Source organism: Carya illinoinensis, chromosome 2, assembly GCF_018687715.1.
Source record: "Carya illinoinensis cultivar Pawnee chromosome 2, C.illinoinensisPawnee_v1, whole genome shotgun sequence".
NCBI classification, from domain to species: Eukaryota; Viridiplantae; Streptophyta; class Magnoliopsida; order Fagales; family Juglandaceae; genus Carya; species Carya illinoinensis.
Genome location: NC_056753.1, coordinates 26,957,580 through 27,028,135, shown reverse-complemented (window position 1 = coordinate 27,028,135; position 70,556 = coordinate 26,957,580). Strand labels below are relative to the sequence as shown.

At 34.0% G+C, this 70,556-nt stretch overlaps 4 protein-coding genes, 1 long non-coding RNA gene and 3 pseudogenes across 5 annotated transcripts; 3 read left to right on the top strand and 5 right to left on the bottom strand.

Moving 5' to 3' along the window:
* Positions 1-24,391: 24,391 nt before the first annotated feature.
* LOC122300602 lies at positions 24,392-31,606 on the bottom strand (annotated as a pseudogene).
* LOC122300601 lies at positions 25,743-26,268 on the top strand (annotated as a pseudogene).
* Positions 31,607-37,309: 5,703 nt separating the features above from the next.
* Positions 37,310-38,555, top strand: LOC122301836. The gene is made up of 2 exons (XM_043113206.1): positions 37,310-37,918; positions 38,022-38,555. The coding sequence occupies exons 1-2, from the start codon at positions 37,310-37,312 to the stop codon at positions 38,553-38,555; spliced, it is 1,143 nt and encodes a 380-aa protein (XP_042969140.1).
* Positions 38,556-41,570: 3,015 nt separating this feature from the next.
* On the bottom strand, positions 41,571-42,835 carry LOC122300600 (endochitinase EP3-like). The gene is made up of 2 exons (XM_043111375.1): positions 42,472-42,835; positions 41,571-41,980 (listed from the first exon to the last, which is right to left on the bottom strand). The coding sequence occupies exons 1-2, from the start codon at positions 42,764-42,766 to the stop codon at positions 41,571-41,573; spliced, it is 705 nt and encodes a 234-aa protein (XP_042967309.1). The 5' UTR covers positions 42,767-42,835.
* Positions 42,836-47,978: 5,143 nt separating this feature from the next.
* Positions 47,979-49,910, bottom strand: LOC122301835 (endochitinase EP3-like; the record flags this gene model as incomplete). Its single annotated transcript, XM_043113204.1, has 3 exons — positions 47,979-48,371; positions 49,276-49,335; positions 49,751-49,910. Coding segments are annotated over 3 exons (570 nt in total), but the record flags the coding sequence as incomplete, so codon positions are not given.
* A 7,058-nt stretch (positions 49,911-56,968) lies between these two features.
* On the top strand, positions 56,969-58,130 carry LOC122301834 (protein FAR-RED IMPAIRED RESPONSE 1-like). The gene is made up of 2 exons (XM_043113203.1): positions 56,969-57,134; positions 57,223-58,130. Exons 1-2 carry the CDS (start codon positions 56,969-56,971, stop codon positions 58,128-58,130), a joined length of 1,074 nt encoding a protein of 357 aa, XP_042969137.1.
* A 747-nt stretch (positions 58,131-58,877) lies between these two features.
* On the bottom strand, positions 58,878-60,169 carry LOC122294864. Its single transcript, XR_006237770.1, has 2 exons — positions 59,769-60,169; positions 58,878-59,269 (listed from the first exon to the last, which is right to left on the bottom strand). It is a non-coding gene; the product is annotated as an uncharacterized LOC122294864 (long non-coding RNA).
* A 3,400-nt stretch (positions 60,170-63,569) lies between these two features.
* On the bottom strand, positions 63,570-65,003 carry LOC122300599 (annotated as a pseudogene).
* Between the last annotated feature and the right edge of the window lie 5,553 nt (positions 65,004-70,556).

Sequence of the window (70,556 nt, the reverse complement as noted above, 5' to 3'; positions counted from 1 at the left end):
AGATCTCCTCGAGTTCTTGACTTGATTATGTTTAATAAATCTCGGTCCTTCATTTGAAAGTGTGATTATTTCATGATATTACCAACTCATCATTCCATTATTCTAAAAAAAGAAAGAGAAGTTTACTAAAGAAAGAGCCATCGCCTTAAGTAGCCAACCATCATCTTTGAAATGGCACGCGACCACCCCAAAGGAATGGCTGGATCAGATCAGCCAACCTTGCGCAGGGGTGGCTAGAGTTGATCCCAGGAGGAGTACTCACCATGCAACTATGCATCGGGGTGTTTGGAGATCCACATTGCACTAGCGGATTTCCTCGCTCCCACGTGAGGATGCATGGCTAGAGTATCATTGGTGGTCTAATTGCCACCCCTTTGCCAGGATATCCAACGTTGGATGTCCACACTGCCTGCGAAGGGGGCGCGCAGGTGGATATATATTGCCACCCTCGTGCATTGCAGTTACAAATACACCCCTAGCGGGTACTGGATCTAGTACTTAGCCACCTTCGTATTGTGGTTGGAGATCTGCTAGGTGGTTTTTCGACCATCGATCCTCGCATTGCATTGTGAGTCTCAGGAGGTCGACTATCTCAAGGGGATTCATCTTTTTTATTTTTATTTTTGATAACTAATTTTTTAGAAAAATTGATCTATTTATTGTCTCCATATATTATTTTTTTTTCCTCTTATTAAATGTGTGATATATATAGATAATAAGTGAAAAAATTTAATTAATTTTAAAAAAATAAAATTAAAAATATTTTTTAAAAATTAAAAAAGGAAGAAGAAGATATGATATGTAATGTATGGAGATGATGATGAGTAGCAGTCTATAATTGTAGGTACGTACGCATCATGCATGACAATAATATCTTTCTATAAATACAAGTGATCCCATAAAGGTAGCTAGCTGGTCTGTTTGTCCCCATGATATTGAATTGTAACAGCTACCTAGCTAGCTCTTTCTCATTAATGTTCTGCTGTTCATGAAACAGCGGACCTACAAAGTATACCATAACTAGCTGTAAAAGTGATCTAGGCATCATCAAAGCATATATATCTTGTCATGCACCCCCAACCGACTAATTAATTAACTCTATACGTGCCCAAGCCAAGGCACAAGGCCCTCTCTCACTCCCTCTGATCATAGTGAATATAATATATATATCTTCTATATATAAAAAGTGTGTATGAAACGGAAAATCTTGTTTTAACGGTTTTTCTTGTTTTTCCGTTAAAGTTAACACCGTTTGTTTTAACGGTTTGGCACATAAAATGAAGACATAAATGTTAAGAGAGATAGCATTCAATATTGTTATATGATTTATTAATCTCAATAATTATAATACTAAATAATGTATATAATAATGAGTTATTAAAGATTAGTTATTATATTTTTTTCTTTCTTCTTAACATATACACGTGTATTAGGTGTATAAGATGTGAATCCCTAAGTATAATATACGTGTATTATATGTTTCATTAACTCAGATTATTGAGTATTCCAAATTTAAAAATCTCATATAATATATAATACAAGTGTGTTTAATTAAAGTATTTTTTTTTCCCATGGTAGTAGGACGTAGCTTCCGCTAAGTTATATTCCATAAATGGGCTTGCTATGATAGGCACGTGACAAAGGCCGTGATCCTTGAGCTAATCAAGAAAGAGTAAATTCGGCCAACAATTTCAAAATATATTTTATGATTTATATATATGCTATATATAGAAAATATTATACCACAAATTTTATAAAAAGATTATGTTTTAACTTTATGTTTTCCCTGATCGACTCAACCAACAGAAAAATAAGAATTTCAATATTGTCTCTATTGATTGTCTACAGGATGACATAAATTGATGAATTATAATACAAATATCAAACGACACATATTTTGACCTACCGTTTGTGTTAGACTTTTATTAAATTTTTCGTATACATCTTTATTAAAATTATAGATGTTATAAACATGTATTGGATTATATGATACTTTGAACTAATTTTTTTATTTTCTCCAATATGCCTTAAATTATTAAGTGACATCAATAATTTTTATAAAATATATATTATTTTTTACAAATAATCATTTCATAAAATTAGACAAACGTGCTTTGCACGTTACTCTTACCTAGTATATATATATATAATGTTTTTCTGTACCCAGTCAAGAAATAGAACCAAATTAATTAAGCATGGTACGGATCCGTCAATTAATAACATTAATGGTTCACATTAATTAATGGTAATTTACTGCAGGCCGGGTTTAATTGCTTCTACCTAGAAAGTCTCTACTTTTAACACTTATATAACCTGTAAAAAATATTTAGATGATATGAGTAGATCTCAATTGAGTTAAATTAAATCCTATATATGTGTGTGTGGAGGTGATTTGACCTGTCGACTCTATTGAGATGAACCAGTCGTCGGAGATAATCCGAATTAAATAATATTTTAACGGGTTTATACGTTGATTTTGAGTTAACTCTCTATTCATAAGAAGTAATGAATTAGGATAATAAAGTGAATTTTATAAAATTTATTTAAGATAAATTTATAGATTTTAAATATTAAGATAAATTTAAATATATTTATAAAAAATTAAAAAAATTGTGAGTTTTGTATGTAAAAAAATATTGAGTTAATAAAATTAGACATTTCTAATATAAATAGGTAATTTAATGATTTAAAAATTAAGTGTTAAGATATTAGACTTAACTTAAAATTAAATTCATTAAATACTGTAAATAATTCCTAACGGGAGGCCAGTTATCTTGATCAATATATATATATATATATAGAGAGAGAGAGAGAGAGAGAGAGAGAGAGAGGGGACAAGTTATATATGGTTATCCACTTCTGACTAGGTTTATTTTATGCCAAGTCTATATGTGATTATTGAAAAAGAATAATTAATTACAGCCTACAAATATATATATATATATATATATATAATACTACATGGATATATATATATATATAGAGGTCAATATATAATTATACATGTATATAAGTACATGACAATTATAAATCTTGAAATTTGAGAACAGAAATATATTCTCGATCTGTCCTTTTCATTTCCACGGGTTTTAATTAATTTTATGTACTTTTTTTTTTTTTTCTTGTGAAAAATGATCGATCTGAACGAGGTTGATGATTGATCAACAAACTGAAGATGGCTGGGCTGATCATTTTAGAAAAACTCATTTATTCATGGTCATCTGGGTATTTAATTCTCCTAAATTTTTCTCATTTTCTGGCGCCGCCCGTACGTCAGAAACAAGAACAAGATGTTGCTTGCAAACCAAGTCAATCGAGTTTTCCAAACTTTGGCCTCCACTAATAACAAAACTATAAATTATAAACTGTACTGAATGAATAAAAAAAAATTATAAAAAAATTATTTTATATTCAGGGAGACCTACATAAATTATAAAAAGTTATAAAAATAAATTTTTTTTTTCATATAGGTCCCATATTAATTTTTTTTTTACAACCGACTGCACGCCGACTACATTTTCCGACTGTACAAATCATTTCTGATATATATATATATATATATATATATATATATGCGTGCGTAACCAATGCATGATGATATAATATTCTCACGAACGAAGTAACAGCTAGCTAGGGCAATTTTAACAAGTACTTTCAAATACTTTATATATATATATGTATATAGTTTTTATTTATATATAGCAGTTGACAGATTCGGACATAGAAATCCATGTATCCCATTTACCCAGCAAATAATCAAACTCCTGGCCTCCTTGGTCAACACGTAATTTATAAATACTTAGAAACCCACCAAACCCTCCCTCTCAAAAGTCCTCCAAATACACAGCTATATATGCACAAATTAGCACTCTATCTACCACTATAAATATCTCCATCCATCTATACTTTTGTCACACACATCCATCAGCAAGCAAACAGCATTCGCTAGCTAGCTTATATATTATATAGATCATCAGTATAAATTAGAATACTATATATAACGTATTTTGATCAGGAAAGAGGTTCATACAATCCACGTTTCTGAAGAAGATGATGATGATTTTTAGAAAGACTAGTACCCTTTTGATTGTCTTTGTCATGATGATCTCTGTGGCCATCTTGATCGGTCATGGCGGCAGGGTCGAAGCAAGCAGAGTGTTATCGGAGGCAGATCATTTTGCCAACACTAATCACCTCGAGACATATTCGTCGTCTATCTACGAGAGGGCGAAACACAGCATGGCGTATTGGCTCGAAAGGCTGCCGTCCGGACCCAGCCCCAGTGGCCCTGGTCACTAGTCTATTCAAATATTTATCAAAGCTGGTCTTATACAAATACGTGCACGCCATGCGTACGCGCACGCAGAAACACTATGTATTTTCCTTTTTTTTACCCTCTCGACGGAGGATATATATTTTATTTAGTACTACTGTAACACTTGCGACATGGAGTTCTACGAATTAAGCAAATGAAAATGAAAAATAATCATTCATCTATTAATTAAACCAGCAAGATAGCTAGCTAATATTAATGTTTCTAATTATTATCAATTTTCGTTTTGTCCTTTTGTTTTGTATTGTCTGCAGTACTACTGCCGCATGCATGGACGTAAATTTGCATGAAAGACTCGGTATCACATGGCGCTCATCAGCCTTATTGTGCATCTGCGAACACGACAAATAAAAAAGGATCAATACATTCGTAAGAAGTATATCTTAATTTTCTTTAACTGATTCTATTTTTTTTTTCTCACACAATCCCTGTAAATGATGTTGGTTATATATGTTTGAATCATACTCGTAAATAGATTTCTATAGTCTGTACAGCATGAGATACATACTGGAAAATGTTTTGGTGTAGTTTTACTTGACAGCACAGAGAATATTAATGTTGGTTTTTTTTTTTTCTGATTAAAAATGCTTACCCAACGATATTGTATGCATTTGCAACCTATTAATTAATCGATGCATTAACTATATAATTTTTGAAGTATCATTTTTGTACGTAATCTATTTATCGATCCACGTCAGCATCACTTAATTTATTTATTTTTCTTAAAGTTTGATTTTTAGATTTTTGTAACTACTTTCATTTTTGTATTTTTATAATAAGTATTCATATGCAAAAAGTAAGGACAATCAATAAGACCTGTTTGTTTATTCAAATCTAAACTATCTCATATCATTTCATATCATCATTATAATATTTTTAAATTTTTATATAAAATATAATAAATAATTTAATTTTTTTAAATTTTAAAATAAAATTAATATTAAAATATTATATTATAATAATATTATATTTAATTTTTAACAAACCATCTTATATCTTCTAAAAATTGTGTAAGATCTAAAAGGTTGGGATCAGTACCGGTACCGTCTAAGCCTAAAAGTTTGGGATCAGTGCCGTCTGGCCTCTAATTCCTTACATAAAAGAAAAAACAAAAGCTAATGTCAAAGGCGCCAACCAAATAAAAAGATTTTAAATTAACCACCCATACCCATTAATTTATTAATAATACTTCGTATAGTCATAGAGTCAGTAAATATCGTATAGTTATTATGAAAAAAATAAAGTTTATTATTAAAAAATTAATTTTTTTTTAATGTGAGTCTTAAATTTCTTCATTTTTTTTTTAAAATAATTATATTACATTTGTACACCCACGACTGTTAGAATCATTTTTCTTAATTTACTACTCAAGCCAAGGCACAAAGCAAATAAATGTTTCAAATCTCGGATATCTTAACTAATTCGATATCTATGGATATTCTTAACAAGTATGTTTGCGAATATTTCATCGTAGTAATGAAAAGATAAAGAGTCATTTTACTCATCATCACTAAAGCACACATGCACCACGTACACTTGGATCATGTTTTATTTTTATTTTTATTTTTTTTATTGTTGCTAAATCAAATGAATTATTCTACTCATCATCTATACACTACACATCTAGTATTGAGGGAGAAAATTAAAAAAACTGAAAAAATCATGTACGTGTGATGTATGGTGTAGGCTAGATATTCATGAGTAGAATTTTTCAAAGATAAAACTAAGTTCCAGACTCCTATATCTATATATATATATATATGAATTATATATGCCACGTCAAACAGTAATTTTAGAAAAACATGATATTTCCAGGCGAAAATGCTTGGAGTTTTCACATGATGACATAGTGGCAAGCACTAGTAGTAGTGGTGGTGGTAAATCAGGCATTAGCTAGCGTATATTTGTACGGTAAAAACTCGTAGAAATTAAATAAGTTAAAGAGTCCCGAGAAATTTTCTTAATTTGAATTATTTAACACGCTGCATGCACTTGATCTGTTGAATAACTAGCCGCGCTAGCGTTGATCGAACGAAGAAATCATGTCTTGCATTGCCGTAAGTTTAATCACTTCATCCAAATTTCCTAGTTATCTTTGACTTTATCATCGATCACTAACACCACCCGGCCACCTAAGTCAAAGTTGGATTTCACACACTATATATATTTCTTTCTTTCTCCACGTGACTTACCAAAATCATCCTCCGCCAAGTTGGATTATTGACTTGATATCACGAGGAGCATGCATTAATAAATTCAAAGTCTTCCCAACTTTAATTTGAGTAAATTCAACGTGATACTAAATCGCCATGGATACCTTTTGTGCTTGGGCTGACGTGGTGGTAGTGCCATGTCAATGCTGATGTGGTGCATTCCACTTATAAGTATAAAAAAATAAATTAATGCACCAACAACATAGCATGCCACACCGATCACCGATCTGAGTTGATTGGTATACATGGCATGCCATGTCAGCCTATGCTAAAAAATTGTTGAACATATGTATATGCTGATTGATTGGAATAAAATAAGCTAAATGATTTGTATAAGTTTCAAATAAAATTTCACACAAGTCTGGCCTTATAAAAAGTAGATCCTATTTAAAATAAGTGTAAAAAAATTTATCTTTTATTAATGAGATATATCCACTTTTTTATAAAAGACTTGTATGAGATTTGTCTGTTTGAGACTTGTAGTTAGAGGCTAGCATTATTTATAAAATAAAGCCTCTTAATGTAAAATGACCAATAGGACCCTGCACCTATACTTCGATCATGGATGACATGTACATAAACACGAAATTCCAACTTAAGAAATTAAAATATTTAAACAAACAGGAGTTTACATATTCAAAACTAGGAATAATTGGTCAATGCACACCTTTACCCGGCAAAATCCAAACGTCTTGGTCAACAAGCAACTGCTTAAAGCCCACCGAAAGAACCCAGTCCAAGTAGACGGGCCGGGACAACGTCCAACTCATCTAGCTACCAGCCTACCACTATAAATACCTCCACCCTCTTATACTTTTTGTCCCACAGCAGTACACAAACAGCTAGCTCTCCTTGTACTCTTCAAAGAAGATAACAAAACCTGTGTCTCTCACCAACGTCCTCCTATATTTTTCAGCAAAAGAAACAGAAGTTTATAGATCGAATTCTAGGCGCTAATTCTGTTCAAGATCATGAATTCCAGAAAGGCGAGTACCCTTTTGATCATCTTTGTCATGATCTCTGTGGCCATCTTGAGCCTTGCTGGCGGCAGGGTGGAAGCAAGCAGAGTGTTACGAGAGGATTTCGCCAGTGCTAATCACCTCAATACACCTTCGTCTATCTACGAGAAGGCGAAGCACACCATGACGTTTTGGTTCGAAAGGTTGCCGTCCGGACCTAGCCCCAGTGGCCCTGGTAACTAATCGACGTACTCAAATTAATGTGAAAGGTCTTTACACAAGTTACACACGTACGTACGTACAATAAATTAACAAGCATAAACTTTTTTTTTTTTTTCGTGTTTCTTTTATTTATTTCTTTATTTTCAATTCCCTCGAAGTAGTGGGGGAAGATCATATACTCGTGTAACTTTGCCCCCTGGCTTATACGACACAAATGGAAATGGAAAAATAATTTTTCATTTATTTAATCTAGTCCATATGTATTAATTGCTTCTGATTCCCGTTTTTGCTGTCGTCTCTGTATTTTTTTTTTTTTTTTTTTTTTTTTTTGCGCAATATCCATGGACGTTAATTTGCATGATCGTCAAACTACTGAGGCTCACGATCAATCTTAAATATTAATGAACGTGACGAAAAAGACATGATAGATCGAACAGTACTACGATCAATACGATTCATCAAAATAAAAGAAAAAACAACATATGTATAAATGTATCGATCGGATGAAGTCCGAGGCATTCATTTCTAATAATTAATCACCCCTACCAACTCATCCATCTCCTACACGAACCAAAAGACAAACTAGCAATCATGCAAAATATCTCTCTAGTACTTTCAAGATGACGTACGTACGTGAGAAGTAATATTGTGAACAGATAACAGATAGAAAAGCATGCTATATGTATCGATCAGATGAAGTCTTAAACCCAGCAAGTTAATTCACAATTTGAGACATACTTTTCTGTTTAAAAGATCAGTACCTGAGATCATTCATTGTGCATGTCCTACATGTTATAGCCAAATAAACACTTTAGAGAGAGAGAGAGAGAGAGAGAGAGAGAGAGAGAGAGAGAGAGAGAGTACTTCCTATAAAATATTGACATATTTGTACACATATCTAAATACCATCTTAAAACTAAGAAAATTAAGCCAATATTTTCAAATCAGTTCCTCGTGTGTTGATTTTATCAGAGACTACGTCTTATATTATACATATTAATTGTGTCTAATGATATATATACCTTTACAAATTTATTTTTTCGGAAGAAGAGATGAACAATGCCTAATGCAGAATATTTAGGGCACAAAGGCAACTAGTTATATAAATAAAAGCCAATCAGCACTGGTCATAGTATTTTCAGAAAAACAGAGCAGCAAGAACAGGAGTGAAAGCTCAATCCCCAAGCAAGCAAAGTATTCCTTGACTCTTAGCTACTTGAATTAGTTTACTGGATATTAACCGTGGATAACTATATTTGCAGTAATAAAGTGAACAATCGGCCCTCATTTTTTAAGATAAAATTGAATAAATATAGAATTTATATTATGAAAAAATTAATTTTTTAATAATAAACTTAATTCTTTTATTTAAAAAATAAACGATACTTATATAATTCATAACTATATTAACATTAATAATCCTTCCCCTAAGAATTAAAATAATTTCCCAACGTGGACTAGAAAACGACGAGGTTTTTGCTCTCTCTTTCAAAAAACAAAAAAGAAATCTTCCACAAGTTTTGACCACGATGGCATGCAGCTGGCAAACTGGGGAATTAGTCCTGAGAAAAACAATAGCCCACAGACAAACCAATGCAACAGTCCAAAAAGCCTGTGAAAGATATTGGGAAAATTGATGGCCTGGTTCTGTTTGTTCCTTTTCGTGGCAAGACAGGCCAGTTAGTCAATATTTCTTGATCATTGACTTTAATTAACAGAGCACCCAAAATCAAACTTAGGGTTTACACGCTACTCTTTGCTAACTTGACTAATCAAAGAATTAAGAAAATATTCATTTTTGAATGTATAGATACACCAAACCATATAATAGTCTAATTCAAAAGGTTTATATCTATATATATATAAATTTATCAATTAGCCTAATATAAATTTAATATTTGAATTATTCTAGTTTGGATATTAGTGAAACCATGATCTTGATTCTAAATTCATACCATCATTATAATTTTTCTAAATTTCTAAATAAAATATAATAAACAATTCAGTTATTACAAATTATAAAATAAAAATAATATTTTAATAATATTTTATTCAACTTTTAACTTCTATCTCATCTCATTTAATAAAAAAATAATATTTACAGTTATGAGTGTATAAACGCTATACAATCACTTTAAAAAAAATGAATAAATATGATACATATAAAAAAAAATTAACTTTTAATAATAAATTATATATTTTTTTAAAAATAGTTATACAATGTTTACATATTTCACAAGTGTATACAGTATTACTTTTTAATAAATTAGGTTTTTACATGTGAACATGGAAGGTGTGGAACTTGGGATCACCAAAATCAATTTCCAATTGTATCGACTCAATATCCAAACTTACTAACATAGGTGGATATATTTCCCAGCCTTTGAAACATTCATTCCTCGCGATCCACGTACACACGTGAAGATCCGTGAGCCTGCAAATCCAAGTCGACCCTGCTTTATAATATTTCAACCTCTTGTTTGACTAGGTCAAAAGTCCTTGGCCAGCACGTAAGCGCGCTCGATTCATAAAAAAAAGTCCACCAGAATCCTCAGAGTCCTCCAAGAACGAACAACCCTGGCCTACAGATTCTACGAATATATAATACTCTTCGTTCACCTTCATATTTTCTCATACCCATACTGCAATATACACACACAAGCAACCGAAGCGAGCTTAGCTGATCTTCTCAAACAACACAAAGTTTCTTTACTTCTGTCTTTGATCATCAGGAAATTTCAAAGATGAGTTTTTTCCGAAAGAATAGTTGTAACGTTTTGATGATGGTCGTCGTGTTGGTGGCCATTTTGTGTCAGTACTCAAGGGTCGAGGCAACCAGAGTGCTACTGTTAAATGATCATCAAGATTTTGACGTCCAGACATACTCAAGTGCCGGCCTTTACGAGAAGGCAAAACACACCATGGATTATTGGCTCCAAAGGTTGTCGTCAGGACCTAGTCCTAGCGGCCCCGGTCACTAGGTCTCTGGCCTACTACTTCATTAATGGCGTTTGTAAAATTCCTTGATTAATTACAGAGGCCGGTTACACCCAAAAAAAAACAAAAGCAGCTCATGTGTAGTAGTGACTCATGTGCAGGAGACATGCAGCAAATATATAGTGTATTATGAAAATAAAAATTCTTTGATGCTATGATATTCATAATGACCAGTACTGGCTTATTTTTATTTTTATTTTTTTATTTTTCATTGGAATATTAATGTAGCATGTCCTTTGTCGATCGTTTTGATAATATTAGATAAGTATGATCATACTGGCCGGTTGAAATGATGATTAATTGCTGTTTAATCAAGATCATCATCTGTCTTCTTATTTATGATTTTTGCAACCATATTTGTTGTTATATATAAAATCATTGGTATTCATGTCTCAGCTTAAACCTCGCCCACGTACCAAAAAAAAAACTGTGAGGAAGAGATTGAGGTACACCCGAATCACTAATTACCCGATGAGATCAAGCTAATTTCTTAAACTTTTCGATACACATGATGTCAGTATTTCGAAAATTTGCTTGAAATCCTTGATCTACATGATCATGTTCATTTATTAGGCATGCATGTGAGCTATTCTCTAAATCAAATCCAAATATTCGCCTGATATATATCATGTTCGATCTAACCATATTATATATATATATATATATAAATATATGCCGTGTCATGGAAAAGTGATAAATTATAAAATGTTCAATTTATTGTAAGTTCTATCTCTTTTGTTTTGGGGGAGGTCCGAGCTGGTGGGGATCGTTATAAACACTTAGGACGTTTACAAAAACATTTTGGATGGCAAATAAATATAATAAATGATATTTGTAGTGCGCAATGGTCTTGTAATCTTTTTGAAAAATATATAAGTAAATATGCATGATATTTATATAAAAAAATTAATTTTTTTAACTTTGAACTCAACTCTTTTTCAAAATAATTACATGAGATTTGTGAACTCCACGATTATATTTAGCATTATCAATATATATATATATATATACAGTACACCTACCATGCATACATATTATTGCATTCGTTGAAGAGATTCCTTGCATATTAGATGCAGCAAAACGTGGCTATGAAATTTTGATCCTAGCCTACAACACTTTCAAGGTCACAAGCTAGTCATGCAGTACTCCATGCATGCCAAATTTTCAAACTTTGAACATAAATTAATTAATTATAATTAACGTGCGACACCCAAAATCAAATTGGACTTACACTATTTTCTCATGTTGAACGCTAGTCTTGACACAAATAACCAAGCTAGCAGTAGACCATGAAACGTATATTTCCAAACCTGGAATTCCATGCATGCATCCCTTTTCTCATGAGAACAAATGTTTCGTTTCTTTCGGTGTGCATCAATTACTGATCAATCTTTAACAATACCTTAGTCAACACGACGCCTCAAAAGCCCACAAAACATCAAGTGACCAAAAAGACTACTGCTACTCCCTGTAGGGTTTTGCTGTACAAGTAAATTTGTATATTAATTTAGATATTAATATTGATATTTTTATATTTAAAAAGAAAATTTTTCTTACAAGCATATTTGTACATTAATACTAATATGTAAGGCATCCATTTAATAAAATAGTGTGAATTAAAAATAGAAATGATTTTTATAAGATAGATGACCTTTCTTCTCTCAATTTTATTTTTTAAATAAAAAAAGTTGATGGTACGCGATTTGGTATGCCAAATTGCTTGTACCTAGTAAGGCTCTATTTAAAATTTAAATTGATACTGTTTTCAATTAAGTTTATTTTTTGACCAATTACATTAGATGGGTGCAAATATTGGTGCGCATAATCGCTTACAATTTAATTTTTTCTACTTTAATTTTTGCAACCCTATTTAGTTATGCACTTCAGATGAGATGATATGAGATATTTTGAATAATAATAAATAAAATATTATTATAATATAATTCTTAATATTAGTTTTATATTAAGATTTGAAAAAGTTGAATTGTTTATTATACTTTATATGGAAATTTGAAAAAATTATAATGATTATACGAGATGAGATTGTTTAATTTTTGGTAATCAATCCGAATTTTCCTCCGTACTCTATTTGGGGCACCAATTTCACAAATGAATTTTCCTTCTTTTTTTTGCTCATTTTTGTCATCACCAGCCCGCTGGCAATGATCTTGATCAGCTGCAACGGAGTACTAGAGGCAAACTCGTTAGTCCACCAGAGGCCGAAGTACGTACACCATGGCCAGACTTTGGCCGGAACGATTGCGTGAGGGCAAATTCGTTAATCTGCATGAAGTTGTAAACGAATTTAATTACAGAAGTCAACCAGAAGCACTTTGTTAGTCCAATTAAAAAAGTTAAGAGGAAGGATAATACCATTTTTCACATTTAGAGTTAATTATAGAAAATAATATTATTCATCATCTTAATTCACATCATCTTCTCTGCATTATTTCATGATGTGTCATTAAATTATTAGAAATTATTTATTATATTTTACTTGTTAACCTATCATCTAATGCGACATCATTGGATGATGAGAGAATAATGAAAAAATGAATGATAAATAGAATTTTTTTATGAAAAAATTATATTTTTAAGTCAGTGTATAAAATATATTTAGTGAAATGCTTAAATGCATGATATAATTTGATTTAAAATATTATAAATTTTAAAATTTAAACCTTACAATAAAATATTATAATTTAAGTAATGTAAATGATATACTCTATACATCAGCTTGAGAATAAAATAACTCTTAATTATAATATACGTACATGTACTCCTTTTGGCTTGTTATTTTCCATTCATTAGAGATCATTTACTTGACAACTTCAAATTGTTAAGTCATCGCCTAGTAATTTTAGTCCATCTCTTGTAAATGCTAGCACTTATTATTGTTCTAGCTTTTTCCCATATATACTTGCATTAATGGACGGGAGTTATTCAGGGTGTAAATTGCAATGCTTTTGAATATTGTAATTTGTGCGCCCTAACAGGCTATTCATGTATGAACACGCGCGGTATACATACACGATTCCCGTATCAATAATGATAGGTATATTACCCTCCTACCACTCTTTTAGTACTATTCTTTTAATTTTTTTAAATTTTTTTGTTTACTCAATGGTTAAGGAATTGATTATTAGTAATGTTGTATATTTTTTTAATTTTTTCTTAATGATCAAGGATGTTAAAAAAATATTTAAAAGATAATAATAAAAATAAATAAAAAAATTTCAAATACACTAAAGTAGTAAAGAGATGGTAAAAGGGTAGTAACTGTATCATCATCCCTCCTGTATATATAGTACTATGAGTCCTACAAACAGGAGGAGGGGTGTAGAACTGGATCTAAATCTGGATATCAGGCCATAACCGAATCTGGATCCAGGTTTTAAAAACCGGGAGCCCAGATAAGCCAGAAAAAAGAATTGAACCAATAACAGGATGTAAACCTGGATATCGGATGTATTACCTTTTTTGTTTTTTAATTTTTAAAAAAAGACTTTTTAAAACTTTTTAAAATGTTTTTATAATACTTTTTTTTTTTAAAAAAAATTCGGATATCATGTTTGTTAACATTGTATTTCATACGTCCTTGGGCCAGGTTCCAAGTACTTGGGTTTTCTGGGTTGAGCCCCCAGTAGGGATCCAGAGCAGCTGCAAGGTGTCAATGTGTACGTCTATGGTGTTGAACAATATTTAAATAAATGTAGATGAAATAATAGAAATGACACAGAAATTTTACGTGGTTCGGCACTAGACCTACGCCCACAGGGTTTTGGGGAGGGGAGTTTCCACTACAGTGAGCTCATTTACAGTCTCTCATAATCTCTCATCCTTACCGTACAATAGAGTTCTTTCCTCTAGTTTTTCTCTCGTCGCTGGAGTCTTTTTATGGTCGGGTTGAAGAAGATGGAATCTCTCTCCTCAACTCGGGAAATCCCAACCGTCCAAAGATCCCCAAATCCATAGGTCTCCCCCCTTTTTATCTATTCTCCCCCTTACTTTAAGTCACATCTTTCATTTTTCTCTCCTGACACCCTACATCAAATCTCCCCTTTTGCCTCTCCCACTCTCCTGACACCTCCACCCCCATAGTCCCTTCTTGTCCCCTCTCATTCTCTTCTAGTGATATTCCCTCTCTCCTATTGCTCCCTTCTCCTAGTGGGTCCCCTCTCCCCCAAGGGCTGGGCCTAGGAAATTCCATGGGTCAGGGAAAAATTCTCTCACAGTTACCCCGCCAATTCCTATTAATGGATCCGTTCGATGGGAATTTTACTAGCTTGCCTTTCATTTCTCTTTGTTTCATTCAGCAGGGTTGTCAGTCTTTCCGCTTGTCAGTCTTTAGGTAGGGTTCTACCCCACCGAGCCTTCCTTTTGTCGCTTTGTTCTCCTAACTTCTTTTAACATTCCTTTCTATTTCCTTGGTTCTGTTCCCTCCACTTCTTTTTCCTTGGTTGCCATTCTTTCCGCTCCTACCGCTTTGTCCCATTGGGCCCTTTGTCTTCCCTTTTGCTTTCCTCTCTCTTTGTCTCTTCACGTCCTTTCCTTTAGCTTTGTCTTGCCGCTTTTGGCTTTCCTTTCGCATTGTCAAAGCGTTAGTTTTTGTTGGTAAAGATTCCTTTGGTGAAGATTCTGTCGATGGAGATTTCGTTGATAAAGATTTTGTTGATGCAGATTTTGTTGGTGCCGATTTTGTTGATGCTGATTTTCTTATCGAAAATTTCATTGATGAATATTTTGCTGATGAAGATTCCATCTTCGAGTGGCCAAGGGCTAACCCTCACTCATTCGCGAGGGGGATAAGGCAACATTTTAGGCCTACCTTTCCCTTGGGTCTCTCAGGGAGATCAGTTGCGGTAGAGATCAATCATGTTAGTGTAAATAATCACCGAAGTTCACAAACCTGAGCTGTCTGGCTGTGGTGCAAGGAAAATGCTTGTCTGTATGAGTTGTATGTGCTATTTGTCGTAGGAGATGTCATCCTCTAAGAAACTTTGAATAGCTGAAGACCGCTTGCTCTCCATCAAGGAGGGATCAGAGTGCCTCAAGCCAAACCGCCCCTTTTATCTCCCCAGGAGTTAATTCAGATGGTGTCGCGACTGATATGCTCCTTTGCTGTGATGGGGACGAGGTAATGTTTGAGCCGCCTTGTGATACTCCATTTTTACGTGTGTTTTTATTGAATGAACATTTTAATTTAATTAAAATATTGGTTCCTTTATTTTAAATTATCGTATTTTAATTAGATTTATTTAGTTGTGAAATTTATTTTGTAGAGCTTTTTTAACATTAATTATTGTTTTGAGTTTAAATTGTTGTTTAATTTATTTTAGTTTATTTTTGGATTTAAAATTTTATTGTTTGTTTTTATTAGTTATTTATTATATTTTAGCTAGATATTGTGTTTAAATTATTTTATTCGATTTGTAGTTTTTAAAATTATTTTCGTTAGATCAGTTTTTGGACCTCAGATGTGAAGATTGAATCTCATTTATTTTCCTTCATTTTTCTTTTTTCCTTTTTCTTTTCCTCATCTCTTTCTTTTCTTTTTCTTCTTTCTTTTTCTTTTTTTTCTTCTTCCCCTGCACTCCTTTCTTCCCGTGCGACCGGCCCCCCTCCCCCTCCATGTCATTTTCCTTCATCGGTCCAAACCCACCGCCGTGCGGTGCACCACCCCCACCGTTCGACTCCCCTCCGGCCGGTGATCACCTCCCTCAATTTTCAGACCACCTAGAGCCGCCGTGGGCTCCTCCAAGCCGCACGGTTTTTTCCCCATTTCACCGCCGTCATTTCACCTCCGGCCACCACCTATTCACTACTTCATCACCGACCTTTTGCTGTCCTAAACCACCCATTTCCGGCTTCGATCCGTCACCGGAGCAGCTCCCATGACATCACTTTCCGTTTTGGAATTTTTGGCCTTCTACTGCCATTTTCGCCGCCACCCACGGCCAACCCTCACTTTCACTAGCTTCATAAATACCTCTAAGCTATTCCCTATCAATCCCATGCCTTGGATCGTCCCCATTCAAAGGTGAGTATTTTACAACCCATGGCCACAGTGCTTTTGCACTGTTACGTTGCTTTTCTTCCGCCTTTTGCAGCTTGTTGATCCTCCAAAAATTATTATATGACACTGTAATTATTTTTCAAATTTCATTTTAAATTTAAATATATTATTACTTTTATAATAAATTGTGACTGGTTGGTTATTCCGGACTGAATCGGAGGTCGGATGGATTTGTGGATGGAGTTGTTTGTTTATTATTGATGCTGAGTTTTGTTGGTTAATTTGTATCTTGATGGGTCTTTCTATTTGTATTGCATGGTGCATACATGTACATGTGTTAAATTGACAAAACTGGATTTTCAAGTGTAAATGGATTTTCAGGTGCGTGTGTATCACGACCCCAAGCCGGAATGAGGTATTTTCTCGGTAGAACTCCTCTGGTCACTCGGGAGTGGATAATACTGAGTGACATCCCCTGCTTTGTCGCTGGATGACGACCGGATCGCACGATATGGTAACGCTGTTGTGTCGACTCCGTGATCCCTCAGCTGGTGGTGACTAGAGGATGCTTGGTCCAGGTACCCGCTGGGCGCAAGACTGGGTATCGCTCATTTAGATGTCACATGCGTGATCGTTACCTGCGGTGTGGCATAGGAGCCAGATAGTACGGATGATCCCTAGGGGTGATCATGGTGCATGCATTAAATTGGAACTGGTTTTGGATATTGGATATGGGTCATTTTCTAAGAGAATGACGAGTTTTTGTAAGAGGATATTGTGATTCATTTTCTGGAAAAATGGTGGTTTTCTTGGTTTGGGTTATTATCTGAGATAATAGCAAGGACTTGTTTTAAAAAGATATGTTTTGAGCTAAAATGAGATTTTGGCATGCGTGGAAAAATGTGAATTTTTGGGACATGTGCATTTGGCATCTCTTCATGCATATTGTTGAGAGTAATATATTTTTATCTTGTGATGCTTGGATTATTACTTACTTGCGGCACCATTTTGGTACCGTAGATTTTGATGCAGAGGTTGAGGAGGAGGAGGCTGAGCTCGAGGAGGCGGCTCCGCCAGAGTATTTGACTTAGAGTTGTTTTACATTAGAAATTATCTTGACTTGTTTTTATGTTATGTAATTTGGATTTGAAACAATGTTGAAACTTGTAATATTTTATTACGTGTGCTTTAAGCTAGTTTGTATTTAAACAAAATTCTAGTACTTAGTTGTAAGACTTTTTTATCCGCTGATTGGTTTTATTGTATATATGTTGTATATACACACACTTGGCACTTGACGATGGGATGTGTGACCTGTGTTGTCATCATCCCGACGCCTCGATTTCCACGTGTCTGTACGTGGGAGTTGGGGGCGTCACACTCTTCAGGGCTGGACTCACTCTCTTCCGTGGGAGAGGTCGGGATAGTCTGGGGCTAATCCTGCTGTTGACCCACACGGGGAGGTAGTCTGTTCCTACAATTTGTGATTGTACCGGCTTCCACTCATTGACGTCATAGGGAAGGGTAAGTGAGGGCCAGGCTGGTGCTATCCCCACTCTTCATCATGGCGGAGGTCGGGGTAGGTATTAGGATGGTTGGGTGCCGATCCCGCTCTCCCCAGTGAGGGAGGTAGGTTATTTAGGCAGTTTGTAACTGGATCTGCTCCCACCTGCTAACTCTAACGAGAAAGGTAAATCTCCCACTTCGAATAGCTGAGGACCGCTCACACTCCATTGGGGAAGGGTCGGAGTGCCTCAAGCCAAACCACCATTTTTATCCTGCGAGGAGGTAATTCAGATGGTGCTGCGACCGATTCGTTCCTTTGCTGCGATGGCGGTGGGGTAATGTTCGACTAGCCTTAGGGCTGGACTCGCTCTCCCCTATGAGTGAGGTTGGGATAGCCCAGGGCTAATCTCACCCTTTGACCCCCATGTGCAAGTAGCCTGTTTAGACAATTTGTGACTGCACCTACTCTCGCATGTTGACGTCACAGAGAAGGGTAAGTGAGGGCCAGATTGGTGTTGTGTTCACTCTTTGTCGTGGCGGAGGTTGAGGTAGGTATTCGAGTGGCCGGGTGTCAGTCCCGCTCTCCCCCTTGGGGGAGGTAGGTTATTCGGGCAGTCTGCAATTGGACCAGTTCTCGCCTATTGACGCTTACGAGGAAGGTGGATCTTCTATTTTGAACTACTGAGGACCACTCGTACTCCATCAGGGAAGGGTCGGAGTGCCTTAAGCCAAACCACCCATTTTGTCCTGCTAGGAGGTAATTTGAATGGTGTTGCGACCAATCCGCTCCTTTGCTGCGACGAGGGTGGGGTAATGTTCGAGTAGCCTCAGGGCTGGACTCGCTCTTCCCTGTAAGTGAGGTTGGGATAGCGTAGGGCTAATCCCGCCTATTGATGTGCAGGTGGAGGTAGTCTGTTCGGACAGTTTGTGATTATACCTGCTCCCACCCGTTGATATCACATGGAAGGGTAAGTGAGGGCCAAGCTGATATTGCGCCCACTCTTCATCTTGGGGAGGTTGGGGTAGGTATTCGAGTGGCTAGGAACCGATATCGCTCTCCCTTATTGGGGAGGTAGGTTATTTGTGCAGTTTGTAATTGGACCCGCTCTCGCTTGTTGAAGCTCACAAAGAAGGTAAATCGATGGAGATACTGCTGATGGAGATTTTGTTGGTGGAATCCAGGCAGGCTGTACAGCTAGTGTTTCGAGCCACAAGTAGCATTATATTTGTAAAACAGAATCTCACACAAGATTTGAGGAAGACAAACCAAGACATTTTGCTGCCATGACTGATTTTTGCCTCGTTGTTATTTTTTTGCTTCTTGATTGAAATCGAGCGCCATTGCTAGTTACCTCTTTTCTTTCCTTCTGATCACTTTCTTCATTCCTCATTTGATGAGATACATGTTTTGAAGTTCATGCTTGCCTTTCCTTCTCTCTCTCTCTCTCTCTCTCTCTCTCTCTCTCTCTCTCTCATGCATAATTGGCACTAGATGAGGTGGCAGTGGAGTCCGTACAGTGACAAACAAATGAGCAAGGTCGGTGAGCATGTTGCATGGGCCCATACAACGTGTCTTTGTGCTGGCCCATGGCAGAGATGCCTGCAACACACATGGCCAAGGAGAGGTTATACAGTTCTTGGCTGTAGTGCATGTCGGACATGTAGTGGCTGTGGGTTCCCATTTGCATGGAGCTGGCCGAGGAGGGGAAGCATCCACCATGGAGTGCGGGACAAAGGCCGAGGAAGAGCTCACCTCGAGACTTGAGGTCGAGGAAGAGCTTGGCTGTGGAGAGTTTGTGACCGAGGAGTGCACTGCGAGGCTGGGTCGTGTTGCCTTTGAGTGTACATCCTTTCATGGAGAATTTGTTGTTGGGAGGGGGGGGGGGGGAGTGGTCGGCGTCCATGCCAACGTGGACAGACAACGCTAGCAAGCCAGTTCGTGGCTTTCGATGTCGCTTTCTTGCTGACCACGGTGGGGCTGTGACATTTCTTCTCTCCATTGCCGTGAGCTGCCGGTTGGTGCTTTCTGGCGACGTGTGCCCACTGCAGCAGTTGGGGAGCCCTCTAGTGGAGACAGAGAACGTCGGGGAACTAGGTGGTGGCCGCCGGTGTCCTTTCCTGGCCGCACCACCACTAGGCCGAGGCGTTATCTTGCATGCACGAAGATTTGTTTTCTGTGGCTGGGGGTTTGGGAGTGGTTGCACTATGTTGATACATATGTCTATGGTATTAAACAATATTTAAATGCAGATGAAATAATATTTAAATCACTAGACTTATGTCCACGAGGGTTTGGGAAAGGGAGTTTCCATTATAATGAGCTCGTTTATAGTCTCTCATAACCTCTCATCCTTACTGTACAATGGAGTTCTTTCCTTTGGTTTACTTTAAGTCACGTCTCCCTGTTTTTTTTTTTCCTCTTAACACCTTACATCAAATCACCCTTTTTGTCTCTCCCACTCTCCTAAAACCTCCACCCTACTAGTCCCTTCTTGTCCTCTCTCATTCTCTTCGTATCTTGTCTTATAGTGATATCCCCTCTCTCCTATTGCTCCTTCCTCCTAATGGATCCCTCCTCCCCCCAAAGGGCTGGGCCTAGTAAATTCTATGGGCCAAGAAAAAATCCACTCACAATGTTTAATACTAAGAATTTTTTTAAAAAAATATTTAAAATACTTTTGAAAAGATCTTTTTAAAATATATATATATATATATATATATATATATTTTTAACAATTCAAAAGTTCTTTGTGTTTTTTAAAAGTTTGGTTGTATTTCTTGGATGAAGATCAATATTAACCATTTCACGAGGCTAATTATTCTTCAATATGATCAAGAAAAAGCTAATCTTCTAAAAAAATATAGAAGGAATCATGACTATTCCAAAAATAAATATGCAAAATCCTCACAAATTTTTTTCCTTAATTAATTTAATTTAAAAAAAAGTTATGTTGGTGGCCAAACCACCCAACCAATCTCATTCAGGGTAGTGGCCATCAAAAGGCATTTGTGATCACTCATTACTGGTGGCCATCATGTATGGGGTGACTTGAGCCACCACGAAGGTCACAGTAATAGTTGTATCAAGAAACTTTCCGAAAATGGCACGACTATTCTCGCAATGGCTAAAGAGTGGCCTAAGTTCACCATGGGCATGAGTGACTGGACCATATTTGGAAGAGTTTTTTGGGGGTACTCTGGCTATGGTCTCCACTTTTTTTTTAATTAATTAATTTATTTAAATTTTTTTATTTCAAAATTAAAAATAAATATAATAGCACTTTGATATCTAAAAAAATCATTTTATGATATTTTTTTTATTCTTTTTGCTATGAGATTTGAAAAAGAATTATTTTTTGTTTTTTGTTTTTAAATAAGATCGGATCCGTAACCGAGTCTATAACCTGACCCAGTTTTATTTTTTATTTTTTGTGTCATGTTCTCATTAGATGCTATTAAAGGGCTGAAACCAGCCTAACCGTTCCAAAGCAGTTCTGATAAGAAATACTCAGAGACAGAGAGGGGGGGGGGGGGGGGGGGCGTGTCTGGGCTAAGGGTTTTAGCCTACGAGACATAGTATAGTGGTTGGGTTGGGCTCTTGTTTAATTTTAAGTTCTCGACCTAAATTTTCTCATTCTCTCTACTTTTTCCTTTTGAAAAACAAATCAGAGTGCTCGAATCCAAGAGCTTAAATAAGAATACATCTTAAGCTAGCAATTAAGTTGTAAGATGCATAGCTACGTACGACAGCACGAAAATAGGGACTAAAGAATTTTCTGTCGAAAATTATAAGATGCGTAAAAAGGACTGGACTTTTACAAACATATACATACATATTATACATACATATATACATATATATATATATATATATATAATATGTATGTATGTATATATGCTTGCCCTAAATGCATGTCAACTCCATAGAGATAATCCTTACACGAAACACTTTTATACTCGTAAGTTATGGAATTGCACCTTTCGCTTGAAAATATTCTTGATATTGCATGTTTCAACGTTAGTGGTAAGATGGTTATGGTTTGGAAAACACACACACACTCTGTAGATAGCTATAGTTGGATTGCTTGTGGTAGGGTTATTAGATTTCTTATATTTTTTTGATGTGTGAATCTAGAAAGTGCGACTTGGTGGTCTTTATATGTGATTTTCTTTAGTTTCTTTCGTTGTTTTGACATGAAAATTATTAGGGACTAGTAATGAGTAAGTTGGAAGGTGTGATGAGTGTGCGAAAGTGCACTCTAAATACTCTATTATTGGATTAAAATACTAAAATGTGAATAGAAATCATAGAAATTAATGTGTATTCTTTAATTGATTTTCTATTTACGTTGGGATACTCCTAAACAGTTTTTTATGTTTAATTTTAGAGTTTATAAAAGTGCAAGTCAAATACCAGTAAAATTCAAAGGAGAAGTTTCATGGGGTTTGAGAGCAATTTGGATCAAGAAAAAAAAAAGAAAAAAAATGACAAAAGGAAACTGCAAGAAGTCCAAATCCAGAATTTGCTGGAAGATAGTCTGGACATACTTTAGTATTTTGACCGTAACTTTCTACTCTCATATTGGATTAATGCGATTCTTGATGCATTAGAAAGCTATCTTAAAGCTCTATAAATTTGTCTCTAATAAGTATTTTCAAATTAGAACTCTTGAAATACATATGTGCCTGCCAAAATGAGTCCTAAAATTTAAGCGATTTTTTTTTTATGCGAAAATTATGAAAACATTAAGGTTTCTTTCATACCTTATATAAGTATATCATTAGCACAAAATAAAAGGGGAGGAGAGGCACAAGAGGCAGATTTGAAGAGAGAAAAAAATCACTTTCATGGTTGCCGTTCATTTCAGTTTTTTCTAGAGATTTTTGTTGTCCATTATATTTATGGGTAATTAAATTCTCAAGTAGGGTTAGGGATGAACTTGCACATTAGATGGTATTTTTAATTTATGTATTTAATTTTCATTTACTAAAACTCTTTTGTTTTATTATTCTCAATTCATTGTTGATGTTTTCTTCTCCGAATAATCATGAAATTTATTTTATTTATGGATTCAGCCATGCTTTTTCTATTGAATGGATTAGTTCTTTGATTATATTTGGATCAATTATTTATCTATATATATTTAGTTCTTTGCTGTAATATCGCTTCCTGAGTATATTGTCGTCGTTGGATTTTCTCAATAGGGATAGTAATTTATGTATTTTAAAAGTAGCAAATGATTTTTCAAATGGTTATATTTGATTTAATTTTGGTTTATAAATCTATTCCTTTCGATTGAGAATTTCGGGAATTTAGTTCCTAATTGAGTTATTTAATGAATTAAGAATAATTAAAATACTAGAATTGTGCAAGGGATTCTCAACATTCTATTGTTCATCAAATTTGAGTATTCCTTCCGTTAATAACTTTGTTTCACTTCAATTTGCATTAAAATTAGTCTTTGTTCTCCTTTAATCAATTAATATTTTTCTTTAATTTCTTTGTTCATTCTGCTATTATTTTAATTTGTCTTCTTGTAAAATCAACATCCCAAAGTTGTGTTACAATTATCGCATTATTCTTTGGATGTAATCAGTATGCCTTTTTTTTTTTTAAATATATAGATATATATATATATATATATATATATATATAGATATTTATATAAATTATAACAAGTGATTGATCACATGATTGAGTCAGAAATTTATAAGGTTTCTATCATATTAATTAATTAGTTAGTTGAAGTACTGAATTAATTTATTTGCCAATTTATGCTTAATTGGATATATATATATATATATATATACACATGATTTGAATAATGCTACATACAATCTTAAGATATATAAGCCTTGCATACTCCTTTTAACCTGATCTGAACCTGCTTGATTCTAATTTGGTGGTTTCAACTTGAATATATATAAAAGTAAGACGGTAATGTGGTGCTACTCGACCCCGCCCCCAATTTGAGGGGTAACCATTATATACCTAATATATATATATATATATATATATATACCTCAGGTGTTGAATCATTCTGTTTTTGTTTTGGTTTGGATTCAGGCTTTAAAACCCAACGAGCTAGCTTTGTTTTGGGATTAATCCAAACCTATTTGTTTATCCTAATTCACACGATGCATGGGCACATTCCAAGATCTCTGGAAATATATATAAGAAAATTTCCTAGATCAGTACATGATATCAAAGAAAAGAGACGCAGACATGATGGATCCAGCTCCTAGATGCAATTGAGATTATCACCGGGAGCAACACCGAGTTGGTTGCAATATTGAGTGTAATATTGGATACGAGATTGGACAGCAGCAGGGTTCCCACCATTGCATTCAATTGCACCGTTAATGGCTCGAATGGTTGCACCAAACCCTTGGTTTAGGACTTGGTGAACATTGGTCATCCAAAACCATAAGGCCGTCTTAAATGAAATAACAGGGTCTTTGGCTACAGTTTCAGGAGAGTTTAATAAATCAACTCCAATGCTATTTCCAGCAGCTCCATAGTTGTAATTCCAAGTTAGTTGAAGTGGTCCACGACCATAGTATTTCTTATCAAGGTTGCATGGATACTGTGTATTGCTCTCATCACAGTAGTCTTGCGAGGCACCGTTTATCTCTTCTATGTAGCACAAAGCTGCCCAAACATAAACAATTTGCGCTTCAATTTAATTTCAGGCTGTGAATACATGATATTATATACCTCTAGTACTAATGGACAAGAATGCTACAAAATTAACCTCTATATATATGATCTATGATTAATGATTATATATGTATGTGAGCTTAAAAGTAAATTAGAGATACATTTCCCATTTAAATATTTTGTGACTTCATGCATAGAAAGTTGGCGTTTTCATTAAGATTTTAAGAAAAAAAAAAATATAAATGTAAAGTTATATATGAAATTATATATGCAACAATTATAAGTTAGTTGCTCCAAATGATCATGACATCAATAAAATATCAATCGGATATCATCATGTGGTTGTTTTGGTACGTAAAGCTGTATGCCTATGATCAATGATTGTACGGCTGACTAATTAAGTAAAAGATACGCATCCCCTTACACATAATATGTGCGCATGCAAACCTATGTTTTCTCATGCCAGAATTACAACCTCAGAGTTTATCCTAAGGGTCATGGCCGACTCATGTAATAATTAAGGAATATTGTTATGATATATATCGAACGCCAAAGGCCACAATGGCATAACACCCAGCCTCCAAAAGTGAGGTCATGGGTTCGATCCCCCTACCCAAATCTCCCAATGTACTAAAAAATAAAAATAAAATAAAATATGTTGCGAGTGAAAGTTAGTTGCTAAATCAAATGACACATGAAATTAATCAGACATATATAAATGTTCTGTTGCACGCATATATAAGGTTGTTTTAGTATGTAAGTAGGATATGTATACAGAGGCGGTCCAAGCTGTTGAAATTGTGGTTGGATCGGGGACAGCAAAGCTGCCTATATAATGGTGGACAAGGCAAGCAAAGGTCGGAAGTAAGAGGTTGTCACCAGGGAGTACACTATCAATCTCCACAAACGTCTCCATGGATGAAGGCTCCAAAAGCCATAAAGGAAATCAGGAAGTTTGCCCAAAAGGCCATGGGGACAACTGATGTCAGGGTGGATGTTAAGCTTAACAAGCATATCTGGAGCCGAGGGATTCGAAGTGTGCCCAGCTGGAGAGTTCGTGTCCGAATTGCACAAAAGAGAAATGATGAAGAAGAGGCAAAGGAGTTTTATTCGCTGGTCACTGTTACAGAGGTCCCTCCAGAGGGTTTTGGGTGGTTGGGCACCAAGGTTATTGATGAAGAAGATTGAAGTGGCCTAATTGCCTAGATCACACTTAGGTTGCTCCAATTTTGGCATACTCATTTCATATTTGAGAGAGATTTTTGTTTGCCTTCAGATTTTCTTGGGGAATTCTCCATTTGAGACAGCATTTTGAATCTCCTGTGATCTATTTATGCAGTCTGTTCAAGTTATCTTTCGTTTAGACCTTATGAAATTGTGGTATTGCTTGAAAAACAAAGTAGGATGTGTACCGAATTATAAAGATCAGAGAGGGAGTAAGACCTTACATCCAGTCTCATGTGCGACATTGGCTAAGAAAGCAGCAATCTCACGCTTGGAATCACGAACAGAGCCAGTGGCAAACTGATTAAACACGCTAACAGCATCAAGAAAGGCTGCTCTTGTATAGAAGCTCTTCCCTGGACAGTTAGTCTTAGTACTGCTCTGATTATGTATCCCTTTAAAGAAATCATCCGTCACAAAATCAGCCACCGAAACATCAATAGAGCCAAAAAAGGGTAGACAGTAATATGTCTGAGGAAATGATGAAGTATTAGTACAGGGGCCTTCTTTGCACCCCGAGCCGCAGTACTCATTGCCTGTGCCACAATACCCGAACTGGCTGCAGCATAAGTTTGGTCCACAACCACAGTTTTGACTCTTCACAGTGCCGGGAAAGACAAGTACTTCAGCTAAGATTCCAAGTGCAACAAGGGTTAGTAAATTTTTCCTTGCACTAAAACCTGCCATTTTAGATGGATATCTTGCTCTGTTTTCCATTGTCCTTCTCTTCTTCTTCGACTGAAAAAATAAAAGGAGAAGAAGAAACGGGTGTCTATGGAGATGGCTTTAGGAGTAGGAACTTGGGAGCGTAGACAGCAGGTCATTGACTGGACTTTGACTTGTCAACATCAGTACGAGCTGGACTTTGCCTGATCACGAATAAGGTTACGTGTTACAATTCGAATTTTGTGCCTTCCGGGCCCTTCCCTGCATATTATGTGGTAAATTAATGATATTCCACCGACAAATTTTTATTTATTTATTTAATGACGAAGAAAGTATTCTTTTAATAAATTTATAATTTTTTTAAATATTTAAGAAGTTAAAAAATTATTTAAGAAAAAACAAAAAGAATAATTACACCGTCGTAGAAATCCTCTCGGTGGACGAGATATTTACATAAGACAATACTGGTATAGTTTGGTAGGAATATAAAAATTTTAAATTTTAAGATAAAATATCAAAATATTATTATTATTTTAAAATCTAAAAAAATTAAAAAAAATTATTTATTATATTTTATATAAAAATTTAGAAAAATTATAATGATAAGATGAGAATTTTAATTTTGAAATGAAAAATTTGAGAGCCAAACCCCAAAAATGCTAGGTTCTATTTTTCTTTTATTTTTATTTCTCTTTTAAGTATTTTTTAAATATACTTAACTATTAAAAAATATATAAATTTATTAGTAATAACTTCCTTATTTATTAATAATATATATATATAATATATATATTTATATATATATGAGTGAGTATTTTTAGTATTTTTTATTTATATATGAACACTGCTAGTTGATTGTCTAACATATATCATTGAGCGTATCACTAGTATAAGTTTTTTCTTTTAAATATTTTTTAACATTTTTAATAATTTAGAAAAATAAAATATACAATATCATTAATCATTACTTTCTTAATCATTAAAAAAATTTTAAAAAAAATTCAATAGTAATGATAACTTTGAAAGTGAAGCTCAGTGATTTTCGGAGTAACGTGTTACCCTGTTGCACATGGGGACACATGCGATTTTGTTTGGATCTTTGAAATGCATCTCTATAATTAATAATTTGGCCCCTTGTAGGGACATTTTAGGTAATGCCCCTAACTTATAGTCTGAATATTAATCACGATTGTAGAGGAAGCGTAGACGGCGGGTCATTGACTGGACTTTGAGTTTTCAACAGCACTACGAGTTGGACTTTACCTATATAGCATTCACATATAATTTTTTATAAAATTCTTTATAATTTAATTAAAAAATATATTTTTTAAATTTTTTCTTAAATTAAAATCATTTTTAAAAAACCTCCTACATTTTATTTTTTATTATTTTTTTATTATATTAAAATAATATTTCTCTATTTTTTTTTTATTATTTTTTTCTCTCACTTCTATTTACAAACTTAACTACTCAATATTTTTTCTTATGTTTTGAACTAACAATCTAGTGAATATTTTAAACAAAAATTTAAATTATTTTTTTGTGGATATGATAATATTTTTGAAATTAATTTTTTTATATTTTTTGTAATTAATTAAATTATTTTTAAAATTATTATTTAAAACTATAATAAATATGAGTATGAGAGAAAATATAGATGATTGAAAAAATATTTATTTTATATATTAGAATAAAATATTGATAAAAAAAATTATTTAGGGGATGAACAATGATAATAATGTATTTTTTAACTAAAATTAGTTAAAAATTAGTTAAATGAACAGTGATAAAAAATTATTGATAAAAAAATATACTGTACACTGTTCACCCCCTAAACCTTTTTCCTAAAATAGAAATATGGATGTGAGGGGTATTTTGATCAAAACCCTATAATAAATCTTAAATTATAGAGAATCCAGTGCTTTGAGGCACCGGATATAAATGCTCTGATTACGGATAATCAGAAATGATACTGTGCCGCCCATTTCTATTGGATCATTTATGTATTTTTATTTTTATTTTTTATTTAATAATAAAAAAAATGATTTTTAGAATTTTGGTTTAATTTTTTAAAATATTTTAATATATTAAAAATATAAAAACAAAAAAAAAATAAAAATCTTATTTTGTGCTGGTGGCACTCTACCCAGACCATTATTGGGCGACACCCTAGTACTACTTAACGGATAATAGCATTGGCAATGGTTTGGTTAAAGTCATTTTTTAAATATGTGAAAAGTCTACCTTTTATATAAATCTAAAATCTCTTTAGTCATTGCTCCATATTAAATTAGTTAAAGTAATAGTATAATATTTTTTTAATAATAATATTTTTATTTATTTTTATTATATTTTACTATTACACTGGCAATATATTAATTAATAATTTAATTTGATAATTAAATGATTAATTTCAACTAATTTTTTTTCCTCAACTAATTGTTTTGATACTTAAATTATTGACCATACGTGTATGTCTAGCTTTCTAAATTAACCGGACTCGATAAGTACAGCATACCAATACCTTTGCCTATGCATTCAATTAAATAATATCCTAGCTGTTAATTATATTTTGAAAAACAGCATCTTTTTTCTCTTTTTGACTGAAATGTGGGCTCATTAATATAAAAATAATATAACTACTGCGGTTCCCGATGGATGACTTTCACATCTGTTTCATTATTATTATTTATAAATAAATAATTATTATTTATAAATCATTCACAACTTTTTACATTTTGATCTAAAATAGTCGTAGCATCACTGAACTTAAATGAATAGATGCAATTCATGTATATATATATATATATAAATAATTTGTACACGTCCCAAAATAGGCAATTCTCAAATAAGCCTTTGCAACAGTTTTGTGGCTTCTCTGCATATATAGTAACGGCTCAATGATCTTCAGACTAACGTGTTATATATAAGCGTTACCCTGTTGCACATGGTGATACTGGGATTTTGTTTGGACCTTTGAAATGCATCTGATGTCTCTGTATATATTCTGACTATTAATCACGATTGACTTCGACACATCGATTGACTGTAAATATGAAACTGGCCATTATCAAATGATATCATGTGCAATACGTACTACGTATAATTATTTTAGGGCTCCTAAAATTTTTAAAAAAAATTATCATTGCTCATAAATATATATATATATATAATTCTTTTATAACTCTTTTACGATTCCGCATTATAAGTACAATTGATTTGCAAAGAAAAAATAAATTGCAGTAGTTCTGAACCAAAATACATATTACATATATATATATATATACACACATCTTCAATCTGCAAGTAGTCGAAAAGGTTCTATCCAAGCAAAATGGATAGTCTTTATCTATTTATTTATGGGTATCCATGAATACAGAGTCGTGGGAGATAGCTCTCCAATCCATTCAAGTTCAACCTTGTTCCTAGTACGCTAGGCTAACTAGTAATTGGCACCAGCTTTGACAGTTTTATCTCGTTTTATTCCATACATAGAAGGGGAAAAAAACGTAATTAATAAATGGTTATAGCAAAATACATGATATCCCTCATGATACTAGCAAGAGAGATTTTCGCCGGGTGCAACACCAAATTGTTGACAATATTGAGTGTATTTGTCGATACGAGACTGAACCTTTGCAGGTTCTTTACCATTACATTCAACATCACCATTAATGGCCTTGATGGTTGCTCCAAACCCCTGGCTCACATATTGTTGAACACTGTTCATCCAATACCACATGGCAACCTTAAAAGACACAACTGCGTCTGTGGCAACAGTTTCAGGGGAGTTTAATCCATCAAATCCATTATTGCTTCCTGCCTGAGCGTAGTTGTAATTCCAGGTTAGTTGGAGTGGTCCTCGGCCGTAGTAACGCTTGCTAGGGTTGCAAGGATATTGGGGGTAATCTACGTCGTTGCAGTAATTCTGAGTGGCAGGAACATCACTTTCTTCTATATAGCAAAAACCTATTATATTCAACAACAACAAAAAATCAATTCTTTTCACTGTAATACGTACACCTCATTCCCATGAGTACTCCAATCTATTCCAAATATTTATTTTGTCTCTGTTTCTGAATCTGTATCTTTATTTACAAACAACATCTATATCACATATATATAAAAAGATGCATTCTAGCTTGCAAGCAAATGGCCAAACTTATAAGTTTCAGCTCTTGATCTAAGTTTGGGTTTTGCTGATATATGCTACTAAATATTTGATCCAAAAATTCAAGTATCTTCTTCATGAGTTTGATTGATCTTGAAGTTTTGATTTGCCAGGAAAGTATGTATATATATATGTATGTCTGTAATGATCAAGTTTTAGAGAAAATTGAGATCTTACTTCCTGTCTCATGTGTGGCATGGGCGAAGAAAGCAGCGATCTCACGCTTAGAATCATCGGCAGACCCAACCCTGCCAAACTGTTCATAAGAACCAAGGGCATTAATGAATGCAGCTCTTGTGTAGAAGCTCTTCCCCGGACATTGTCCGGTGGCCTGATTAAGTATTCCATTAAAGAAATCCTCCGTCACGATATCAGGCACCGAGACATCATTAGGGCCGTTGCAAGGGCCTTGTTTGCAACCTACGCCACAATAGTCATCGCCCTTACCGCAGTAGTTGTATTTGCTGCAACATTCATCTGCTGCACAGGCGCTACAGTCCTGACCCTTCACATACCCAGGCACCGCTCCAGCCAAGAATATTCCGATCAGAACAAGGGTTAGTAGGTTTTTCCTTGGACTAAAAGCAGCCATCTTGGTTAGTGTTGGGTGAAAGATAAAATGTGTTGGTGTAAAAGTGAGGTCTATTGGTTGATATTTATAGATGTAAAGAAGACGGGTACGAAATTACGATTAGCTTTAAGGAAACTTCTTTGCAGCTGAGAAATTGTAGAGGAAGCGTAACTCGCGGGTCATTGACTAGACTTTTGACTTGTCAACAACATAAATTGGTCTTTGTCGGTCGGACGACGTATAATTACGTTAACGTGTGCAATTCGCCATTTTTTTTTAAAATTTATTTCTCGACGAAATTTGTGGCATTTCAATTTTCAAATTTTTAAAAAAATTTAAAACTAAAACTAAATGTTAATTTATTTTTATATTAATATTTAACTTATTTTTATATTAAATTTATACTATAGTGTCTAATTATATATTATCATATTATTATATTTCATATTACTTTTAATATCTAATTATATATTATTATACATATTAATATTGCATGATATTATACGATTGTTTAATTTATTTCTAATTTAATTATATACTAGAAATAAATCTGCAAAATTAATGCGTGGGCATTCCATCCTTTCGAAGTTTCTAACCCCATGTACCGGACATTCAATGGGGGCTAAGAACCCATTTGCATTTTAGATGGATTTGGTTTTGGGCTTTATCAACCCAAACTGACCCAATTTTTTAAGTAAATTACTGAATATTCCTGATTAACAAAACAGAATTGGAAAGTTTTCCTCATGTATTTCACTGTACTAACAGTGGTCTATATATAGACTTTTACAAGAGAGAATAAAAAATAAGTTTGTTACATGACCGTAGAGAATAATAGAATACAATGCAATCTGTGAAGGGCTATGTTATATGCTATGATGGCTCTGCTGTTGGTGCAGTGCCTCCTTTATGATCAATAGAGGCACATATGTTAATATGCCCCCTCGAGTCCAAGGAGGTGTCAACCAAATTGAGACGAGGCTTAAACTTGATGAACTTGTCAGCAACGATGGGTTTGGTTAGAAAATCAGCCAATTGTTCTTTGGAGCTGCAGAAGTCAATCTTTAAGGTGTTTGCTGCTACATGATCTCGGACAAAGTGGTAGTCAATATCCATGTGCTTTGTCTTGGAGTGATAGACGGGATTTGCAGATAAATAAGTTGCTCCAAGGTTATCACACCAAAGAGTAGGAGCATGATTCAGTGGAAGGCCAAGTTCTCGAAATAAGGTTTGAAGCCATAGTAGTTCAGCAGCGGAGGAGGCTAATGATTTGTACTCAGCTTCTGTGGAGGATCTGGCAACAGTTTTATGCTTCTTGGAGCACCACGAGATCAGATGCTTACCAAGAAAGATGCAGAATCCTCCAATTGACCTCCTGTCGTCGGGGCATTCTCCCCAGTCAGCATCAGAGTAGGCTTGCAAAGTGAAGCTTCAGTGGGATGCAAAAAAGAGACCCTGATTGATTGTACCTTTAAGGTATCTGAGGATTCGTTTTAGTGCAGTCCAGTGTGAGGTTTTGGGTGTAACAGTCCGTTAGAAATTCAATTGTGAAATTTCTATTAACTTTAGGAACCTCGTAAAAACCTCATAAGTTTTTACGAATCCATTAATCGTATAGATTTTTGTCTAACTATATAGTTAGTGTTATTATTTACTATGGTATCATAAGTGTATTTTTGATTATTGGAGATAGTTAGAAGTGTCAAAATATATTATGGTTTGTGCCATTAGACTCGGAGGGTTATTTAAAGTCTTATGGTGCAATAACATTTTTTCATATTTTCGGACAAAACGTCTGTTCAAAACTGTAGATATTATTGGATAAAAAGAAATATCTTGAGGTAATTTTCGTGAATATTATTGGGTAAAAATATTTTGAGTTGATAGATATTATTAGATAAAAATATCTTAAATTGATTTTTTTTTAGATATTATTGGATAGAATATTATAAGATAATCATTTATAGATTTTTTTTGGGTAGGAGAAAACTACACTCAACTCTCAACTCCAGCCTCATCTCTTCCATATCTCATCCATAAGTATCTCCAGCCACCTCTCCCCACGAAATTATCTTCATTTACACTTTCCATTGAAAGAATATCAAACACTCTCTCTCGGACAGCTTTTAGGAGTTTTTTTTGTACACCCATTTCGAAGCTTTTGTAAGTGTTTTATCATAAAGTCTCCTTCATATAAGTTGTTCTTTTTTTAGTCTAGTTTACATGGATATCTTATTTGCCCTATTTGAAGATCATTTGGTCAGTCAAATATTATGTAAACTATAAAAAGGTCATTCTGGGAGATAAACTGAAGAATATGTTATAGTTTGGAGTTTTTGACCAAGCTAATGGATAGATATTGATCCAAAATTTTTATGGAGTATTGTTAACATGTATATGTGACTATTGGTTGAGGATTTTTGCATGATTAAAGGTTTTGATGAAAGATTTTCTTAGATTTAGAAACTTAGAAACTGGAAGAAGAAAAACAATTTCTGTTTTGAGAAAGTTTAACTCTTTGGTGGTCTAAACCTATTCTAATGACTTTAATAATTTTATTGGAGGATCTTAAGTATCTTATATACATGTTATATTATTATTTTAAAAATATTTGATATTAGTATCAAAAATATGAAATTTTATGCAAAGAAATATTCAAATATAAGATACTTAAGATATTCAAATATAAGACGGGTACGAAATTACGATTAGCTTTAAGGAAACTTCTTTGCAGCTGAGAAATTGTAGAGGAAGCGTAACTCGCGGGTCATTGACTAGACTTTTGACTTGTCAACAACATAAATTGGTCTTTGTCGGTCGGACGACGAATAATTACGTTAACGTGTGCAATTCGCCATTTTTTTTTTTATATTTATTTCTCGACGAAATTTGTGGCATTTCAATTTTCAAATTTTTAAAAAAATTTAAAACTAAAACTTAATGTTAATTTATTTTTATATTAATATTTAACTTATTTTTATATTAAATTTATACTATAGTGTCTAATTATATATTATAATATTATTATATTTCATATTACTTTTAATATATTATTTTACATATTAATATTGCATGATATTATATTATTGTTTAATTTATTTCTAATTTAATTATATACTAGAAATAAATCCGCAAAATTAATGCGTGGGCATTCCAACCCTTCGAAGTTTCTAACCCCATGTACCGGACATTCAATGGGGGCTAAGAACCCATTTGCATTTTAGATGGATTTGGTTTTGGGCTTTATCAACCCAAACTGACCCAATTTTTTTAAGTAAATTACTGAATATTCCTAATCTGAAAAAAAAAAGAAAAGAATCTTACTTCTCTATTTTTATTATCTACCATATCTATTATAATATTCTTGTTGTGCAGTGCCGACAAGGATGATTCCAGCCAAACCCATGAGCTTCGTTAAGAAATGAGTCCTGAAAATGGGATAGAGACCGTTGTGCAATACAGGAAGATCGGGTAAGTGATCCAAAGGCTCATCTTGTGGAGACGAGAGCAAAGTCGATAATCATTCCCATTTTGCTTATAAGAGGCCCCATCACCAAATAGACGCCAACCGGCCTACTAGAAGGATATGCTCTTCTCAGAAGGGGTTCATTGAGAACCTTAGGAGGCGGGTTGCATTAAATGCACCGAAACACCCACTCGAGGGGCAAGTCTGTGACAAGCGAGAATGATCTTAAGGCTCATATGGGTTACCACATTAACTGCAACAACATGCTCGCTCAAAGAATTACAATTGCCAGACTTTTGCAAGCAGTAGGTGAGACACGTAAGGAGTGACAAATAAAAAAGGAACAGAAGGAAGATCTATAGGTGCATTCATACTCTCTCGTTTGGTTGATCCAGCGAAATCTCTTTGGTGGCAACTAACTTAGACATCGGAATAACCCCTGGCCGAGAAAGCTGAGCACACCTTGCTTTGTGATTTCAAATTGAAGAAGGATTGCCCCGAACAAAAGTGGACACTATTGCTAGTGTGCAAAACAAGTCATTAACAATTCTATATTTTTTTTATTTTTTTTTGTCTACTTATGTTAAGAAAAATTGATGTAAAGTAAACCCAATGTTACTTTTCCTCTCTTTAGCATATGCTTCAATTATATTCATTTGTGACGCTATTTTTTGGGAAAAAATTATGCAAACTATAATTATAGCTAATATTGCTCATCAATATATATGGGATTTAATATATATATATATATATATATATATATACACACATGTATATATGAATTGCATTTCTATATTGGCAGCCGAGGTTAATTAGGGAAATTCTTTCTACGTGACTTGATGTCTTTCAAAATCACTGGGACATAGTGGGAGAGGATGTAACCAAAGCTGTCCTATAAGCTCTCAATGCTGAAGGGGGCATGTTCTGCATTAATGAGACCTACATAGTTCTCATCCCTAAGGTAAACAAGGCCCAATTAGTGACTGAATTTAGACTAATATCCCTATGTAATGTTATCTACAAGCTAGTGTCTAAAGTCATAGCAAACAGGCTCAAGTTAATCTTGCATCAAATCATTTCCCCTACTCAAATTAGGGGAAATGATTAGCTAAGTGCATTTGTATCTGAAAGGTTAATACTTGATAATGTAATTGTGGCATTTGAAGCTATGCATTCAATGAGCACAAAAGTTAAGGGGTAACAGGGCTTTATGTCATTAAAACTAGATACGAATAAAACCTATGATAGGGTGGAATGGAATTTTTTGAGTGCAGCAATGGAAAAGATGGGATTCAATTCAAGATGGATAGAATTGGTGATGAGATGTATCTCAACAATCTCATATTCAATTCTCATCAATGAAAATCCTCAACTTTGGTTCCAACCAACAAGAGGACTAAGACAGGGAGACCCCTTGTCTTCCTGTCTTTTCATACTTGTAGCTGAGGTATTAAGCTCACTTCTGCACCAAGCTGAAGATTCAAAGCATATCCATGGGATCCAATTGGGAAGAGGCAGATTAAGCATCAACCATTTATTCTTTGCAGATGATAGTCTGTTGTTTTGCCTTGCAAGTACAGTGGAGTGGGCAAAAATAATTGAACTACTTGACTTGTATGAAAGGGGCTCAGGACAGAAACTCAACAAGGAAAAAACATCCATTTACTTCAGTGCAAACACCAAAAGAATGACCAGAGATTACATCCTTAGCATAGCAGAGCTACTTTAAGCTATGAGAAATACCTTGGCTTACTTACTCTATTAGGCAAATCAAGAGTTCAGGCTTTCAAAGGGATACTGGATAGAGTTAGAAGTCAAGTGAGTAACTGAAAAAATAAATTGCTATCACAAGTTGGAAAGGAGGTGTTACTTAAGACAATCATTCAAGCTCTACCTACATACTGCATGGGAGTCTTTAAACTGCTTAAGACTCTTCTAAGAGAACTCAATAGAATAATGCACAATTTCTGGTGGGGACAACAACAAGGGGAAAGGAAAACACACTGGGTTTCTTGGCAACAAATGGGAAAGGCAAAAAATGATGGAGGGGTGGGATTTAGAAATTTTGAGAGCTTTAATAATGCTTTATTAGCTAAACAAGCTTGGAGGATTCTGCAAGAACCACATTCACTGGCATCTTAGGTTCTCAGAGCAAAATATTTTCCAAAAACAGATTTCTTGAAGGCTAAAGTGGGTGTCAGACCCTCTTTTATATGGAGGAGCATTTGCTCAGCAAGACACTTGATTGAAAAGGGTACCATATCAAGGATTGGCAATGGCCAGAACACACTCATTTGGAAGGATATGTGGCTGCCCACTTCCTCAACTTACAAGGTCCAATCTGCAATACAAGGTCTGCCAGGAAATGCAAAGGTAGCTAGCCTTATAAATAGCACAGAAAGGGAATGGAAAATGGAACTAGTGAGGGAGGTATTTGGAGAGGAGGAAGCTGAAACAATTCAAAAGATTCCTATTAGTTCAACTGGAGTAGAAGATAGGCTAATATGGCAAGGCATTAAAGATGAGGGGTTCATTGTGAAGAGTGCTTACTATCTTCAAAATGAGCTAAATGCCATGATGCTTGGGCAATCTTCTTTGGTTACTAAAAAGACTACAGATTGGACTAGCTGTTGGAGGCGTAAAATCCCAAATGCAGTGAAGACTTTTATATGGAGAGCTTGCCTTGACTCTTTGCCCACAAGACTAAATTTGGTCAAGAAGCGAATCTGTAAATCTCCAAAGTGCCATGTGTGTCTGTGTGCAGATGAAACAGTGATTCATATACTATGGAACTGCCCCTTTGCTATGGATGTGTGGAGCCATGGCTCTTCTAGTTTGCAAAAGTGCTCAATCAGACCAGAAACTTTCAGTGACTTAGTAGAGGCTCTAAACTCTAGTTATGATATAGAGATTGTGGAATTTTGCTATTATAGCTAGAGGCATCTAGCAGAGGAGAAACCTTTTTATCTTTGAGAGCTCCTTCACTCATCCTGATAACCTGGTTTGGGTTGCTAAGAATTCCTTCTTAGAATTCAAAAATGCACAACAAAAGCCTCAAGCATCTCCTTGTGGGACAACAGAAGGCTTAGGCACATGGAATCCTCCTCTACCAGGTGTGATCAAGGTAAATTGGGATGCAAGTCTGAGTGCTAGTAATGGAAGGGCAGGTTTTGGAATAGTGGCTCGTGAGCATCAAGGCAGAATTTTGGCACACAAAAAGTTTTCAAAACCGAGTTCTTTTGACCCCCTACTTGCAGAAGCTCAAAGAGCTCTATATGCTGTAGAGTTGGCTATTGAATTAGGATACAGTTCAATCATTTTAGAAAGGGATTCTCACTCAATAATCAAAGGAGTTATGCAAGATCAATCTAGATGGGATAGAGTGGGAATGATCCTTAGTGATACAAAGATGAAACTTTCCTATTTAGTTAGCTGGAATGCAACTTTTGTAAAAGGAAATTGTAATACTTATGCACACACACTTGCCAAAGTAGCACTATCTCTTCTCGAGAGCTTAGTTGATCTGGTTGTTAATCCAGATACCCTATAGTCACAACTCTTCTTTAAGTTCAATGAATCTTACAAGATTTTAAAAAAAAAAAAGGCCCCATGATTCCAAGGACGGCATATAATATATATATATATATATATATTTATATGTAGCCATATTATATAATGTTCTAGAGATCAGATATTGTTGGGTAATGGATTTAATTATTAGCATTTCAATTTACGAGGCTAACTAGTTGTAGTCAAATTAAAGTAGTACTCATAATCATGTCCATACACTAAACAACACGGGAATTAGGGCAAATTATAATAATCTTTATGTTTTCCATTGAATAATAATGCCCATGAAAGCTATGGGCCATATATTAATGAAAGGGTTAATTTTGTCGTATGATCATCTATCTCTCTGCTAGCTTATCATTGCTGCATGCTATATATTATATATAATATTCCAATCCCAACTTCCAATTGTCGTTCAATGAACGTACGTCGTAAGGTGTTTTTACCATGCAATTTCCAATTAGAATATAGGTGAGTTTGGGTGGGCCTTTTTCGTTAAATATATATAAATTATAACAAGTGATTGATCATGATTGAGTCAGAAATTTATAAGGTGTCTATCATGTTAATTAATTAGCTAGTTGAAGTGCTGATTTAATTAATTTATTTGACCATTTATGCTTAATTGGATATATATATATATACAGTTTTGTGTGGTAGTGCCTAATTATAAATAATGTACAGTACATGCAGTACTGTTTATCCGATCCCGATCCGAAGCTGCTTGATTCTAATTTGGTGGTTTCAACTTGAATATATGTAAAAGTGAGACGGTCATGATGCAGTGCTACTCGACCCTGCCTCCGATTCCAGGGGCAACCATTTCGGTTAGTGTGGGCACACAACTATATGGATGGTTCTTTATTGATGACCGACTTTCTATGGAATGTGAATCAAAACAGAAGACCTAAAAATAAAAACCGCTTTCAAAAATTAAAAGAAAAAGAAAAAGAAAAAGAAGGAATTGATTTCTAAATAGGCTCCAACCGTGCAGGACCTCCCATGGGTTGTAACGAGCTAGGTCAATTTAAGCCCAATCTTCTCTCCAAGCTTTTGAAAAAGGAAAATTTTGGATACGTATCGCAAAGAAATTAGAAGTATGGTGTATGTATTGTATATAAAAAAATAATATTTGTAGTTTTGAAATGTACAACTTTTTTATAAAGAAGTGGATAAATCTAAAATCAACATGAAAAAATTAATTTTTAATAATGACTCTTATTTTATTTTATTTTTTTAAATAAGTATACGAGGATATCATACTCTAAGAGTACTATAGATAATATTACCGATTAGACACAAGCTCAAGTTATGCACATATGCTACCAATAGTAAATTCGAGCTTGTAATATATATTTGTAGTGATGGTACTAAGGGTATTTAATTTTTGTACTTAATTTAAGATTATTTAATAACCTGCAATATTCTAATAAGATTCTCGATTATTGATACCGATTATCGACTGGTTTGCGACATTAATTGGGTGATGGACAATGGATTTTTCATTAATATTTCCCATTCCTAGCAAAACCAGTCTTTTTTTAGGTTTTTAAAAGAGTTTGGCATATATATTTGGTTTGGGTTCAAGCTTTAAATTAAAACCCAACGATCGAGCTAGCTAGCTTTGTTTTGGGATTAATCCAAACCTATTTGTTTATCCTAATTCACACGATGCATGGGCACATTCCAAGATCTCTGGCAATATATATGAGATGAAAATTTCCTAGATTCTGATCTATTAGGTAGTAGGTACCTTCCATCTCCATCTAATTCCTCATTTATCGACCATGGAGTTTTTAGTGTGTATATATATATATTTTAGGAAGAGGATGGTTGCCCATGTTTATTAACTGCCCACAATTATGACGAAGGAAAACCGTGATTACAAAATCCAACACCTGCGGGTTACAAATAATTCAATAAGACCCAAAGCCAAGCGTAGAAAATCTAAAACAAAGGAAAACACTGCCAAAAGAAAAAAAAAGGCAAAAAGCACAAACAACCTGCAAAACAAAAGTTATAAGTTCACATAAAAATAAATAAACAAAACAAAACAAAATCCAACGAAAAAGAATATATGTTATTCTCATGAAGATTTCTTGTCTTGTGTCAAAGAGGTTTGGATGAACCCAGTTCGCTCGAGTGGTCTTTGGAAGCTAGCCGAAAAATTAAAGAAAACAAAATTGGCATTGCGGGCATGGAATAAGTCTGTTTTTGGACGGGTGGATACTCGTCTTCGGGCGCTGGAAGAACGTGTGGAAACTCTGGAACATTCAACTTCAGGTTGACAACTCTCACGAGGTGGAAGTTGATCTTCTTGTGCCCAAAATTGAGCCTGAAGTCTGGGAGGGTAGAGAGGAAACAAGGTTGGCTCAAATTGCAAAGAAAAACTGGTTGCTTGAAGGTGACCAAAACAACAAATTTTATCATGCAGTTGTTAATAAAAGAAGATCACATCTCGTAAGGGGGGCTTCTTATTTTATTGCGTCATGTGTTATCCTCTATGGCGATCCATATTTTAGCTGTGATGAATGTCCCGATGGTTACCATTCAGAAAATAAATTTCATCTTGTTGAATTTCTTTTGAGGGAAACATTGATGGAGAGCTTGGAGTAAGATTTGCAAATCCACTATGGGAGGTTTGGGCATTAGAGATTTAAAAGGGGTCCAACGTGGTACGCACGCTTATTGCATGTTTATAGTGAATTAATTAGTAAACAATAAAATAATATCGCGCGTACAGATCACTACTAGAGCCAACACGATCATGACCATAAAATTAAGACTAACATGACATGCAGTACTACTGGAATTAATTGAAGCAAATAATAATAGTAACGTACAATAGCACTCGATCTTTAATTAATTATGCCAACTTAATTAGCAATTGGCACTCTTTATTTCATAAATTAATTAAGTTTACTAATTAATTATTCAGGAGCCAGGCTGCTAGAGTACATATCCAAGAAAAGAGACGCACGCAGACACGATCCTTTTAGCAACTGAGATTATCACCAGGGGCAACACCGAGTTGGTTGCAATATTGAGTGTAATATTGGATACGAGATTTGACAGCATCAGTTTTCCGACCATCGCATTCAATTGCACCGTTAATGGCTCGAATGGTTGCACCAAACCCTTGGTTTAGGACTTGGTGAACATTGGTCATCCAAAACCATAAGGCCGTCTTAAATGAAATAATAGGGTTTGTGGCTACAGTTTCAGGAGAGTTTAATAAATCAATTTGAATGCTATTTCCAGCAGCTCCATAGTTGTAATTCCAAGTTAGTTGAATTGGTCCACGACCATAGTATTTCTTATCAGGGTTGCATGGATACTGTGGATACCTCTTATCACAAAAGTCTTTCAAGGCATCGACGTATTTCTCTTCTATGTAGCACAAAGCTGCCCAAATATAAACAATTTGCTTCAATCTAATTTCAGGCTGTGAATATATATTCTAATTAAAATCTAATATATATACATATTATATATCCCTAGTAATAGACAAGAAAGCTACAAATTAATTAACCTCTATATATATATATATATGATCTATTCCGATTAATGATTATATATATGTATGTGAGCTTAAAAGTAAATTAAAGATGCACTTAATTCCCATTTAAGTATTTTGTGAATTCATGCTAGAAAGTTAGCGTTTTCATTAAAATTTAAGAATAAAACATATGTAAATTATGTAAAGTTATAAATATATATATATATAATATGAATTTATATATTCAATATTATGTCAATTAGTTAGTTGCTCCCAATGTTCATGACATCAATAAAATATCAATCGGATCTCATGTGGTTGTTTTGGTGCATAATAAATCATGAAATCCAACTCATTATAAAAAGTCTCTCACACACACACACAGAGGGATTCTTACATCCTGTCTCATGTGCAACATTAGCAAAGAAAGTAGCAATCTCACGCTTGGACTCATCAGCAGAACCAGACCCGAATTGATTATACGAAGTAAGTGCATTAAGGAAGGCAGCTCTTGTGTAGAAGCTCTTTTCTGGACAATCTCCACTCGCCTGATTCAATATCCCATTAAAGAAATGGTTCGTCACAGTATCAGCCACGGTTTGACCCTCCACATCGCCTGGGAAAAGTACTCCTGCTAAGGTTACAACTAGAACGAGGGTTAGTAGATTCTTTTTCAAGCTGAGTGCAGCCATATGGGGAAGGTTAGAAAGAAGAATATTGAACAAGTTGATTGTGTGTGGAATGAAATGGGAAGTATTTGTTTGATATTTATAGCCAGTAGTAGTGCAAGTAGGGGTGTTCAAGCGGATCCGGATCCGGATATCCGGCCATAACCGGATCCGGATCCGGATTCTAAAAACCGGGCGGTTATCCGCCCGGATTAATCCGGATTTCAATCCGGGCGGAAAACCGGATTCTATCCGGATATCCGGTTTTTTCCCAATTTTTGCCTTAAAATCCGGATATCCGGATTATAACCGGGTTTAATCCGGGTTTCTTATATTTTGTTTTAAAGACTTTAAAACTTAAACAAATATATATGGCACTTTAAAAAAAAAAAAAATTCTTATACCTTATTTCAATTGTCCAGATTTGTTTTAAAAAATAATTTAAACACTTTTTAAAAGTTTTTTTTAAAAAAAGTAAATTAAAGAACAAAATAAATAAAAATGCAAAATAGATAATATTGTTGTTTACATCTCAATGCAAAACATAAATTTACAAAGAACAAAATAAATAATAATTCATCACAACTAATTAAACTAATACAATGCTGCTACTATTTCAAAAAAAAAAAAAAAAAAATACAATGCTACTAGTCTTCTCATCATGAAAGTTGAATCTGGCATTGAGAAAGCTGCACGAGGGACATTGACCAGCACAGGGGGCATACCAGCAACCTGATTAAAGGAAACATAGCCGTTAAACTGCTGATGCAAGATTGTGTGCTGCATGGCTATGTAAACCTGGGATAATGGTTAGTGGTGGAGACCCACAGGGCCAACCTGAACTTAGCTGAGAATAGTATTCATGCTAGATGTACAGAAGAAGCAAACTATTCCCAATCCAAGAAATCTCATGACATCTTTTCATTGCTAGCAGCAAGTGTACTACAAATACGTCTAATTCTTACACTTAGCTGAAAATAATGAAGTTGGTTAAGACTTTTTATTATTTAGTCCCCAAAACAGAATCGAAAATGAAGCAAAATTACATAGAGCCAAACAAACGAAAGCTGGAGAAAAGAAGAGGTGGCCAGGGTACTTGTAATTCTTCCACAACAAGCTGGGGTTGATGACATTCTTTACGCCGGGAAGAACCTCCACAAAAACACCATGACACTCACTCTGAAAGAACAAAAACAGAAAATGCAAAGCACAAAAAACCTAATAATCAATCACCCAGTTAGGGTAATAATTCCACCTTGATTAATTAATTATTTTTCACGCAGAAAGCGAACTAGAATATGAAGTCTGAAAGCTACAACACTCACCGTATAGCTTGAAGTTGTTCATCAGGGGGATACACTACATAAGACCGCTTCACACCAAAAATAATCAACAATAATACAGGCCATTGACAATATATCAAGAACACCCAACTAACAGATTGTCTAGTTGGTTGATGTCCTCGAAAAACTAGAAGCAAGTAGATCTCCAATTCAGGGGGCCATTAAATATTTTCGTGGTGTTTTTTAGGAAGGAACAAAGCTACAGAGATGGGGAGTTCAAGTTGAGAGAGATGAATATACTGTATCCTGTTAAAGAAACCCAAAAGCAGATCTATAAACCCAAAAGGCAGATCTATAAAACCAAAAAGTAAATCTACAAGCAAAGAAACTCAGATCTACAAACACAAACTTAGATATACAAACACAGACATTCAGATCTACAACCACAAAACCTTAGATTTAAAAATACAGAAACTCGGGTTTACAAAACAGAAACTTAGATCTAGTTAAAGTGAGCAACAACCAACGAAAGATGAAAGTGATATCCAAACACCAAAAGTCAGATCTAGTCAAAGTGGGCAACGAGAGATGAAAGTGATATACAAACTCTGTCAGATCTAGGTGACCATAATCATGACTTTGTCACTTTGCCAAAACAACAAAAACAGCCAAACAAATCAGAACCAGCCAAACAATTTATGGTAATATCAGTTCCAGCAAAAACTACGAACAAGAAAGAGCTTTGCCAAAACAAATCAAATACAAACCCAAATAGATGCGAAAGTCAAACAAAAACCCAGAAAAAAAATCTAACTAAACCGAGAGAGAGGCAGAGACAGAGAGACCAAAAGCATGAAAAAGGAAATCCAACCAAACCGAGAAAAAAAATCTAATACAAACCCAGAAAAAAAAATCTAACCAAACCGACAGAGAAACAGAGAGAGAGAGATTAACATACTGTGGCTTCGAGAGAGTTGAGAGACAGCGATGAGAGACGGCACAGATGAGAGACGGCATGGCTAGGGTTGAGAGACGGCACGGCTAGGGTTGAGAGAAGACTGAAGTCTGAAGTGAGAGTTTTGCATTCCGTTCGATAGAGTTGAGGGGAAAGGAAATCAAAGCCTGAAACGGTGTCGTTTTTAGCAAAATAATGAAACCAAACGGGTTATAAATCCGGTTACGGATTACCGGATTATAAAACCGGATCCGTAACCGGATCCGGATTTTATAAAACCGCCCGGATTTACCCGGATCCGGATTGCCGGACCGGACCGGAAAAAAATCCGGTCCGGATGCACAGCCCTGAGTGCAAGTACTAGTTGATTGGTAAACCCTGTAGCTTAGATAGTTTCAATTCAATTCATGATATCGTCATCATGACTCCCAGAAGGCATACGTATATGATATGAGTTATAAGTAGTCCTCGATGCCGGCCTAAAAAAGTAATGCATCTTTTTTAAGTTTTCCACAAGATAGGATAGAAGTCGTGGCCTTCCCCAATCCCACCCATGCATTACTGATTTTATCTTCTCGATCTCTTTCCACCTCAAAAGTCACAATTTCGATCGGTTTCTAAAATGCATTCCTTCGTTAAAATTTAAATATCTGTACAAGCTAGCCTCCAAATGGATAAGCCTTTGCAACAGTTTTGTGGCATCCCTGCATATATGGTAACAGCTCAATGATCTTCAGACTCACGTGTAATATATATATATATATATATAATACTAGGTTGAAGTAACGTGCAAAGCACGTTTATCTAGTTAGATGAAATAATATTTTTAATAAAAGAAATATGATTTTTAACAAAAAAATTAATTAATGCATAATTTAATGCATAAAAAAAATAAATTATAGGAAATATCTTTGAATAATAATAAGTTAGTGAAATTTAATAATTACATGTTTTGATAGATTATAAAATAAAAAGATTTGTTTTATTTGACTCAAGAGGTCAATTTAATTTGAGGACAATTTGACTAACGATGAGTAATGTGAGATCTCAAAAATTAGTGTGTTTTAATTTATTTATTAGTATTTTTATTGTTTATTTTATTTTATTTTTATTAATCACTTTTTAGATTTGGGCTTTTTGTATAGTGGGTTAGGATAGGATTTTTTTCATTTGTGTTGTGAGCTGTTTTTCGGCCCAAGGGGTGAAGAACAAGCCCAGCTACAGCAAGTGAGCCCAGCCCCACTTAAAGAATGCCCTTTTAGCCAAAGGGTGAAAACCCTACCTCATGATTCAACCTCCTGCGCCGCACGACCCCCCTCCCCCCCTTCCCCTTTTCCTTCTTCTTCTTCTTCTTATTCTTCTTTTTCCTCTTTACTGCTTCATCAAATTGCTTCGTAATCTCATCTCTCTGCTTCGAAAGCTCTTCTTTTGCACGTTGAACGAAACCTACAACTCTAAGTTCGAGTTCTTCGCCACTATGCGTTTATTTTTTTCTATTCTGATTAAATCTTGCGAGCTAGAGCCTTCATCCTTGTGCGTTTGTTTTTTTCTTTTCTAATTAAATCTTGTGGGAGCTTTAACCAAGAGGGCAATCTCCATTGTAAGTTAAGAATTCGGTAGTGCAGTTAATCTTTTGCTTTCTTTCATTTTCTTTGTTGGTTTTGTTTCTGTTCTTTCTTCATGTTGTTTTTCAACCAAGACATCTTCTACTCAAAATTTCTTACAGATTTACATTTCTTGACTATTATTTTTTTCCCTTTGATTCTTGGTACCGGATTTAGCAATGGGTCATAAGTAGGAAATAAAATCAACAATGCACCATTCTTGAATTCCTTCATGTTTTCTTATACTTTTTGTTAAACAGACGTTCGACTGCTTAGAAAACTGAGGAAAATGCTAAATAATAGAAAACCTAACTCTTTGCATTCGGGTTCGGTCGTTTTGGTTTCTAAGGAATTAAAGAGTCAGTAGCTCATGAAGTTATATTTAGAGTGAACAGACGTTTAGACGAACGCAGTTAAAGTTAACGAAAAAACAAGAAAAACTGTTAAAATAAGAAATTCCGTTACATACACACTTTTTATATATAGAAGATAAGCGTTACCCTATTGCACACGGTGACACTTGGGATTTGTTTGGATCTTAAAATGCATCTGATCTCTCTGTATATATTCTGACTATTAATCACGATTGACTGCGGCATATCGATCGACTGTAAATATGAAACTGGCCATTATCAAATGATGATCATGTGCAATAACTAGGTATATTATTTTAGGGCTCCTAAAATTTTTTTTAAAAAATATATCATTGCTCATAAATATTTCGGAATCTGAGACACGTATATATATATATATAATTCTTTTATAACTCTTTTACAATTCCACATTATAATTAATTAATATAAATATACCACTTTATTAAAATTACATAGTTGCCCGTTTGCACCTAAAATTATGTTATAAGTACAATTGATTTGCAAAGAAAAAGTAAATTGCAGTAGTACTGAACCAAAATACACATATATAAATATATATATATATATAAATCTAAAAAATTTCTTACTGTTGACCGATCATCAACAGGATATCCTCTGATCTAGACTCCAGCTGCTTCAACAAAAGAGAAATCAACTGATTCTCTTATGAAAAATCTGTTAAATCTTCTAAATCTAAAAAGAAGAATGTTCTTAAATGACTTACAAAAAAGAATCTAATATACTTACTTCAAGAATCAATTAAAGAAGATAATTCTAAAGAATCTATATACGACTTGAATATGCAAGTAGTCGAAAAGGTTCTATCCAAGCAAAATGGATAGTCTTTATCTATTTATTTATGGGTATCCATGAATACAGAGTCGTGGGAGATAGCTCTCCAATCCATTCAAGTTCAACCTTGTTCCTAGTACGCTAGGCTAACTAGTAATTGGCAGTTGGCACCAGCTTTGACAGTTTTATCTCGTTTTATTCCATACATATAAGGGGAAAAAAACGTAATTAATAAATGGTTATAGCAAAATACATGATATCCCTCATGATACTAGCAAGAGAGATTTTCGCCGGGTGCAACACCAAATTGTTGACAATATTGAGTGTATTTGTCGATGCGAGACTGAACCTTTGCAGGTTCTTTACCATTACATTCAACATCACCATTAATTGCCTTGATGGTTGCTCCAAACCCCTGGCTCACATATTGTTGAACACTGGTCATCCAATGCCACATGGCAGCCTTAAAAGACACAACTGTGTCTGTGGCAACAGTTTCAGGAGAGTTTAATCCATCAAATCCTTTATTGCTTCCCGCCTGAGCGTAGTTGTAATTCCAGGTTATTTGGAGTGGTCCTCGGCCGTAGTAACGCTTGCTAGGGTTGCAAGGATATTGGGGGTACTCTGCGTTCACGGCCGGCTCTCTCATTGGGCAACTGCCTAAGGCCCTAGTGGTAGAATCCAAGCCCAAAAAAATTTTGAAGTAAAATTAATTAAAAAGAAAAAAAAGACCTAATTAAAAAAAATAAATTAACTCAATGAGAAAACATAAGAGTATCAAGTAGATATTATGTCACTATTAATTTTAAAGGTATTTCCACGTAATAATTATTTCTCATACTCTTCTTATAAAAATGCACTCTCCGTTGTCATTATTAGTTTAATATGTAATGTAAAAATTATAAATAGCAAAATCTAATTCTGAAATGTTTATAAAAAGTTTTTGTATTATCCTTTGAAGAGGCAAGAGGCAAAACTTTCTCAAATGCGAAGATTGTTTATAAAACTTTATTAAAATTAATTATTATAATTACTTCTAAGGTCCCGTTTAGATTTGAAAAGTATTTTATCTCACCTTATCTTACAATTTCAACTTTTTCAAATTTTCACATAAAATATAATAAACAATTCAACTTTTTTTTTAAATTCTAAAATAATAATAATATTAAAAGATAATATTCTAATAATATTTTATTCAACTTTTATTTTTTATCTAAAACCATCTCATCTTATCTTAGAATTCAAACCAGCCCTAAGAGTCTAAAACATATATTGTAAAATTAAATTAGATCAAATCCTCTCTAAATCGATAATTTTATACACAATTAAGTTGATCATTAGTTAAAAATGTGATATAAAATTCTAATCAATAATTTTCTTTGTAAAAGGATAGAAATTATTTTTAAATAAAAAATAATAGAAAAATTAAATTTAAAATTATTTTATTTTATTTTTTTAAAATAAAAAAAAAAAAAAACCTCGCTCAAAATTTCCACCATAGCCCTACAACATATTGAGCCGGTCTTCTTTGCGTTGCAGTAATTCTCCGTGGCAGGATCATTCCTTTCTTCTATATGGCAAAAACCTATTATATTCAACAACAGCAACAAGGAATAAAAAAAAAGGAAAAAAGAAAAAAAAAAGTCAATTCTTTTCACTGTAATACGTACACCTCATTCAATGAGTACTCCAATGTATTCCAAATATTTATTTTGTCTCTATTTCTGAATCTGTATCTTTATTTACAATCAACATATATATCACATAAAAAGATTCATTCTAGCTTGCAAATAAATGGCCAAACTTATAAGTTTCAGTTCTTGATCTAAGTTTGGGTTTGTTGATATATGCTGCTAAATATTTGATCCAAAAATTCAAGCATCTTCTTCATGAGTTTGATTGATCTTGAAGTTTCGATTTGCCACGAAAGTATGTATATTTATGTATGTGTGTGCATGTACTTCATAATGATCAAGTTCTAGAGAAAATTGAGATCTTACTTCCTGTCTCATGTGTGGCATGGGTGAAGAAAGCAGCTATCTCACGCTTAGAATCATCGGCAGACCCAATCTTGCCAAACTGTTTATAAGAACCAAGGGCATTAATGAATGCAGCTCTTGTGTAGAAGCTCTTCCCCAAACAATCTCCAGTGGCCTGGTTAAGTTAATAACGAGTTAAATCCGTTATGACATGTTAAGAAAGTTAAAATTACAATTATACCTTTATACCTAAAAGTAAAATTGTTAGAATTTTAATTTTGATATTTTTATTATTTGGATTGTGATTTTAGACTTGTAATTAGTTTTATAATTTTTATAGATATTGTAATTTTAATATTTATATAAAATTCTGCTAAATTTAATCAAATTAAATAGGTAAATTTTAGACATTTTCAATCCATTTACATAAACAGTTTGAAACAAGTCGTATTATGTCGTGTTAACCTATTTTGTAATATTTGCTAATAAGTCAAAATGGATTGACATGAGACGATCCGTTATTTTAATGAATCGTGTTAGGGTTTAAAATTTTAACACAATAAATTTAATGGATCAGATCACAGTAACCTTATATAGTATAATATATATGTTTTGACATAACACAAATACGAACATTAACACAATTTCACACTCCTAAAAGATATATAAAATGTGTTGGAGCGAAAGTGAGGTCGATTGGTTGATATTTATAAAGCAGCTAACACATGTAAAGAAGACGCGTACGAAGTTACGTATAGCTTCAAGGAAACTTCTTTGCAGCTGAGAAATTGTAGAGGGAGCGTAACTCGCGGGTCATTGACTAGATTTTTGACTTGTCAACAAGATAAACTGGTCTTTTGTCGGTCGGACGATGAATAATTACGGTAACGTGTGCAATTTTTATTGTTTTTTCTAGACGAAATTTGTGGCATTTCAATTTTCAATTTTTAAAAAAATTTAAAACTAAAACTAAATGTTAATTTATTTTTATATTAATATTTAAATTATTTTTACATTAATTAAATGTATACTATAGTGTCTAATTATATATTATCATATTGTTATATTTCGTATTATTTTTAATATCTAATTATATATTATTATACATATTAATATTACATGATATTATACACTTATTTAATTTATTTTTAACTTAACTATATACTAGATATAAGTGCGTGGGCATTCCAACCTTTCGAAGTTTCTAACCGGAAAAATATAGTTGCAAACATAGTTATGGACTAATCTGTGCACCAATATGATGTGATTGGTCAAAAAGTAGATTTGATTGAAAATAGTGTTAATTTAAATTTTAAGTATAAATAAAACAGTATTTGTACAAAGATTAATGCACAACTGTACTTATATGTAGCAAAACTCTTTCTAACTCCATGTACCGGACATTCAATGGGGGCTAAGAACCCATTTGCATTTTAGATGGATTTGGTTTTGGGCTTTATCAAACCCAAACCGACTCAATTTTTTAAGTAAATTACTGAATATTCCTAATCTGAACCAAAAATAAAAAAAAATCTTACTTTTCTATTTTTTTTATCTACCATATCTATTATAATATTCTTGATGTCCAATGCCGACGAGGACGATTCCGACCAAACCCATGAGCTCAGTTAAGAAATGAGTCCCGAAAACGGGACAAAGACCATTGTGCAATATAGGAAGATCGGGTAAGCAGTCTAAAGGCTCATCTTCTGGAGATGAGAGTAAAGTCGGTAATCATCCCCCTTTTGCTCATAAGAGGCCCCATCATGAAATACATGCCAACCGGCCTACGAGAAGGTTCTGCTCTTGTCAGAAGGGGTTGATTCAGAACCTTAGGAGGCGTGTTGCATTAAATGCACCGAAACACCCACTCGAGGGGCAAGTCTGTGATAGGCGAGAATGATCTTAAGGCTCATATGGGTTACCACATTAACTACAACAACATGCTCGCTCAAAGAATTACAATTGTCAGATTTTTGAAAGCAGTAGATGAGACACGCAAGTAGCGACAAATAAAAAAGGAACATAAGGAAGATCTATAGGTGCATTCATACTCCCTCCTTTGGCTAATCTAGCGAAACCTCTTTGGTGACAATTAACTTAGGCATCGGAATAACCCCTGATCAAGAAAGTTGAGCACACCTTGCTTTCTGATTTCAAGTTGAAGAAGGATTGCTCATAACAAACGTAGACACTATTGCTGGTGTGCAGAACAAACCATTAACAATTCTATATTTTTTATTTTTTATCTACTTATACTAAGAAAAATTGATGTGAAGTAAACCCAATGTTATTTTTCCTCTATTTAGCATGCGCTTCAATTATATTTATTTGTGACAGTATTGTTTGGGAAAAAATTATGCAAATTGTAATTATAGCTTATATTGCTCGTCAATTTATATGGGGTTTAATAGATATATATATATATACACACACATACACACACGTGTATATATGAATTGCATTTCAATTTTGGCAACTGAGGTTAATTTGGGAAATTCCTTCTACATGACTTGATGTCTCCAGGCTTTTTGAAACTTGGGATATGAATTTCATTCGACTAAACCCATGATTCCAAGGACGGCATATATATATATATATATATATATATATATATTAGTGAAGTAGCACGTGCGATGCACTTGTGTCTAGTTGATATTTTTTTTAAGTTTAACAATATTAAAATTTTTATTTAGCTATAAACGGATAGAGTTTTATCTATATTCTAACAATTTTTTTCCTGCTCATAATAAACATTATATATGCTGTTTGCAAAATATTCATAGCTATAATACAGAAGTGATCTCATAAACATAATTACAACTACATTAGAGTATTTTGTATTTGAATGTGACAAATTTATACGTATACATACATACATACATACATATATATATGATAGTAAATCAGATCTTACTTGATTACATGTCAATCCACAATGAACAAAAAATGAGAATTTAAATCCATACAAATTTACGACAAGGCATAAATTTATACATATTAAAGTAAACCTAATACAAAATTCAGACAAGTCAAGATCTATATAAGCTTGGTGGATAAGCAAACTATTGGAATTTAAGTAACGGTTTTCTCAATTAACAGTATATATCATGTCAGTGTTTTATCTAGTTATATAATATAATAAAACCATTGAAAAGTTTGATCAGAACAAATTTTTAAGAGTTTATGCCGGTATTTAATGATAGGATTGATGAAGAGCCACTGAATTTCTTTGACGCTGCTGTGCAATTCGATCTACCTTTGTACTATCTTTTCAACAAAAAAAAAAAAAAAATGATAGTAAATAATAAACGAAAAGTGAGAAAAAAAAAATTAAATAAATTTAAAACAGAAAGTTAAAAGGAATCTAATAAAAAGTTATAAGAAATTATAAATTTAGACTTGATTACTAAGTCTAATGTAAAAAAGAAATATCACTTGATGTAAAATAAATTAAAAAAATTATATCATCTAAATTATTTTTGTCAAATATATATAGATTTCTATAGATATGAAAGAAATGATTTTGTTTCAATGACCTCTTTTTTTTTACTTTAGACATTTTTACTAACCCCTTTTTGATAATAATAGAAAACATCAATTGCAAAAAGTTTTATTAATATTTTGTTAAGAAATATTTATAAATAAATATGAGAGACATGTATTCTATCGATTTATTATTATTAAAATCATGAAGAATATATTTAAATAAAATAATACAATTTATACAAAATCATGTCAGAAGTAATTTTTTTTCCATTTAAATAATACATATAAATTTATATAGAACAGTATATTCATGTATATTTTTGGATAGTATGAAAATCTCTTAATATTAGGCTATGTGAGGCTTCATGTATTTTATTTTTATATTTTGTTTAGTTCATTCGTATATCATGCATTATACTTATTTTTAAAATATGATAAAAACATTCATTAAAATGATATGACATTTATGTCAAGAATATGATTTAAATTAATATCGAAAAATATTTTGATAGTAGATCCAATCACATAAAAGGCTGTTTTAACTCTTACTTTAATAATGAAAACCAGATTATCTTAACTTACTTCAAAAATTTTCATAAACTTTTTCTTTACCGCTATTAAGAGACAAAATTCTTGAAATTATCATAACTTATTGGTAATTATATAGTAAACATTTATTTATAAATATGTATAAAGAATTTGAACATTATAATTTCATCATTGTGTCACTCAAGAAGGTTGTTTAACAAAACGTTATAAATTTGATATCACAAAATAAACAAATGAATAAGCAGAAAATATTAAGAAATGAGGAAAAAAAAAAAATACAAACATCTTAATTTTTTTGAGAAAGATTTTGATAAATAGTTAGTATGAATTTAGATTTTTTTACATGGGTTCTCCTAAAGTGATGCGAAGACCAAAGGTCCAAAACAGACCAGCCCATCCCTTTTTATTCTTTTTCTTCCCCCAGTTTAACTTCCCGAATCTTCTACCATTCTCTCTCTCTCAATTGCATCCCGCTCCCTCACTCTCTGCTCTAGCATTTCGTGTTTTTGTAAAAGCGTTTATTAGCTGTTCTCTGGAAATGGGAGAGAAACACGGGGAGAAAGAGGGAAGCTGTTGAGAGAGAAAATCCCAGATGCATGTTCTGTAAATGTCAAACTGAGAGAGAGGTCCTCTCACTCTCCATCTCTCTGCATTGGTCGCAACCTCAACAGATTGTTTTTTTTTTCCTTTGTGGGTTTTTTTCTTGTTCTTTATTGCCTTTTATTTATTTATTTATTTATTTTTTTTATGATTCAATCTGAACAAATCTCGACATATTTGAAGATATTTTGATTAGATTCGAGTCATTTTGGTTGATGGTTTGAGCAATGCTACGTATAGTCTTCATTTAGAGATTGCAATACAGACATATGTAATTTTATCTTTAAAATATTTTAAAATTATTAAAATATTTTTATTAAAATAATATTTTTTCTTTTTTAATAAAGGACCTGTACATACAATCTCTCTTTAGGGATTGCAAATAAAATTTCTTTTATGGTTTACGTGGGCATTTGGGAGCGCTTGGGAGCCAGCTTAGGTGAAAATTGAAAGTTTACACTCTTCAATCATAGTTTGACACGTATAAGTGTTAAGAGATGTAAAATAAAACTGGTTACAAGGAAAAATTAGATCCAAGTTTCTCCTCCTCCCGAGTCCTCTGTAACCTCTTTCACCTCTCTCTCTCTTTCTCTCTCTCTCTCTCTCTCATGGTTTGATTTTCGACCTGGATTCTCGCCCCCCCTCCCTCTCTCTCTCGCTCTCCTCAGGCTGAAGTGAGGAAGCTCACCATTCAATCAATCTCCCTCGCGTCCTTCACTGAATCGTAGGTACATGCTTTGAGCCTAGCCATGGTTGCCGGATGCTGCAGCCAATGCCCATGGAGCACATCTTTGTGCATATATATTAAAAAAAATATGAACTGGAAAAGGGTTAAGAAAAATAATTACGAGTGTTCATTTAGATTGAAATGAAATCAAGTAGATCGCCCCGGTCTCAAACAATCTCGGAATCAAATCGAATTCAGTCTCTTCGATGTCCATCTTCATCACCACAAAGTACCTCTCTGCCACCGTGTTCTTCAACCAATTCACAAAATCAAACCCTCAAATCATATTCGCATCCCCACCATTATTACCACCACCACCAGAGGGTTGAATCCTCTCCATTGCTCTACTATTATGATTGCCATTCTTGCCCAGGTCTCGATTAATCTCAAACAAAAATGTCATATTCCTCATCCATGCAGTGTAAGGCAACAACCTAACCGCTTTCTTCAAGCTATATTCTTCGTGAAATGCCTTATCAGATTTGACGGCATACACTTGAGAAGTTTCCTTATATTTGGGTATTTCTTCAACCAATTTGGGTATTGCTACTGCATTACATGTTCAAAATCAATAATTTTGTCTCACTTGAGAAGTCTTTTTATGGGCTGGAGATGAGAGAGAGGATGAAAGGAAAAGTAAACCGAGAAAAGAAGAAAATGAATGGAATGTGGAGGGGATTGTGGGGCAAGGAGACCGAACAGAGGATGATAATCTATGGTCATACCCATGGTAAACAAAATAAAAAAGTTTACGTGTTCTCTTTTTATTAGATGGTGTAAACTTCTGAATCACAGCCTAACCGATTTGAAGCTTTTCCCTGGGCGTTTTTGTTAAGAGGGCTGCTCTAAGGAAGCCCCTTGTGGGGGCACGAAACGCACGAAGTGCGCTGAGGTGGAAAAGTATAACAAAATAAAATAAAAAGTAATAGAAAAAAATAAAAAGTCAAAACTGAAGCTGAAGCTTCTATCACTTTTTACACTTTTTGCTTTTCACCCGTATCTCTTTCATCTTCCCACCTAGGCGCCTAGATTCACGACACAAATCCTGCACTAACGAATGCTTTGTCTAATCTCCCGCAGCCATTCACGCATCCAAGAGAAGGTAATCATCTTTCTTTTTCCCTGTATTCAGTCTGTGTAATACGCGTGTATGGAAAGGAATTTCTAAACATATCTTTTTAGGTAAAATATGTGTAAATAATCTGTAAACATGTTTTTTTTGGACAATTCGAGATTACCCTCTTTACATTTTATCTTTATTTGTATGTGGACTTAATGATTTTTAACTAAGTAAATAGCATCCATTTTATCTTTATTTGTATGTGTATATTTTAGGCCTTCTACATTTTAAAAAATTTGAAACAATATATATATATATATAGTAGCAGCCATTGTCAAGATTTGCAGTGTTTTTTTTTTTTTCCTTAAATCATTTTTATGTACATTCTCAGATCATTTTTATGTGCATCCTCAAATTTTAAAGTTGACTTGATGGTTTCTAGTTGTGTGGACTTGATGGATTAGATTTTTTCTTTTATGAGTTAGACCATTGGATTAGATAAAAACACATATAGTTTTAGTTTGATTTTGGATAGAGAATGTGTTTTATGGATTAGTCTTTGACTTGTAGCATTGTTGGTTACCTAATTGTATGAAATAAATGGCTAGACTAGTGAGAAAGAGTAATTTTGGTTGAATAAATCGATGGGCGAAGAGGATGCTCCTTCCACAAGCACACATTACCCCTATATATGGGGTTGTCAGGTGAATATTATACATTCTTTTATATCATACTTTATGCATAAAATTAATTAACTTATTACCTTCGGCCAATTTTGTAGCCCCCAATTATCCAACCATTTGGGTCATATAGCATGGGTACATCAAGAGAAGTTGAGGAATTTGTTGAAAGTGGGCATGGTGAGACGTCAAAAACAATTAATGAAAGTGTGACTGTGGACCTCTCTACAAGTAAAGAAGGTACAAGTTTGAACTCAAACAAGCATGATATTGAGCAAGTGGATTGCACTACTCCAATTGGTGAGTTAAATGTAAGAATTCAGATTTTAAAAATTGTGAATTGAATGTTTGGTTGTTTAACTATATGGTTGTTATGTAATGACAAAAGAAGATTGTGCGATGAAGATTGTTGATGAACCTAAGTCTGGGATGACCTTCAAGGATGAAGCCACACTAAGTGCATATTACAAGCGATATGCAAAACAAGAGGGATTTGGAGTGAGGATACAAAGAACTAAACGAGTGTCAAATGGGGCAATGAAGTATATTACACTTGGTTGTTCAAGGGGTGGAAAGCATACAAGTAGTAGTAGTAATGTATCGAAGCCAGGTCCAACAACAAAGATAGAATGTAAGGCAAAAATCAATGCTCGGCTCAATAATGGTGAGTGGTGTTTGACTAGTTTAGAACTTAACCACAATCATGGATTGAACCCACTAGTGCCTAGATATTTTAGATGTCATCGAAACATAGACTCACTTGCTAAATGGAAGCTAGAATTGAATGACAAAGCTGAGATAAGGATGAATAAGAACTATTATTCATTTATTGTTGAAGCGGGAGGGTTTGACAACCTACAGTTCACAGAAAAAGATTGCAGAAATTTCATTGACAAGGCAAGACACCTTTGCCTTGGAAAAGGAGGTGGTGTGGCACTCCTAGAATATTTTGAGAGGATGCGTGATATGAATCATGACTTTTACTCCATTACGGACTTGGATGAGGAGGAATTTAGATTAAAAAATGTATTTTGGGCTGATGCACGTAGTAGAGCATCGTACCTATATTTCGGGGATGTTGTAACATTTGATACAACTTATTTGACTAATAGGTACAGAATGTCATTTGCTCCTTTTGTCGGTGTAAATCATCATGGTCAATCCATACTTCTAGGTGTAGGGTTGATATCTAGTGAAGACACACATACATTTGTATGGTTGTTTAGTGTGGTTAAAGTGTATGGATGGCCGAGCACCAGTTGCAATCATAACAGATCAGGATCGTGCAATGAATAGTGCGATTGCAATTGTCTTCCCAGAAATAATACATAGATATTGTCTATGGCACATATTACAAAAACTCCTAGAAAAACTTAGCTCACATTCGATGTACAATTGTGGTATGAAATCCTCCATTCTGGAGTGTGTGTATGATTCTCAAACATGTATTCAATTTGAGGAAAGTTGGGGGAGGCTATTGGATGCATACCAATTTCATGATAATGCATGGTTGAGTGGGTTATATGAGGAGCGTACATTTTGGGCTGGGATGAGTACTACCCAAAGGAGCGAAAGCATAGACGCTTTCTTTGATGGGTTCGTACATTCAGGTACTACATTTAAAGAGTTTGTTCATCAATTCGACAATGCCCTTAGGAAAAAAGTTGAGAATGAGCAATCTACCGACTTTAACTCATTCAATGCCACAATACCATGTGTTTCAATTTGCAAAATAGAGAAGTTTATACGGTATGATTTTCTATTAAGCTTTTCTATGCTTCTCTACTCCACATTAATAAATTTTTTTCTTCAATTGTACAGGAAGAATGTTCAACACCCACTGGTGCCTAGTATGAAGGGAAGAGAAGAGACTATTGTTTAGCTTTGTACACCATTTTCTCTAGTTTTGATGGTTGCAAATTGTTTAGCCTTGATGAAAAGTTTAAGAACAGTTATGAGCAGTTGTATTTTTGTTTTTAAATGTACTGGAATTGAAAGCATAGGGTTTGAACATGTTGTTTTATAAAATTAAAAAAAGAAAAAGAAAAAGAAAAGACCTCAATGGTATTCACTGATGAGTAGTGCCTGAATCCCCAAAAAATTGAATTCAACATCTCATTCACAAAGTAGAAGGTTAAACAAAGTCTTGCATTACACAACATCTCATCCAAAAAATTGCATTACACAACATCTCATTCAATAAGCCTATTTTTAGCTTCATAAAAACAGTCCCTTTTCTGAGCCTGACTCTCTTCAACACTTTATTCTCCCCTTTCTGAAGTTGAAGCTTTATGTTTGCAAGTTCTGACTCTCTGGCATTAGTATAATTTACCCACCTAAAAAACTTGCATGTTGGAAGCCCCTGAAATCTGGGAGGTTACATGATGACAAGGTTGGGATCAAGGGGACATATGGTTTTGCCTCTGTCATTTTGCCTATTACATATCCAAGCAAATTGAATAAGATAAAATACAAGATAAAGAAAATCATAGTTACAATCAGTTCTAATCACACATTCTGAACATCCCAAAGGAGAATAAGAATGACCGAAAGAGTTTCTAATATAGTATTCGTGTGGTCTTTCACTTTATGGAATTAAGCTATACATCAACAATTCAATTACAATCAGTTCCATTTCTTTTTCCTCATGTTTTATCACTAAATGATCTCTCACTTTATCTTCTGTAAATAGAATTGAGCTATACATCAGCAATCCCACATTAGAATTCCACCTTATGGAAACCAAAGCAGAAAATGACAATGGAAAGTAAGCCAAGTCAACATTCAACTTGGACTAGAATTTCAAAGGATATGGACAAGTTAATAGCAGGAAAATCCAGAAGAAGAGCAAACGTCCAAAGGGTTAAAATAAAATTTCATTCATCCAAAGGGTCCATTGCAAAATAAACCAAAATCCAGATACAAAAAACTAACCTTGAATGCTGCAGCTCAATAGAGATCGCGCTAGGGCAGCCCAAGATAAATTTGAAAGTGGCTCTTGTTCTTGTTTTCTTTTTTTAGAAGAAATATGAGAAATTTGAAAGAAAATCTAAAAGCAAATAAGAGAAATCTAAAAGAAAATACAAGAAATCTGAAAGAAATATGAAAATAGAAAGAAAATACCACAAATAAAGAAAATATTCCTCTTGTTTTCTTTCCTCTTCGAAAGAAATCTTTCGTGGGTGAACTCTGAAAGTGAAAGGAAAAGAAGTCTTCTTGGGTGAGCTCTGAAAGTGAAAGTGAAAGGGAAAGAAGACTTTCGTGGGGTTCGTTTGTGCACATCTGAAAGTGAAAATGGGTTCTTTTATATGAGAGCAAAATAAACTTTTCATAATGCTGAGATGGAGAGTGTGCATTTCGTGTGTAAGTGACCGGCGTGCTTTCTAGCATTTTTCTTTTGTTAAAGTGTTTTGCTTTCTGAGTCAAAATTTCCGATCTATGTCTAAAAATTTCTAACTGTTTCATTTTTAGTTGTTTTTTTTTGGTTTTGTTGTTGTTCTTTATCGTATTTTTTGCTATAGATCGTAGCCAAAATGTCCTCTCTATTTTTCCTTATATCTGAACAATTTCAGATATGTCCTCTCTATTTTCCACTTAGGAACAATATATTAAAATATTCTTGTTCACTTTTTTTACTGAGTTGAAGGTTTGTATTCAATTTGTTTGAATTTTCTTTTTTGTTATTTTTTCTGTTATTTGATTTTTTTTAAATAACAAAATAAATTAAAATATTTTATTCCTTCTTCGCATCTCAGTGTAATTTTCTTTCACATCTGAAGTTTTTTTTTTTTCAGATACTGTTTATGTGAGTAGTTTGCATGTTTTGATGTAATATGCAGTGATTGATCACATGATTGAGTGAGAAATTTATAAGGTGTCTATCATATTAATTAATTAGCTAGTTGAAGTGTTGATTTAATTAATTTATTTTACCATTTCTGCTTAATTGGATATATATATATAATATATATATATACAGTTTTGTGTGGTAGTGCCTAATTATAAACAATGTACAGTACATGCAGTACTGTTTATCCGACCCTGATCCAAAGCTGCTTATTCTAATTTGGCGGTTTCAATTTGAATATATGTAAGAGTGAGACGGTGATGCAGTGCTACTCGACCCTGCCTCCTATTCGAGGGGCAACCATTTCGGTTAGTGTGGGCACACAACTATATGGATGGTTCTTTATTGATCACCGACTTCCTATGGAATGTGAATCAAAACAGAAGACCTCAAAAAAAAAAAAAAAACCTAAAACAAAAGTGTTGTTGTTGTCATGCTAATAACATTATATATATGTCGGCTATACTTACCGGCTGTAATTTCAATTGGCTTGATCAAATCCAGTAATAGTAACTAGAAAGGTTCTTGTCGCTTTCAAAAATTAAAAGAAAAAAAAAAAAGAATTAGATTTCTAAATGGGCTCCAACCCATGCTTATTAATTGTTCACACTTGTCGAAGAAGAAAACTGTAGTTACAAAACCCAACACGGGCTAAAAATAATTCAATAAGACCCAAAGCCAAGCGTCAAAAATCTAATAACCATAAAACTCAATACAATCTAGTCCAGAATAACCAAAAAACAAAGGAAAACACTGCAAAGCAAAAAAAAAGAAAAAAAAAAAAAGAAAGTTAGCTCAAACAAAAAAAATAAAACAAAAGAAAATCCAACGAAAAAGAATATATGTTATTCTCATGAAGATTTCTTGTCTTGTGTCAAAGAGGTTTGGATGAACCCAGTTCGCTCGAGTGGTCCTTGGAAGCTATCCGAAAAATTAAAGAAAACAAAATTGGCATTGCGGGCATGGAATAAGTCTGTTTTTGGACGGGTGGATACTCGTCTTCGGGCTATGGAAGAACGTGTGGAAACTCTGGAACATCAACTTCAGGTTGGCTACTCTCACGAGGTGGAAGTTGATCTCTTGTGCCCAAAATTGAGCTTGAATTCTGGGAGGGTAGAGAGGAAACCAGGTTGGCTCAAATTGCAAAGAAAAAAGGGTTGCTTGAAGGTGACCAAAACAACAAGTTTTATCATGCAGTTGTTAATAAAAGAAGATCACAAAGTACTCTCGCAAGGGGGGCTTCTTATTTTATTGCGTCATGTGTTATCCTCTATGGCGATCCATATTTTTGCTGTGATGAGTGTCCCGATGGTTACCATTCAGAAAATAAATTTCATCTTGTTGAATTTCTTTTGAGGGAAACATTGATGGAGAGCTTGGAGTAAGATTTGCAAATCCACTAGTGGGGGAGGTTTGGGCATTAGAGATTTAAAAGAGGTCCAACGTGGTATGCACGTTTATTGCATGTTTATAGTGAAGGTATAATTTCTTAGGCACAAGCTGGTACGCACGCTCATATATATATATATATATATAAACAATTTATTTTCCCTTTTCCTTCGATCGGTTTGGATATATAAAAACAAAACATAAAATATAATAAACAATAAAATAATATTGAAGCAAATAATCACTACAAGAATAAGGTCTTGTTCCAGCAATTTTATGTTTGATGGAACAAAAATTGTTGCAAAAAATCTTTATTTGCAACAATTTTTATATGGTTGCAAAATTTTTTATATCAAAATTCGAAATTGGTCTTTTGCAGCACTTTTTGGCTTTTTACGTCGACTATAAATTGCTGCAATATTCAAATTAATTTTTATGGCGATTTTTGAACTTGTTGCAACAAAAAAGTCGCTGCAACATCTAAAAAAAAAAAAAAAAACTTTTGCAATGGTTTGGATATTAGTCAACAAAACCGTGCGCCTTAATTATTTATACCCACTGTTTTTCACTTCCCCCCCTACAGATCTTCACTTGGCCGATCGATCTTCACATCTTCCCCCTGTTCTCCGGCCCCCTGTTCTGAAGCTCTTCCGCCGTCGACCCACCGCGCTGGCAACCCAACCAAGCTCCGGCCCTCTCTCGCCGTCTACAGATCTTCCGCCGTCGACCCCCCCAAGCCCGGCCCTCTCTCGCATGGGTTCCCAGCCGCCGTCGAAGTCCAACAAGTTGGCATGGGTTCCCAGCCGCCGCCTCCTCAGCCGACGCACCACCTCCTGCAAATGAGGTCCGTCGACCCCCCCAAGCTCTCCGTCTCTCGGCCGTGTCTCTTCTGCTCTCCCCCACACGGATCGGCCCCCTGTTCTCAACTCCGGCCCTGCGCTGCCTTCCTCCACGGCGCAGCACCACCGCTCAGTCAGCCCTCTACACGGCCGCTCCCATGCTCCACAGCCCCTCCACAAGCTCACCGTCTCTCTCACCGTCGATCTGCTCTCCCCCACACGGATCGGGCTCCACCTCATCTCCTTCAATGCCGTAAACGAACCCGGCCAGAACAGAGTAAAAATTTGAATTTGTAATGGACGCGGTTTGCGAAATATTGAAAATGTAGATCGTCGAGGATGCAATCGATAATTGCAGCGGGAATTTTCTGGGACTGCGACGTTGTAAATCGACCCAAACAATTAAGTGCAGCGATTACAATCGGTCCTCCAAAGCAGTTGCAACGGCTTTCCTCTATTTTTTCCATCAGTAAAAAACGATGGAAAACATCTGTAAAGCCAACGATTATAGACATTAGCTGAGTTCCAGCATAAGCAACGATTATATGGCGTCCAACATGCGACGAAGCAACGATTGTTGGTACAGTCCATCAGCTGCGAAATATAGGGTGATTTCTGAAGGATTCAAGAGCTGCAACAGGGCGTATCCTTTGTAGTGAATAATAATAACGTACAATAGTACTCTTTATTTAATTATGCCAACTTAATTAGTAATTGGCACTCTTTATTTCATACATTGATTAAGTTTACTAATTAATTATTAAGGAGCCAGGTTGCTAGAGTACATATCCAAGAAAAGAAACGCACGCAGACATGATCCTTTTAGCAACTGAGATTATCACCAGGAGCAACACCGAGTTGGTTGCAATATTGAGTGTAATATTGGATACGAGATTGGACAGCACCAGAGTTTCCTCCATTGCATTCAATTGCACCGTTAATGGCTCGAATGGTTGCACCAAACCCTTGGTTTAGGACTTGGTGAACATTGGTCATCCAAAACCATAAGGCCGTCTTAAATGAAATAACAGGGTCTGTGGCTACAGTTTCAGGAGAGTTTAATAAATCAATTCCAATGCTATTTCCTGCTGCTCCATAGTTGTAATTCCAAGTTAGTTGAAGTGGTCCACGACCATAGTATTTCTTATCAGGGTTGCATGGATACTGTGTATTGGTCTCATCACAATAGTCTTGCGAGGCACCGTTTATCTCTTCTATGTAACACAAAGCTGCCCAAATATAAACAATTTGCTTTAATTTAATTTCAGTCTGTGAATATATTTTCTAATTAAAATCTAATATATATACATATTATATACCCCTAGTAATAGACAAGAATGCTTCAAATTAAGCTCTATATATATATATATATATGATCTATTCCGATATTAATGATTATATATGTATGTGAGCTTAAAAGTAAATTAAAGATGCCCTTAATTCCCATTTAAATATTTTGTGAATTCATGCTAGAAAGTTAGTGTTTTCATTAAAATTTAAGAATAAAACATATCTAAATTATGTAAAGTTATATATATATATATATATATGAATTTATATATTCAATATCATGTCAATTAGTTAGTTGCTCCCAATGTTCATGACATCAATAAAATATCAATCGGATCTCACGTGGTTGTTTTGGTGCATAAGAAATCATGATATCCAACTCATTATAAAAAGTCACCCACACACACACACACACACACAAAGAGAGAGAGAGAAGATCTTACATCCTGTCTCATGTGCAACATTAGCAAAGAAAGCAGCAATCTCACGCTTGGACTCATCAGCAGAACCAGACCCGAATTGATTATACTAACTAAGTGCACTAAGGAAGGCAGCTCTTGTGTAGAAGCTCTTTCCTGGACAATCTCCAGTCGCCTGATTCAATATCCCATTAAAGAAATCGTCCGTCACAATATCAGCCACGGTTTGACCCTCCACATTGCCTGGGAAAAGTACTCCTGCTAAGGTTACAACTAGAACGAGGGTTAGTATATTCTTTTTCAAGCTGAGTGCAGCCATCTGGGAAAGGTTAGAAAGAAGAATATTGAACAAGTTGATTGTGTGTGGGATGAAATGGGAAGTATTTGTTTGATATTTATAGGCAGTAGTAGTGCAAGTACTAGTTGATCATTGGTAAACCCTGTAGCTTAGATAGTTTCAATTCAATTCATGATATCGTCATCATGACTCCCAGAAGGCATACGTGTATGATATGAGTTATATGTAGTCCTCGATGCTGGCCTAAAAAAGTAATGCATCCTTTTTAAGTTTTCCGCAAGATAGGATAGAAGTCGTGGCCTTCCCCAATCCCACCCATGCATTACTGATCTTATCTTCTCGATCTCTTTCCCCCTCAAAAGTCACAATTTCGATCGGTTTCTAAAATGCATTCCTTCGTTAAAATTTAAATCCTCCTAGTCTTTATGTCCTCGATCGCCTTGTATTAATTATATGTTAGGAAACGATCAATGCATTTGAGCTATTGTCGCTGTTGAGTGCATTTAAACTAATATTGGCTTAGCCAAAATAGAAAGACTAGTCGCCTCCTTAGCCAAATTTTGAAGTTACTACAATAATATATATTTATATAAATGTTTCATCTTCAAAAAAATCTCATAAAAATAAACTTACAAATTGATCAAATTATAAAGATATTTTATTGTAAAGCTGTAAATTTAACGTACCAAACTTAATTTATGAGTTGTTTTTGTAAATTCCGTTTGTAATTTTAGCATTAATGCTCATATCTTCTATATATAAAAAGTGTGTATGAAATGGAAAATCTTGTTTTAACGGATTTTCTTGTTTTTCCGTTAAAGTTAACACCGTTTGTTTAAATACGTGTGAATGTAATTGGCATATAGAATGAAGACATAAATGTTGAGAGAAATAATATTCAATATTGTTATATGATTTATTAATCACAATAATTACAATACTTAATAGTTTATATAATAATAAGTAATTAAAGATTAGTTATTATATTTTTCTCTTTCTCCTTAACATATACACGTGTATTAGGTGCATAAGACGTGAATTCCTAAGTACGTTTCATTAAATCAGATTATTGAGTATTCTAAATTTAAAAATCTCATATAATATATAATACAAGTGTGTTTAATCAAAGTGTTTTTTTTCCCATGGTAGTAGGACGTAACTTCCACTAAGTCATATTCCACACGTGGGTTTGCCATGATGGGCACGTGACAAAGGTCGTGATCCTTGAGCTAATCAAGAAATAGTAAATTCGGCCAATAACTTCAAAATATATTTTAGGATTTATATATATGCTATATATAAAAAATATTATACCACAAATTTTATAAAAAGATTATGTTTTAACTTTATGTTGATCTGATCGATTCAACCAACAGCAAAATAAGAATTTCAATGTTGTCTCTATTGATCGTCTACAGGATTACATAAATTGATGAATTATAATACAAACATCAAACGACACATATTTTGAACTACCATTTGTGTTAGACTTTTATTAAATTTTTCGTATACATCTTTGTTAAAATTATGGATGTTATCAATATGTATTAGATTATATGATATTTTGAACTAATTTTTTTTATCTTCTCCAATATGCCTTAAATTATTAAGTGATATCAATAATTTTTATAAAATATATATTATTTTTTACAAATAATTATTTTATAAAATTAGACAAACGTGCTTTGCACGTTGCTCCCACCTAGTAAATATATATATATATATATAGCGATGGCATTAACCCGGCCTCCATCAACGCCTAAATAACTAGCTGGTGCTAATTAATTAATTGTCGCCAATTTGGCATATATATATATATAGACATGCAGACCACATGATCACTCTCGTGATCATGAAGACTAAATATAGCATTCAGTTACATTCAATATTAATCATGTATATAATATATATGAAATTAAATTCCCGTAACTCCCGGGGTGAAAGGTATTCCTAAGTAATAGTCAATTCATTATACGCAAGTCCAAATTAGACGCAAATGCATGGAAAACCCTGGCTGGCCTGCAGGCTGCTTTAAGCTAGCTGGTCCAAGATCAAGACGACTACTACTGAGTCAGTGACATGCATGAATACGAATGCTGCATGCAAGTCTTTGTTTCTGACATGGCTACTTTCATCATCAAGTGATCACAACCCTCAATTAACCATGCATGCATGTACCTAGCAGCTAGCTTGCTTGCTTTAAATTTCTCCACAAACGCAAAGTTATTAGACTAGAAAGACTAGCCGCCTCCTTAGTCAAGTTTTGAAGTTACTAGAATAATATATATTTATATAAATGTTTTATTCACAAAAAAATTTTATAAAAATAAATTTATAAACTGATAAGATTATAAAGATATTTTACTGTAAAATAAATTTAACATATCAAACTATATAAATCACATTAATTTATGAGTTATTTTTTTGAAATCCATTTGTAAATTTAGCATTAATGCTCATATATAGCGATGGCGTTAACCCGGCCTCCTCCTCCGTCAACACCTAAATCGACTAGTGCTAATTAATTAATTGTCATGAATTTAGCATATATATATATACATGCAGACCACATGATCACTCTCGTGATCATGAAGACTTAATATAATATTCAGATACATTCAATATTAATCATGTATATAATATATATGAAATTAAATTCCCGTAACTTGCGGGTTGAAAAGTATTCCTAAGTAATAGTCAATTCATTATACGCAAGTCCTAAGACGCAATTAATGCATGGAAAACCCTGGCTGGCCTGCAGGCTGCTGCTAGCAAGCTGGTCCAAGATCAAGACCAGTGTCAATAGATTCCACCTTAGTAAAATGTTTACATATGATTGATAATTGGTTGCTAGGTGCTTTTTTTTTTTGAATTTTTTGGGTAAAAGTGGGATAGAACGGGTAGGATATTGTGTATGTGTGTATGAATTGGTTGGAAGACTCCCAAACTCCTCTACATCGATCCACTAGAATAGAAGATGAGTTGCCAATTACTTGGATTGTACCAACATTACAACTCATAGTATCTTTTTTCATCTATAAAAGTTACAGCAAAACCAAAGAAAATTAGGAAATTAAAACACAAGCATGCATAAGAAATTGACCACCACCATATATTATGGCAAATAATAATCACAAATAGTTGCTGCCTACAAATAATCAATATTAACATACCGTAAATATTTCGTATACAACATTACACAAAATGAAGGAATAGAATATTATTCTTGTTTACAAGTTCAGGTTAAAAGTATTTTCTGATTTATCTTTAATATTTGTGGACAACATCATTTATAACCACAAAATGGTACTTTAAATCATGAAAGGAAACAGGAACAATTAAAAAAAAAACTATGGTGAACTTAGTGGGTATGTAATTTTGAGGATTTTGAGGAGAGCGGATGGTGGTATTAGGAATATTTCTTGTTTCTTTCTTCTTTTTTGTTTGGATCGTGAGAGAATTTGTTGCTTGATGGCTGCAGATTTGCAGGGGTTATGAATGGATCAGACTGCTGTGTTTTTTAGTGAAGTTTTAGATGAATACAGGAGAAGTCTTAATTTATATATAGCTTTTATTTCTGTTCTTTCATTTGAGTTTCTCTCTAGATAGAGTTAAAGAAGAAATATATGTCTGAGAGGGGAAGTGGGGGCCAAAAGACATTCAAAGTCGAATGAGTGCCTTTGCTCCTAATAAAATGCCGGGCCCTAGCACATAAAGTAGGACCCCCATTGGTGAAAGTTTATTTTTTTTACCTGTGAAGGCGACCCTTGAGTGTTTGTATTCAACATATTATGATGAGTTGTTGTCATACATGTGCTGAAAATTAAATGTGTTCCCTCCCATCATCCTTGCCTTTTATTCCAAATTCACACCTCTTACCTTCTCTATTCAACTGGCAAACATCAGTTTACGTGTCGGGATGTACATGACTAGAATGTGAATTCCAGAGATTTTTAAAGCATGTAGGCCATGGATCATGAGTTAGGCTTTGGCATAGAGTGTTTTTCTTTCTTTTTTCCCCTGGACATTTGTACACATGGGAAACTAGGATTAGAGTCTATCCAATCGCACTTTCCTCGTTATATGTCAGAAATGCAGATAAATGGGTCCATCGTTTTTAGTGTTTTTTCTTCATGTATATCCATATCTCTTGAAACGTCTACTGTCTACTATAAAGTCAATTAGTGCTTACGTAAGAGAGAGTTCATTTGAATTTAGAGAATATTTTATATCATTTTATTATTATAATTTATTTAAATTTTTATGTAAAATATAATAAACATTTTAACTTTTTTAAATTTTAATTTAATTTTTTTAAATCTCAAAACTATAAAATATTAAAAAATATTATTCTAACAATATTTTATTTAATTTTCAACTCTCATATAAAATTACTTCATCTCATCTCTAAATCCAAACCAACCTTTAATAAATAATTCAATACTGTCCTTTTTTGTCAATCAAACCACCAGATGAACATATGGCAATCAAACTACACTTAAAAAAAAAAAAAAAAAACGAGCTGCTTAAAATAGAGCACGCATTCACAGAGTACAAAATGGGAAAATAGATACCACACGAGGCACAGGCATAGACAAATAAACTCATATACACTTGCATATATCCAAAATAAAAAAAATTAAAAAAAAAACTTGTAATATAACAAATTTTGAAGAAACGATTCTAACTATTCAAGAGCAAGAAGGATCTAGATCTATCAGGAAACTAGTGCGACAAAACCCACAAGTATAAAATCTGATTTCAAATATACAAAAATAATAGATGCTTTGCTCACCCAAACCCACAAGCATAAAATCTCGTTGACCCAATAAATGGAGAGAGACAGGGAGAGAAAGATGACAGCATGATAGAGTGGAATTTTGATCGGTGAAGGAGGCTAGGGTTTGGACGAGAGAAAGAGAGAGAGAGAGAGAGAGAGAGAGAGATGAGACTGAGAGATTTAGAGGTAGAGGGTAACCTAGCAAAGTATCAAAACGACGCCCTCTTTGCTAATCAAAATGGCGTTGTTTTGATACCTGTGATCTGTTTTTAAAAAACTTGGGTACCAAGTTTAGACCTAGTACTTGGCCCGATTTCCCCCAAGTCTGATTATGTGGTACCTGGCCAAGGTTTCATCCAGACCGAAACCCGGTTATCTAGGTTTCAGATCGGGCTAGAAAGAAAACCTAGCCTTGATGAATAGTACTAGAAATGGGAAGTTGGGAACAGAAAAGAAAACGTACGGAATAATTAAATATGGAATGTTGATTATTATTATATATTTGTGTAAGCCAAAAATTCTCTTTGACAGATCTCTTCAAAGGCCATGTGATTAATTTGGTTATGATCTAGAAGACTTCCACGTATATTCAAATATCTTGGAAGTAGTCTCCCACTTTTAATTCATGGCTAGGGATAATAATGCATATGCAATAAGCTTAATTTTTCCGAGTTCTTATCCATGTCTATTTGTATGTGTTTATATTATTCTCAATAGTGCGTGCAACTTATGTCTACGATATTAACCTTTTATGGAACAGATAAATAACTTCGGATGACATTAGTAGAGGCCAGATGCTTTCGATGCCTAAGTCAGTGAAAAAGATAGAAGTCTCTAAATGATCAAAGATTCTGAAAATA

Bases quoted from the DNA above. Each gene is read 5' to 3' on its own strand.
- LOC122301836 (XM_043113206.1), top strand. From the start codon at position 37,310: ATGTGGCTGCCCACTTCCTCAACTTACAAGGTCCAATCTGCAATACAA. The intron at 37,919-38,021 runs GTGGAATTTTGC...TGGGTTGCTAAG, and splicing joins CTAGTTATGATATAGAGATT to AATTCCTTCTTAGAATTCAA.
- LOC122300600 (XM_043111375.1), bottom strand. From the start codon at position 42,766: ATGGCTGCACTCAGCTTGAAAAAGAATCTACTAACCCTCGTTCTAGTT. The intron at 41,981-42,471 runs GTAAGAATCCCT...ATATTTGGGCAG, and splicing joins TGTTGCACATGAGACAGGAT to CTTTGTGCTACATAGAAGAG.
- LOC122301834 (XM_043113203.1), top strand. From the start codon at position 56,969: ATGGGTACATCAAGAGAAGTTGAGGAATTTGTTGAAAGTGGGCATGGT. The intron at 57,135-57,222 runs GTGAGTTAAATG...TAATGACAAAAG, and splicing joins GGATTGCACTACTCCAATTG to AAGATTGTGCGATGAAGATT.